The sequence below is a fragment of the Populus nigra genome, chromosome 1 (assembly GCF_951802175.1).
Source record: "Populus nigra chromosome 1, ddPopNigr1.1, whole genome shotgun sequence".
NCBI lineage: Eukaryota > Viridiplantae > Streptophyta > Magnoliopsida > Malpighiales > Salicaceae > Populus > Populus nigra.
In genome coordinates this window covers 7,229,321-7,300,069 of record NC_084852.1, presented here as the reverse complement: position 1 = coordinate 7,300,069, position 70,749 = coordinate 7,229,321, and the positions used below count along the sequence as shown (strand labels likewise).

The following is a 70,749-nucleotide window of genomic DNA, read 5'->3' as shown; positions in this document are numbered from 1 at the left end:
AAAACCTTGAATAAAAAACCCTAAGTGTGAAGGTTCAAAAGCTTAACACAAGAATTTCTTCAACTTCAAGAGAAAGTAGCAAGGTTGGAAAATAAAGAACATAAAGGTAACAACCGTTATTTGAGCTTGGAAGGTATAAAACCTTTATTTAGTCTTGTATATGATGTCCACGAGGAACATTTCTAGCTTGTTCATGCATGTTTGATGATGTTTCTAAGCAATTTTTGTGTTGTATTGATTTTGGTTTTGGTTTCAATTAATATATAAAAATATTGTTTTATTGTTTAAATCTTGCTTTGAGTTGGTTGTTAATGTTTCTGAATACTCAAATGATGTTTGTTAGATTGATTTTGATGAAATAAAATGGTTTTGAAATAAGCCAAATATAAATGTAAGATTTGTAAGGCTTTTATGTGTTGGCTAATGCATGTTCTTGCATTCTGGTTTTGGTTGAGAACTATTGAATGTTAAAATATCAGTTTTGAGCTCTAAATTCTCAAGTTTGTTTGCTATTTTAGTTTGTCAGTTTTTGAGATTAAAACTCAATGCATGATTTTTAGAATGTGATGTTTTTTTTTACCTATTTTGATTTAAGTATGTGTAACTATGGTAGTGTGATGTGTGTGAACCACGAAAGCATGGTTTTAGGGCTTGAAATGTGTTTTCTGGGTATGGTCAGTACGTGGGTTTTTTAGAAAATTGTTGGGCAATATTCTTCGCAAGAACATTGCCTTAACTACATCTTTTAGATCAATTTTGATTTTAATTTTTGCATTAGCATCTCGATATGACATGATTAATCAATAATCAAGGATTTAATTTTAGGTGTTTGTTTTTTCAAATTGAACTCATTTTGATTAAATTATGTTGATTCATGGATAATCGATATGAATGAAGCTAGATTATTGGTTAGTGATTAATTTCCAACATGTCTGTCCTTGGATTGTTAGTAACTGGTTTGGATTTTGATTCATGTTGCTAGTATGTTCTTGATGTTCTTCGTCTTCTTATTTTTTTCTCGGTTTTGATAAAAAAAATTAGGTTTCTGTGTTTTTGGCAAGCTTGATTCATTTTAACTTTTGATTTGTTTTTCGGGTTAAACTAGTGGTTTTTGATTTGGTTTATGATTGAACCAAAGATTTCGAGTCAAATGGGTAAGGCCTTGTTTGACTCTTAATCTTTTTGATACAACAATTTTTGGTTTAAGGGTGTGTTTGATAAATATGCTCTTAGATCTATTTTGGTAGTTTTATCCAAAAGAAAATGGTTTTTTTTTTCTTCCAAATAAAGCCTTAAAGAAATATTTTAAAAATATAAAATATATTTTTTTTAAAATAATTAATAAATTTTACAATCAATTTGTAAAATTCCAAAGAATTTCGATCTATGTTTCAGAAAATATAAAAAATTAATTTTTGTAAAATCTAGTACTCGTTTTTAATATAAGGATTAAAACCTGTATGAGGTTAATATCTAACATATTATTAGGAGTAATATGACTCATTCACTTTTGATATAAAGATAAAAACACATGCAAGTGGTTTTTTTATCTGAAATGTTATTAAAGATGATGTAAAAGTACCTAAAATTAAAATTTGTTTGAAATAAGCTTCAACTATAATTGGGGATATTTCAATTTATGTCCCATGGTATAAGAGTTATGGATGTTTGAAATACCAAAGGGAAAATAAAATTTCAATAATTATAAAATCTCTTTGGATTTCTAACTTTAGCTTTTTCATGACATATAAGTTGCGAATGAGTTTGCTTTCTTCTGATGTCTTTTTAAGTCGGGATCTTTTAGACCAAGTTCTTGATCTAAAAAACTAGAATTTTTTCATTGTAATAAATCCGCCATAATAGACTGATAGAACTTAGAAACGAGGTTACCTCAGGTAAGGCATATTAGGGGTGTTAATACATTTATTTTACGTAACCAGTCCCTTATCTAGAATTTTTAAAAACTAGTTCGGATTCCTAGTAACCATAATACTAGGTGGTGACTCCTTATCCAACCAAATACCTCTCAACCCGCCTGAAAAGGATCGTCATGATATTGCACTCTCGCGAAAGGTACGGCAACTTATTAATGGCATCTCATTGCCATCTCTTCAATCTTCCTTTCTTTAGTAATTTTGTCTACTTAAACATGGCTCATCAAAGCCTTTTTTCTTGTCAAGTGGTTGCTGCCACATTCTTTATTATAGTTCTTTGGTCATTTTACATCTTTTCTTTAGGTTCATTTCTCTTTTCTCTTTTCTTAAATGATCTCCTTTGTACCACACCTTCTCTTGTGCAAGGAGTTGCTAGATTAGACTAAGCCTCTCTTGGATTTTTTCCCTCTCTCTTGATACAAAGCCTTAATTTTTTTGTTGAACTCTATCATTTTGCACCTCCATTTTTTTTTCTTGGATGTCACTTGTCCACCACTCTTTCTTTCATCTACACACATGCTTTAATTTCTCAAAAGCCCCACTAGATCCTAAATAAGTAGGGGAGAAGGTAGAAATAAGAAGTTTATATGGACTTGGACTTGAATACAATACTTGAACATTTATATTTATACTAGTGTAGGGGATAAATCAAGAGACCTGAAATGATTAATATTCTTTAATATTTATACATGCACCTAAAAAAACTAAAAAACATTTTGAATTCAAAATTAATTCCATCAATTCAATAGAAACTAAAAAAATCAGAGTTTTGAAGCAAATAGGTTAATGCTCCCCAAAGACCATAAAAAACCACCAACCAGACACTCATGTCCTAAAGAATTAGCCATGATGGTTTGCCAAGCATTTCAAGAAACATGAACACTGACAGAGAAACTCATTGCCTTATAGATGCTGCAAGTATAATTTCTTCCAAGTAAAAGACTTCACAAGTAGATAGAATCCCTCAAACCAAAAAATAATGCTATATCCCTTGTTCATCAAAATTGATCCTATTTGATTGAGAGAGCGAAGAACGATTCCAAGAGCACATAATGTTTCCAAGGAACCCATTCAATTAAATTATCTTTCTCGGATTTTCCTTACTAAATTAACTAAATTAAACAACTTGACTTGTTATCAAGAGCGTCTAATTACATTTTGTAGAAATAAATTGCATTGTGGGCAACAATAAAATGAAGCGAAAATTGGTAACATGCATCCAACAAAATTTATGGTGGTACTATAACAAGGTTTAAAAACTTGTGTAAAGTGTGGTTGAAATCCTCAATAATACTAAGGTTATTGATTCTCATTATATATAATGTATATACAGTTGGAAAGATCCTATATAATAAGAAACAAGGAAATAATCGGATTCCTTATCAGCCCCTTTCAAGCTGATCATGGTAGAAGGAACCACGTGAAGCTTATTACGAAAAAGTATGAACTGAGGCTTGGTGACTCATTTGGTGAAAAAATCAGCAAGTTGAAGATGAGATGAAACAAATACGACTTTTAAGGAACCATTGACAATGAGTTCATGAACAAAATGATAGACAATTGCAATATGCTTAAATCGAGGCTGAGTGACAAGATTGGCTACCATAAATATAACACTTTTGTTGTCGCATAGTATCTTCGAAGGGGAAGATAATTGTAGATGTAGATCACGAAGTAGCTGAACAATCCAAGCAACTTCAACATTAGCAACGGCTAAGGGTCGATACTTAGCTTCGACACTGGAGCGAGGAACAGTGGATTGTTTCTTGGAGCACCAAAAGACAAGATTAGGGCCTAAAAATATAAGATAGTCGGTGGTAGATCGACATGTATCAGGATAGCCAGCCTAATCAGTATCAGAATAAGCAAGCAACTCACGAGAAGGGGTGTGGTGGTGTTGAAGGCCATGATGGACTGTGCCTTTAATATAACGCAATATACATTTGAGTACTTGAAAATGATCTCCAGTCGGAGCATGCATTTATTAGCAAATGGAATTGACACTAAACGAGAGATTAGGATGAGTAATGGTCAATTATTGCAGGGCTTCGGCAAGAGACCGAAATAGGATGGGATTCGAAAATAGCTTCCCTTCAGTAGAGAGATGTTCACCAACTATAAAAAAAAATGGCAATGGGTTTGCCCTTAACTATGTCAGCACGTTGAAAAAGATCAAGAGCATACTTGGTTTGGCTAAGAAATAAGTCGTGAGAGTCATGTTGGACTTTAACACTAAGAAAACAGTATAGAGAACCCAAATCTTTCATAACAAATTCTTTGGACAGCTGTGTGATAAGAGTCTTGATCAAATTAGGATTGTTTCCAGTAAGCACCATATCATCTACATATTACAAGAGATATACTGTGTCTGTCGTGGTATGATGGACCAATAGAAAGGAATCAGCCTGATTGAGAAGAAAACCAAGGTTCAATAAAAATAAACTAAAACGTTGGAACCAAGCACGAGGGGCTTGTTTGAGTCCATAAAGAGCACACTTCAATCGACATATAATGGTGAGGAAATTGCGAATCAATGTTGCCAAATGGTTGATCCATATATACTTATTTAGAAATATGACCATGAAGAAATGACATTCTTAAAATCTAAATGATGTAAGAGCCATCTAGATGTGACTTCAATAGATAGGATAATCCGAACAATAGCAGGATGCACCACAGGACTGAACGTGTCTTCAAAATCAAGGCCATGAATATGAGAGAAGCCCTTGGCCACTAGACGAGCCTTGTGACGCTTAATGGATCCATCAACATAGAGCTTGGTCTTAAAGATCCAACGACAACCAACTACATTATAATTTACAGGATGCGGTACAAGATCCCAAGTATTGTTCTTCTTCAAAGCTTGTATTTTATTATCCATAGCCGAGAGCCATTTAAGGTGTTTGACAATAGACTTGAAACCCTGAAGCTCTTGTAGAGCAAGAAGGACCTGAAAAAACTGAGAAGAGGGTGAAATTGTTAACGCATGATAGGCCTTAGGTTTAATTATACCAGATTTCCTTCTAGTAACCATTAGGTGAAGGTTGGTAGAAGTCGTTAGTAGAGGAATAAATAGGGAGGGCAGACTAGAAGACGGGATGATAGACATAGTAGGAGACGTTTGGGGAAATGACTCACTAAGATCTTCATTGTATGGCAAACAAATAGGATTCGAAATAGGATAAGATAGCAACGAATTCATAGAGGCAGGAGACATTATTATTAGATTCCAAGAAATCAGAAAAAGTAATATAAGGTGTTGAATTATGAAGTTGTTGGATATCATCACTCGCATAAGGAAATATAGTTTCATAATATGTCAAGAGATATAAAGACGTTGTGTCTTGCGATCAAAACAACAAACACCTTTGTGAAGGGGGTATAACCTAAAAGGACATAAGGAGAAGATTTGAGAGATAATTTGTTAGGAACATAATCTCATAAATAAAGAAAGCATAAACATCCAAAAGTGTGGAGCATAGTGTAGTTGGGGTATTTACCAAACAAGAGCTCGTAAGGAGTTTTTCCATCAAGAGTTTGCGAGGGGAACTAGTTGATGAGATAAATAACTGTCGAGAAGGCCTTAACCCAAAGAGGCAACATAACACATGCATGAAACATAATAGCGAGTCTTGTTTCAATGACATGTCGGTGTTTATGTTTAGCAATCCCATTTTGACTCGATGTATAAGAGCAAGCAATGCACAACACAATACCACAAGATGTGAGGTGAGAGCAAAATTTATTATTTGTATGTTCAGTTCCACCATCACATTGAAATGACTTAATTTTGGAAGAAAATTGAGTTTTAATATAATGTTGAAAGTTGATAAAGGTATCAAAAAAATTAGATTTGTGTTTTAATGGAAAAAAACCAACTGAATCTAGTACAATCATTGATTAACACTGCATAATATCAAAAACCAGTAGTGGAACAGACAGGTGAAGGATCCTATAAATCATAGTTTAAACGATCAAAAGGCAAATCACAAAGAGTTTTATTAAATGAAAAGGGTAAATGATGGCTTTCACCAAGGTTACATCCAACAAATAAACCAAAATCCAAACCCATCAATTTATCACTACAGGAAATAAAACCTGATTTGGAGAGAGAGTCAACAGTATGAAAACTAGGATGACCTAGGTGAGCATGTCACAAATAAGCAAAGGCACACAGTTTATTGGAAAAAAACTATGGAAACAAGGGCATAATGATGTTGCTCGAGCACGTATAAGCCATTGTCACATCTGCCGACCCCTAACATTACTCCTGTGACTCAGTCCTGTATGGTAAAACCAGAATAAAAAAAGATGACACAACAATCATTATCCTTTGTAAGTTGACTGATGGAAATAAGCTTTTTTGTAATACTAGGAACAACTAAAACATTAGATAAAAGTAGTGAGCTGTTGGGAACAAGAGTGGAAATGGAGCTAGTGTGAGAAATAGAAAGAGACTGACCATTACCAACCATCATCCTTTCATTACTAGAGTAGACAACAGGAACATCTACACCCTCGAGATCATTTGTCATGTGAGAGGTGGCACCAGAGTCCGGATACCAGGCAGAGTCGTTGGAATCCGGGGTTGAACAAGCAGTGAAAGCCTCAGCAAGGTTGACAGACTGCTTTTTCTTGAGATTAAGAAATTTCTAGCAATGTTTAGCCATATGTCCCTCATTGTCGCAGAGTTGACAATAAACTGGAGAAAAATTAGACAATTTTGAGGCAGAGGCAGAGGAAGGTTTTGACTTTCCTGGTGCTTTTCGGTCTCGTGAAAGAATGTCGCTGAGCATAGAACGCAGAGTTGGTATATTGTTGATACACCGATCTTTCAAAAATTTCATGGCTCAAAGCTTTCGGTATGATATATGCAAAAGAAGGTAACGAAAACTAGGAAAGCATTGTAGTTGAGAAGATCTTATAATTAGGACCTAAGGCTCTTAAGAAGCAGTGGACTTTATCTAGGTCATTAATGGGCCGATCAATTACTGCCAGTTGATCATAGAGGCCTTTAAAGAGTCGAGAAAATTCAGCCACGGATTTGGAGCCTCGCTGCATCAGTTGAAGCTCGTCCTTAAGTTAAAGCTCTCGAGTCTTAGATCTGTGAGAGAAAGAGGCTTTAAGAGTAGTCCAGGCCTCATGTGCATGTTTAGACCAAGTACCTCACTCATAGATTCCTCCGTAAGAGAAGAATAGAGGAGACTTAAGAGAGTCTAATTTGTATTCAGCCAGGAAGTATAGGTTGGATTCACCTGGGTTGTGCCGTCAAAATCAGTAATCTGAGGAGAAAGGGTTGAGACACTACCATCCAGAAATCCAAGAAGATTATGGCTTGTTAACACCAGGATAAATTGATTTCTCTATAACAAATAATTTGAGGAGGTCAGTTTGATGATAAGCATATATATTATCGTGTTCAACGGAAATGAAGTTGATGAGGACGATACAACCATGAAAGGAATTGGGTAAAAAGAGAAAAAATCTAAATATGCTCTGATACCATAACAAGGTTTAAAAACGTGTGTAAAGTGTGCTGAAATTCTTAATAATATTGAGATTATTGATTCTCATTGTAAATAAGGTATATATAATTGGAAGATCCTATATAATAGAAAACAAATAGACATAACAAATATTTAACCTATAAACTAGGAAGATAAAAACAAATCATCTCTAAATCAAGGAAAGAATCGGATTCCTTATCATACTGTTTTACTCGTTAACGAGGAATCTGACTGCTGCCCCTTCCTCTCCTTTTGCAAGCACTCCATTGGCACTATCACTGAATTGTTGGAACTAAATTAAACGTTGAAGGCAAAACCTACACTAATGGTAGGACAGGTTTCGAAGACAGTGATGTTGATAAAAATTACTATAGTACTTTAGTTTAATTTTATACAATCAAGATATTTTATATAAAAGTAAATTAAATAATTAACGAGCAGAATAATAAAGCTGCAAAATTATCATGAGCATAAAATAATAATTGCATACAATTATTTGCGGAAATATTGTAGATGATTTTTGAATGAATAAAAGAAAGTAAAAACCATTGTTATCAAGAATTATATAATTTGTTCTTAAAGCTAAATCACTCATCACTCAATGCAAATAATTTCTATGCATGCAACTATAATCTCAAAATTCGAACACATCATCTTAAAATATCACATTACAAATCATCCTAATAATGTAGGAAGTTTTGAAGGATATGAACAATCAAATAAGAATTTATTATAATTTGATCATATAGAATGTTTAATAAATATGTTTATGAACTATATAGACAAGTTCAAGTCTAAGAAGAGGTTGAAATGTGCCAAACAATTTTTCTAATAAAAACATACATAATTTTTAATCTAGAAAATTCTTAAAATTTTCTAGGAAGTTTTGCAAGCCTTGTTTTGTAATGGGTTAACTTGATATATTCATCTAAAATTAGAGAAGACCTCAAATTAGAAAAGATGTTTCTGAATTTTAATATTTTTTTAATTAATTTTAGATTTTTGCCTTTATTTTTTCTATCTAAATAGAGTTTTCTTTTCTTTTTTGGATTAGGTCCTATTTAAACTATTTTAAGCCCTTTTTTTCTAGAATAGAGATGCCTAAAATATTTTTATTAAGAATAAATAGTAGGTTTAGGGTTCTTTAAGCCCTTTTTGTAAATTTCATCTTCTTATTTTCCTTTGATTCCTTGTCAGTCAGCATCAAAGCCTAAAGTTTTTAATGACCTTTTCTATTGTGATATTGAGTAATCATGAGTGGAGGTCACAGATTCAGACGTGATCATGGTAAACGGGAACAATTTTTTTTATTTTTTTAAAGATTAGAGCATAGTAATTAATTAAGAAAAAGTTTCAACCAGTGTAATTTAAAATTAATTAGTTAATCGTTAAAGCTATAATGATTATTTAATTCGTTTAATAAATAGAAGAAATATTTTTTTTTAATAAATTACTCAGGAAAGAAATAGACACCTATCTTTCCTAGATAGATCAACGAAGTTTCTCTACCAGCCATGAAATAAGCCAATAGCCGCCTGTTGGAACCAAAGAAAAACACGTGAAGTGTTCATCATTCCGTGAACGAGTAAAATTCATCGATATCAGTAATTAATGCTCATTCTTTTTTTCCTCTTGTCCTTTCAAGAAATCAATGCTTAATCTTACCAAAATTATTTCACTTCATTAATGTCAGATTCAGCTACAAATTGCAAAAACAAGGAATAAAACAGCAAACAGAGACTAATCTATAGAATATCTCTGCCCTGAAAACCATGCTACCTAACAAGAAAATCTTGCAAAACTGCTTCTCTTGTTAATTTGTGCTCTGAATTTCAGCTCGACAGCTTCTTTCATCGACTTCTTTGGATTTGGTGATCTACCATCAGTGAAGAAAAGAATCTGAATAAGGAAGATAAGTAGAGAGACTATATGAAGGCCTTCCTCTGAGTATCCGGTGCAACGCATAACCCATCACTTCCATCATCTCTCCTGCGTACCTTATTATCAATGGCCGCAAAAACACAGCCCATAGACCCACCACTGCCACTGCAATTTCAACTCCTAAGCTCATGTTCCTTCTTCTTGCATTTCCTTTATGATGACTTGGTCTCTTGTTCTTTCCCTCTCAGATCTCTTCCTAGCTAGCACTCTTTTATCTTCTTGGATTATCTTTTCATCATCAGCCAGGTGCTTATAAACTTACGAGGAAGATCATGTAATTCTATGAAGTTTACTGGTCGATTACATGACCATTCAAACGTGTGCGCAACTTTCACCTACCAAACCACCATTCTCAACTGATGGTCTCATGGTCTTCAGCTGGAATTACAGATGCAACTTTTTTTCCTTTTATCATTTTGTGGCTCTCTTCATTTATTCATTTATTCTTGTAAACTAGCGAGACCACACAAGTACTCTCATCTCATATGAATATGCAAGGATCTTCTTCTTTTTTTTTTTCTTGGAGAAGCCCTTCGAGTCATGAGACCGAAATGACCCTATAAAAAGTAAATTAAAACAAATTATAAAGTTAAATTCTCAATCAATACAATGTTGAAAGATAAGATTGAAAAAAAAATTAATTTTAAAAAAGACATAAAAAACAACGACCCAGGTCAATCAGGGTTAACCTGTCAAACTTATTACCTGAGTCATGAGACATGGATAAACTCATAGAAAAAAAAATCAAAACTACTCACGAAGCTTAATTCATATTCAACTTTGTTATAACCCATTTTTGGGTTCCCACACAAAAGAAGAAGAAGAATATATATAGTCGGAAGAAATCCAAAAATAAATAATAATAATAATAGCAATGAGAAATATAAAGATTGAGGATGCCGGAGCGCCTAGAAAATGGTCAGAAATTGATTGAGGAGGTTAAAAAAATATAAAGATTAAAATTGACAGTATATATTTGACTGATGAGAGCATTGTTGAAAAAAAAATTCAATTTTGAGGACAAAAGTTCAAAATCAAATGTTTATAGACTCAATTGGATTTTATCGAAGGGTTAATTGAATTTATAAAAGGTTTGATTGCAAGTAAAATTGATTTTTAAGTCAATTTAGACTTTAATTGGAAGGAATTAAAGTTCAAGGGTTAAATTATAATTTTTAAGAGTTGATTTTGTCAAATCAGGAGCTTAAATACATGAATAATGAAGTTTGGTGGCCAATTGGAGACTTCATTAAATAAACCTAAAATTAAAGATCAAACTGGAAAAGACATGTAAATAGAGGGATTGAAATTGACCGAATCAGGGATCAAATTGAAAAAATTTGAAGTTTATTGATCAATTGAGAGTCAAAATGCACAAATTCAAAACCAAACACTAAAGTGAAAAAGACGGCCAACTTTAGGGTCGACGATTGAAGTTGGCATGGATGCAATTGAATTGATTATTAAATCAAAATTGCATTTTGACGACATAAATGAACAAAGGATGAATTGATGACTGATTTGGAAGTTGATGCATTTTGTCCAAAACGACGTCGTTTCATGTTAAAAAAGAAGAAGAAAAGAGACAAAAGAGAGAGAGCAAGGAAAGAAGACGGGGAAGTTTGAAACAGGGGGGATTTGAGAGGAAAAGAAACAAGAAATGATGGGAGAAAGAAAACTGGGGAAGTAATGAGAGTTAAACAGAGAGAATCGGGGTAGAAAGAAATGAAAAAGGCAGAAAAAAAAGAGAGAAAAAGAGAGAAAGAAACAGGGCAAAACAGAGAGTACAAAAGGGGGAAGCCGATTGGCAACGAAAGAAAAGAAAGCAAAATGAAACACCGGAAAGAGGGGAGTGGACGGTTGCGTCTTGTCGCTGCTTGGAGCATTTGTCTGTGAGCCACGACACTGCCACCCATATTCTTCTCGGCCACCACCACAACCCATCGCCAGTTCCGCTACTAGAGCCCCTTTGTTCCAGGTAGCACTCTCCTTCTCCTTGTCGATTTCTTGTTGTTTATTTGCATGTAGAAACGTGCACTGTTCATGTTTTTACAACAAGAAATATAATTAGCCGGTTAATGTGCATGAGCACAATAACCAGCTAATTTTAATTAACTGGTTACTGTACTCATACACAGTAACCAGTTCATAGTTACTCCGGGTTGGACAATCAGCCCAGTCCACACGCCTGGGCTGAGTCCAGCCTTATAAAAATAAGTTTTTTTTTTGGTCGATCTCGTCCTAGTTTTTTCAATGGGCTTGCTGTGGCCCGGTGCCTTTTCTTTCCTTTTGGGCCAGTCATGACCCATACCTTGTTGGGCTAAGACTCAGCCCATATATCTTGGGTCGGCCCAATCCCACCATAAATACATTAATATTATATCATATAATATTATATATTATACACGGTATATATAGAGGAAAAAAAACAACTCAAAAATTTTCAAAAATCTTTCTAAAAAATTTGTGATTTTCTCGTGTATTTTTTTTTTATCTAATTTGCGTAATAATAATTTGTATTTTTATACTATAAAGATACAAATTCGGTATTAAAATACTCAATTTTCGTCAAAACATTGCAAAAAAAATTCTAAAACAAAACCAAAAAATATATTTTATTTTCATGATACGACCAAGTCTATTAAAGATAAGAAAAATCATCATATCGTATTTTCATACAACAAAAAAATAATAAAAATATATGTTTTAGCATGCATTTTGAATTTACTAACTAGTTTATTAAAATCATGAGAACCAGGCCAATATTTTAAAAAATACCCAAAAAAATATTTTGTTTTTTCTTTTAGTATCTGGATTATAAATTTATACGTAAAATATATTCCTGATATTAAAAAAGAAGTTCCTTTTATTGATGTTAGAACGGTTAGTTTTTTTACCCGATAAGATAAGAACCTCCTTATTGAGGAAGACTTTTTCTTAACCATAGATGGACCAACAATTAGAAAACACGACAAGACCTTAGTTTTTTTTATCAAATAATTGAACAATGTAGCTTACCTTAGGTAGAATATATTTGGGGTGCTAATACCTTCCATTGACGCAACCAGTCCCCATACCTGATCTCTGAGACCAGTTAGAGTTTTTAGTGACCAAAATAATAGGTAGCGACTCCCTTTCCCGCTTTCCACTGATAAAAGACAAGGAATCCTTGTCACCCTATATGTCTCGATTTTCAGAAACTTACATGAGAGTGAAATATTCGTCGTGACGCCGCATAGGTGCAACAAACTTAATATTGAATGATGAAATTGAAAAAAAAATTGATTAGTAAAAGGGGAAAAAACTCAAGCCAATCGAGTTAATTTGTCAAACTCATGACTTAGGTTTTGAGATTGAGATAACCTAATAAAAAATAAATTAAATAAATTATAAAACTTAATCATTAACATATATATAGTATTAAATGATGAAATTAAAATTTATTTTTTAATAAATAGTATTTTGTGATTAGGGGTATCGTAAAAATCTCTTCTCTTCTAATTTTTTTTTTAATTTTTAATTGTTAATGTGTGTATGTATTTATACTTAATTGGAATTTTGAGTTTAATTCTAGTTGTAGTTATTGAATTTGAATGGAGTAAAGAGCTGTGAAGAGAACTGGATCTACCAGATTAGGCCCGTCGGCATATGAGACACTTGGGACATCTTCTTATCAGTAATTTCCTTTTACCCCGAAAAAACAATAAAAATACAAAGGCCTAGACCAGAGAGTTGATAAAAGGCCTAAAATAACTGGGCTTTAAGTAAATCCAGCCCAACTTCTAGAAGCGGCCAGAAGCCTCTACCGATTTATGCTGGTCCATAGGCCTAAGCATTATGTAAAGTTGGACACTATTTGCTGCAAGATTCAGCTTGAAAATTGACTCGGTTTATGCTCCCAAATCAGTATGGCTCAGGAAAGCAGGCCTAATCCAGGCCCACGTTCTTCGGGCCAATGGCCTACACTTGCCTGCCCTTTCCTCTTTTGAGGCTAGCTTATGGGATTAGACCTTTGTTTAGGTTTGCAATCACTTTCTTAACAATTTAATAGGAGCATAGTATGTTATAAATTATAAAAAAATTCATATTAATATTAAATAAGAATTAAATAGTCTTTTCATTGTAAATTTTTATATGGTTTTCATGAATTAGTTATTATTTAATTTTTTTCTTATAGCCACATAAAAATAATGAAGACATTATTTACTTTTTTGTTTGAAACTTGCTTTTTACATTATGACAAGTTTTTGCTTAAAAAAATGCCACTGTTAAAAACAATATGTTTTCATAAAAAACAATTAATAAGAAAAAGAGTTTTTTTAACTAGAAATAAAAATTTCTCCTTTATTTTAACTATCTTGATTAAAAAACAATATGTTTTCATAATAAAAACAATTGATAAGAAAATGGAGTAAATTTACTAGTTTGATTCCATGTGCTATGTTGTGGAATGAAGTATCTTTTTCATTAATTCAAAAAATTTGCGGGCATTGTAAACATTTTTTTATTATTAAATTTTTTGGTCAACTATAAAATAAAAATTTTATAGATGTATTTAATAAAATAAATAAAAAATTATATGTGCTAATAAATGATAATAAGTTTATTGATTCCAACAAAAAATTGAATTGGAAGCTAAGATATAAATGTTATTCCTTATAAAAAAAAATAGGATGAATAGTTGTTTCAGTTTGGATTCTAAACTTTTTAATTGGTTTGAAAAAATAAAATTATTTTATTTTTTCAAATATATACTATGTTGCATTTTGCCAACCCATAATAGATTGTCTTTCTTCTATGTTGTATTTTCATTGTTTTTTTAATATTTTTTTCATCTTATATGGCCTCACATTTTAATAATCTCAAACATTGTTTCATGATTTATTAAGAGTTAATGTTATAAAACCAAACTACAATTATTAAATAAGAAGCAAAATGATCTAATAAAATATTCTAATGAAAAAAAAATTGAGGGTGTAAAAATAGTTTGACGGATCCAATAAAAAAATGTTAAAAATTAAATGAAATGATTTATTTTTCATATAAATGTTTCCACCCCATGTTTTTTAATATAATATAATATAATAATAAAAAATAAAAATGGCATGATATCCTTACTAAATGTTTCTGTTAATTATTCCTATGTTGAATTATGAAATCAATCTCTAAATTTTCAGCAATCTCATTTTCAATAAATATAAATAGTTGACTTTTTTGAACGATGTCAACTATTAGCATAATCATCAACAAATTTACAAATATCAATAACATTTCTTCTGGTAGCCACTCGTAGACAAATATAATAATACATTTTTAGGCTTTTTTCTTGGTCCCTCTTCACCCCTATCCATGCCATTATACTGCTGCTTTTGAAGCTTCTGGTCCTCATATTATGGCATTTGTATTTCTGAAAGATCTTATGGTCAAATCTTCTTCATTGTTGTGATTAGAAGAGCCATTTGCAAGGAAATTTTTATACCACTTTGCCGAAAGCTTTGGAACTCGTTCAAGAGTCTGGCGATCAACATAATAAAGTCCATATCGCTGGGAGTAGCCATCTATCCACTCGAAGTTATCTACCAAGCTCCACACGAAATATCCACGAACATCTGCTCCATTCCTATGTCAATGTGTCAGGAAAAACATTTTACTTCACACAACTTGTCATTCAATTTATACATGTAATCAAGATGCTCAAGACAAGAAGGAAAACTGTCTGAAAAAAGATAAAAAAAGTGACCCTTTCACCTTATTGCTCTAGCCAAAGCAGCAAGATAGGATTTATGGAAGTTTACTCTGTGGGTGTCTTGCAATAACGCCTGAACTTGATCATTTTCTTGCGGGGGAGAAAACCCTATAGTGCCAAAATACATTTTGAGTTATATTTTCGTTCACATAATAAAACCAAAACAAATATGAAAATTAGCAACGAACCCATGACAGGAGCAAGATTAAAAGCATTTCACTAACAGAAGAGAGTGTTTTTGTACAAAGAAAAATATATAACTGTGATACTTCACCATTTTCAGTCACAAACATAGGCATGTTATTGTATCTCTCTTTCATGTAGCTGACAATCTTCTCCATTCCCTCAGGGACCACAAAGAACCTTGGATTCCCACACTGCAATGATCACAAAAATTAAAATAGAAGCGGAAAGGGACTTGCTAGGAAGATAAATGTTATGAGTAATACTATCATACTCGTCCTCCGATCGGCTCACCATCCCGTTCTCCAGTTGTGTAAACAAAGCCTCGAATAGGGCGATCCCCGCCTGAGATGCAAGCAGAATGGATGCAATCTTTGGCATATAATGATGTGTAAAAGTTCATACCAATGAAATCTAAGCTTCCTTTTACGTAGCTAGTTTCTTCTGGTGAGAATGTTGGCAGTGCACTACCAAGATAAAGGCGCATTTCAGCAGGGTAATCCCCAAATACTACAGCATCGAACAGCCTGCATAAGCAAGAAAAAATCAGCTTCTTACGATCCATCTTAATTAGAGTAATGCTATACTGTTGGTTTAGGTTCCGGAACGATCACCATTAGTCAAACCAATGGGACTCGCAGAGGTCCCTTGCGGGGATCAATCTGAAGCCCGCTAATCTGACTAATTGGATTGATTTCAGAACTTTCTAAAACGATATAAAAATTCTCTACAAACTATTATGGATCAATTCGTAACTCAAACAACATTGCAAACTTGATACAAAAAACAAGAAAAAGGAGAAACCATGAAGATACAAAGGTATCATTGGGAATATTAAATTTATGAAATCCAGTCCAGCTCAAGACCCGATCACACAGGTTGGATAAATTTCAAAGCAAGTTATTAAACGGTGTGTTTCAAGTTTCTTTTTAATAAAAAAAAAGTTCAAACAAAGTTGTTTAGCCGAGTCTAGATTTGACCAAATCAACTTCTATCCAATTTCTTTAGCTGATATTCAGGTTTAATATCACTACTAATATCTCATATCTCACTGGTGGTTATAAATCATCATGCAAAATAAAAGACATCAATCTTGTGCACATTACAATGAAGTGATGAGCTCTCGCTTTTCATCCACTGGATGGAAATTATATAGGGATTCGCGTGCTAAAAATAAGGTGTTGTTCACAGAAATCCCTAAAATGTCTAGGTTGATGGAAAAAAGAAATAATCACTGTGCTGTCAATGGTGTATTCTTTTGTAATTTCAGAGTTATAAAAATCAAATACACACCATATGTATATCAGTGTTTTATCATATATCATAGATAAAAGATGGTTTTGGACCACCACGCATGTGCTTGTCTACATCATTTGCCGTTATGATTGTCAGTTGTGTGGTTTGAAGACAATTGATCATATATGATATAGTGACAAAGCGTAGGCCACGTCTTAAACCTTGCTACCAGTTAGAATAGGAAGAAGGACAGAACATAAAGTTTGACACCCACCCACGTTTTCTGAACATGTCATAGAATTTAATACTTTTCTGCATCTACTTCTCACTTAATTAGTAATCAAGAACACTTACCAGGCATTAGTGAAGGCCAGGGCCCTACTCACAGCTTGCCGATCTAATTCATTGTCTCTTAACGGTTCAAAATATTCTGTAAATCCAACAATCCCTATAGAACCACCTTGTTTCAGCTGCAACAAGAGAAATAATTTTACTAAAAAAATCAAAGCAATGCAGCAGTGCATATTATCCTACAACAGTCATTCTATCACCTGAAAATGTTCACGGTATAGCTTTACTGCCTTGGCATGTCCCAATATCATGTTATGCATAGCAATGGGAGGCTCTATATCAGAATTTCCAGCAGAACAGTTGCCGAAAGGGGGTGAACAGTGAGCTGGAGGGTACCATCCCCTTATATAAGACATGTCCACGAGTAGGTTTGGCTCATTCATGGTTATCCAATTTTTTATTCTATCCCCAAAGCTCTTGAAACAAATTTCAGCAAAATATACAAAGTCTTCCCTACAAGAATATCCAAATTTAGGTATTACAATAACTTAATTGCTTAATGTCCAAATGAACTTGATATAGCATATGTATAACACAAGAACTGTCTCATCCTCAGTATCCAAAATGCATGTATTCAAAAACAGTCCTCAAAATGAAAAAAAAAAATAAAAAAAATAAGGAAAGTAAGAATTTCAAGGACCAAATCAGAATTTTGATAATAATGGAAAAAAATGAGGAAACCCACCAAAAAGAAGCAAAAGAATACAACAACAAAATTAACAGAACCACTAGCTAAAGCTCAAAATTTTTCACAATGTGAGCATTAATTACTGCATTAGAGGACTGAGCCATCCTCCGTATCTATCCACGAGCTCTTGTGGGATGTCGTGATGGTGTATCGTCACAAATGGTTCCATTCCTGCATTTTATTATAAAAAATTGCAACTACTTAGTATCAATTTTCTTTAAATATCCAAAAATCTAAACAATAAAAGAACAAAATTACCCCTCTCCAATAGATTGTCTATAAGTTTGTTATAGAACATGATTCCTCTTGGATTAACTTGACCAAACTTTCCTCCTATTACAGCCCCATAAACATCACTAATCATCATATATTTCCAAATTAAAATGAAATCATACTCGAATTCATTGAAATATGATTGCAGATACACATACTTGGCAGAATTCTAGTCCATGATATAGAGAACCTATATGCATTAGTTCCAAGTGAACACATTAACTCAATATCTTCCTGTCCACAAAATTAGAAAAAAAAAGTATCCACTTTGAGATTCAAGATGTTTGATTTGAAAAACAGGCAAGGCAAACGAAAGTCAAACTAATACCAAGAAACGATAATAATGGTTGTCTGCTATATCTCCATTGTAATTGTTCTTTATGTTTCCTGCAAATTTTTGATAACCAAATTGACATAGTTAACAACCCAATTTGTGTCCTTATATACAAACTGGCATATGTTGAATTACAGTTTTAATATTTGATTACCTGGGATATGACTAAAAACATCCCAGTTGTTGAGACCCTTACCATCATCAATATAAGCTCCTTCAACCTGTAACATAAAATGAAATTGAAAGTTGAAGCTTTTAAGGTGATTTTGCAGAGAAATATCAGTGAACGCTTACCTGATATGAAGAAGTGCTTGTTCCGAAGAAGAACCCATCCGGGAAATGAGATCTTTTAACATCTTGTCCATCATCATTTAAACTTTGAGCAATAGATGGATTTTTTAGAAGGAGAAGAAAGGACAGGAACAGAAACATAGTGTTTCGGTTTTTGAAAGCACTATAGATAAAACGAGTCCTGATAAATACCTCGTCTTCCGAGTTTTTTTTTAAGTAGGAAAATATTTTTTTAAAAAAGAAATAGGGTGCATAAAAATTATTTGAAAAAATAATATATTTTAAAGACTTAAAAGTCTATTTGTTTTTGTATTTTAAAAGAATTTTTTTAAAAATTTCAAAATTTTTAATTTTTTCTTTCTTCACTTTAATTTTTTTTCAAATCGTTTTGATATGTTAATGTCAAAAATAAATTTTTAAAAAATAAAAAATATATTATTTCAATATATTTTCAAGCAAAAACACACTTTAAAAATCAATAATTATCATAATATCAAACAGAATCTTAGTTGGATAACGAACCTAAATATTTGTTATTTTACCATAATTATAAAATTTGAACTGATTAAAAAAAATGACCGGGACTCAATCGACCCGAAACCTAGTTAGTCCGAGTTAAAGGAAAAATGAGACAAGCAGTTAACCCAGTCAAAACTCATCATTGCAAACCAATCCAATTCCATTCAATCACCTTGTTATCTTTCCTTCATTCCTCGTCAATCCATAATTTCCTTTCTCTTTAACCACCTTCTTAATACATTTTTATATTATCTATCTCTTTGGTTTATGGTTGAAAGAGCAAAAAAGGAAGATGAAAGATTGAAAACAAAGAAAAAAATGATGATGATGATGAGAGATTGGAATAATAACAAGAAAGGAAAGCTTTTGAGCATAATAATAATTATGACCATGAAATTGCTTCTTTTTTGGGTGAAGGTTGCAGTGTTCAGTTTAGGAGTGGTGATTGTAGAAAAGGAAGTGGTGCCTAGGGATTTTAGTTTGTCTAGGGGGTTTATATATATATATATATATATATATATATATATATATATATATATAGAAAATTATGGGCCTAGGAAATTATGGGCTTTAAAAGAGGAGGGGTTTTAGTTTGTTTGAGAACGATTTAGAAAATTATAGGCTTTGATGTTTTTTTTTTAAAAAAATTAGGTCGATCCAGGTTGACTGTCTCAACTCATAATGCGGTTCTTGTCCCGAGTCAAGTTTTTATAATTATACATTTTACTAGATAATGGTGACTTGAATATTAATGTTACCTAATTGACACTATATTTGCTTTATGGAATTTTAGTTGTTTATTAAGGATTGAACAAAACTATGGCAAAACATGTATTTATTAGTTTTTATTTAGTGAGAAAATTTTATAGTGTTTAGGGAGTAACTAGTGAAATCCTATTAGTTATTCAATAGAATCTATTTTATATCATATTTAGAATCCTATGTATTGAATTCAATTAAGAGGTTTTAATGAAATTTCATGTTTAAGATCCTCTTTTAAGTGTTAAGAATTGAATTCTAAATGGAATTCAATCTCTAAAAATACTATAAAAGTAAATAAAAGGTCAACCCCTTTGATTTACAATTCCAAAGAGAAGAAATTTAATATTAAAACTAACTTTTTTGTAAAGACTTTTGAAGAAAATAAAATAAATATAGAAAATAAAATAAATTGAATTTTATTCATTCCAAGCATGTGAATTCAACTTATTTATCTATTGAATTCAAACCAAACACTATAATTAAATTCAATTACAGTAAATAATTGGTTCCAAACAACCTGTTAAAGAAAAAGACAAACACAAAAAAAAAAGAAAAAAAATATAAAATTCATGCCCCATAAAAAAATGATAAGAATATCTTCACCTATAATTTATTTCTTCTAGTTGTATCTCTCTATTTCCTTAAAGTAAACTTAGGAAGTAACTAATAAGATTTTATTACTTTCCAAGCATAAAACATTACTCCATTTACTGTGGAATTGAGCTAAAACAAATAAATTAAAGTTAATTATATTTATTTATTTATTAAATCTTAAATTAAAAGTATCTTTTAAATATAAATAAATATTATTTTTATCACAAATTAAAATTGGGACTAATATTTAAAAATCTTCTTATCCAAATCTATGTTTGCTCAAAAAAAAAAAAAGTGAAAGAGATTAATGTCCATTAGTTCTCAAAGTGGACAAATCATAACCATGCAATGAATCTTAGATTAATTTATTTTTTAAATTCAAGTTTTAAAATATTTTTTAAATTTAAATAAATATTATATTTATTGCAACTTAAAATTGAGAGCAATATTTATTTATTTTTAAAATATTATCTTTATCCTTTCATGAGATCCTAATGACTCTCGAAGTCCATTTCAAACCCAAATACCAATATATATATATCATTTGCACACACATAAAAAAAATTAATTTGCGTGCGAATGGAGGATTTTTACGTGAGATGTGTTCTACATGTGTTTGATTTTCATGCTTGATGTGTTTTACATATGCATCATGAATATATTTTAAAAAATATTTTAACCTCTAAGCATTTTAGTCGAGCCTCTTACACTTCAAATAGTTTTTCATCTCGTTAGTGTTTATGTATCTTTTTAAGTTCTGTTAGTTATTTTTCATCTCATTAGTGTTTATGTATCTTTTTAAATTCTGTTAGTTATCTTTGTTATTATAGTATATTTATAAATATAATCATTTAAGGTTTGCTTTTCTCTATTTCTCAAAACAAAATAAAAAAAGAGACTGGTTGCATTGCATGCATGTGCATCTTATAGTGTATGTTGTAACTTCGGTTATAGGGTACACCATAAGTGAGGTTTTGCCTAGAATAAAATACATTACTTAGAAAAGGCAAATATTCTAAATCTTTTAAAAGAATATTTTGATTTTAAAAAATGAAAGTCTTTAGAAAAAAGAAATGCATAATTTTTTGGTCAGATATATCCATCAACAAGGCCTAAAAGTAAATGAATCATCATAGGTCATTGCTTATAACTATTAATTAGGGGTAATAAGGTTGTCTATTCATATATGATGAAAGTTTCCTTTTTTTCAAATAATTATAATTATAATAACAAATGTTTTAGATTGTCCACCAATAATGTATGTGCATATATGAGTCTTCATAGGTCATTATGTATAAGGATTTATTGGGGTAAACTATTCTAAGAATATGAAACAATAAATGTGATTATCAATAAAACAATACATTTTAGGATATACAAACCTTTAGAGGTCATTTGTTTTTAAAAGTGTAGGCAAATTGGTCAAATAAGTGACATTCCTTTTAGGTACCTTGGGACCATACCGCCAAGTAGATAAATTGTTAGTGGTCACTATTTGGACAATTGGGACTAAGGTACATAAAATTATTTAGCAAAATATTATTTTAGAATCCTTAGTTGTATAAACAAGTGTTTAACATCATCCCTTTTAAGTGTAGGGCTAGGTCAACTTGACCCCATATAGGATTCTTTTGTTATTCGTTAACGTTACTTGAAAGATTATCACTTATCATAAGCCTCAATCAAGAATAAATGATATCTTTGTTGATAGCATAATGGTCACATTGATTCGCTGATTGTTTCTACTATAAATAAATCTTCATGAGTCGTTATTATAGTAACAATCAGGAATGGCCCAACTAGACACTTTTAGCCTTTTGGGTCTAATCCCATACATTAGAATCATCTTTAACCATAGATATTTGTACATTAGTTTAGATAAACCTTTATCATATAAGTGCTTAAGCATATTAGGAATATAAGATAAGTAGAAATGTAGTTTACCTCAAGTAAGATGTTTTTGGGTGATAATATATTTTATTTAGCATAACTAATCTCATACCAAGAACTTGGAAAGACTAGTTAATAATCATAATATTAGGTGATGACTCCTTTATATCTCACAAATGTCTCAGGCCTTTCTCTCTCAATAAACACTTGGAAAAAAAAAGGTCATCACTGCGATATCAGGTGTGATAGAATAACAACTAGTTGTTAGGGCTAGGCTTTTCTTATTTGTCTTGTATTACTAACCTATATTTTTATGCTTGTTTGTTAATTTATATCTTACTTTGATTTGCATGCTTATTTTATGTTCAACATATCATTCATATTTGATTTGACATTTTATATTGAATATAAATGTATGCTCTCACATAATACAACATTATCTATAAGAACACACATTTGCTTTAGTCTAGGTAGGGAAATATCGGTGCTTCTATGGCTTTCAACCTAAGCAAGACTCGTGAAAAAAAATGATTTATTGAAACAAAATGACAAAAGCAATCAAAACTCATTCATTTCTTCTATGAAAGCATAACTGGTGTTGCCTTGGCCTAATATATAAGCTTGGGTGAGAGAGATTTGGATAATGCATTCATGCGTTATATAAGTTCAACATGAAAATGTCTCTCAGTATGACTGACTTTTAAAGTAGAAAGAAAAAAAAACAATGAGTTAATCAAGTAATATGCCTAGATGTGGCATAGAATGATGACATAAATGCACCATCATTTTTTGGACAAAAAGCTTATCTATATTGAATACTTAATTGGTAATTCTGCAAACTATTTTATGAATGTGGTGACCATAACAAAAAGGATTGAACAAAGCCTAAAATCATGAAAGATCATAAATTCAACAATAAAGTTTGACACCATGCTAAATGACATACTAGAAGATGGCTAGTAAACTAGGAATCTTGATCATCATCACTCTAATTTGTCCCCTCAATATCATATTCATTCGTCTTAAGTATTGACAGGTTTTAGGGAATCTCTAATTTCTCAAGTGTTATTATCCAAGATTGACATATCTTTATCGCTCAACATTGTTTACCAACACCTCTTGAGTTTTAAACACATTACTCTTACCTTATCAAATCGCATACAACCACCATACTTAAGATGATACAATCCCAATATATATCAAGTGTGAGCATCTTATGAGATGATGGTTCATTCCATTAAAGACTACAAGAATTTGGTAAGTATTGACAGGTTTTAGGGAATCTCTAGTTTCTCAAGTGTTATTATCCAAGATTGACATATCTTTATCGCTCAACATTGTTTACTAACACCTCCTGAGTTTCAAACACATTACTCTTACCTTATCAAATTGCATACAACCACTATACTCAAGATGATACAATCCCAATATCAAGTGTGAGCATCTTATAAGATGATGGTTCATTCCATTAAAGACTACAAGAATTTGGTAAGCCGAGGTGATGTTGCATTTGTGAATAATAATGATGTATACCATAACATCAGTACTGGCCCGTTATTAGCATAACAACTTATTGGCAAAAAAGATGGAATAAGCACCTGATGAATGTTCTCAAGCCATAAATATTGTTGAGGGGGAGCTAACATGAAAAAAGAATTAATGTTGCATTGTCAACTCTTGTTATTTTAAACTTTGTAAATAAAGTCATTTTATATTTTCATTGAAAAATATCAGAACCTTATATTTCTTAAATATATATTTCATATGTTTTGGGACAACATCATATATTTTAATGAAGCACGTATCTTTTTATGTCTTATAGTTGTTTTGAAATCAATAGATATTTATGTGAAAGTAATATTTGACATTTTATTTCCATACCGAAGGGGGGGGGGAATCCTCTATTTTTAATGTAAAAATATCTTCTCCATCGTTAATAAATCTTAAAAGGATGAAATCTTGCTTCAAACCCTCTTTAGACCTAGAAATACCCATCCCCCATTGACATGAAGAATGACTTATTTAATCAATGGAATTTAGCAATCATCATCTTTCTTTTTTTTTCATTGTTTTTCAGTAACACTTCCTCTTCTCTTTCAAACCATGGACTATAAAAGAAGTTTTGGGCCAAAATAAAAATTTTAAAAACTAAAGTGACCAAAATGGGAAATGAAACAATTTTGAAGGAAAAAAAAATAAAAAAGATATCTTAACAATGCTTGAAAAAAAAACCTATGGTTTTAGATATAATATCAAATTGAGTCCCTATATTCTCTGTTGTTACTCAATTTTGGACCCCACGTGCTGGAGATGGTGTATACCCGTTTTGAACCAAGTGTAGGAGTCTAGCTCATGTTTGCTAGAAAATTAACGAAAGCGGAGGAGAAAGAAATATTTTTTTTGAACCCTGTTTGAGCTGTTTTCTGCTCTCTTTATTCTTCCCCTTTATTGCCACAATCATCAGGTTATCTTAGATTAATCAGGAGTCTTCATAATGCTAAATTCATTTCTTCTTTATCTGGTCTTTAAGGTTGGATAAATCCCTAAGAATTTGCACTAAAAAAAAAATGGTTTTGCTGCTTTTGCAATTTTTTGTTCCAAATTAGGCTCTGATTTTGACTTGGTTTCGTATGATATCTGACCATCCTAGCTATGTTCTGTCACTCATGACATGTTGAAAAATTGACTTACACCTTTATTGGGTCCTAGGGATCACTGATCTTAGGGCAGACTCTCAGTCAGATTTGTATGCTCGGCATTGTTAGATCAAGAACATTTTTGACCAACTAGATTACTGCTAGATTTTGTTCTTTAAAACGATTTTATCTCAATTCAAATATTTCATCAAAGTTGTAGTCCTGGACACGTAGATAAATTTGGGCTTTTGAATCGCTTGATTTCAATATCAGAAGCTCAAGATATTCCCGTTTGAATATCTAGTGTGAAAGCAGAGATTTCTGCTGCGAGAAGGATCTTGACCCGAGTTTTGCACTAAAAAAACTCTATTTCCATCACAAATTTTGATGATTTGTTCTTAGGTCATACTCTCAGTCATATCAGGATTCTCGGCATTGTCAGTTTCTAAATTAGATCAGAAGATCCTTTTTGATCAACCAGATTACTGTCAGATTCTGTTCTTTAAAACGATTTTATCTCAATTTGAATCCTTCATCAAAGTTGTAGTCTGGGACATTTAGATGAATTTGGGCTTTTGAATTGCTTGATTTTGATATCAGAAGCTCAAGATATTCCCGTTTGAATATCTAATGTGAAAATAGGGATTCCTGCCGCGAGAAGGATTTTTGCCCAAGTTCGCGGGCCTGATTCGAAGGATTTTTTTTGGACTAAGGACTGAATCGAAAAGTGCTAAAATGAGTGATTGAATTGAAGAAGGATATTGAAAGCTGGAGAGGGGGGTTGGATCATCATAAATGACAGGATTTTTTACCACACCGAATAAAAAAAATAAGACTTTGCAGCATGCACCCTTACCCATCTGATTTCTTTCCTTTTTTTCTCTGCAAATTTCTTGCTGGTTTCCATGTTTGTCTTGCTGATTGGAGAGCTGCAGACCACATTTTTATTGATTCATTTCAAAAGAAACAGCTGGTGCCTCATGGTCCCAGCTATGGAAGGAAAGAAAAGAGTTGTACCACCCTTTGATCAATGGAAATTAAGTGCTGAAAATCAGAATAGGAATAAGAATATTTCAGTTTCCTTTTTGTGTTTTTTTTACTACACATCAGCAGGGATTTGCATCATAGAATTAATGCATTGAATCTTTCCTAAATAGAGATATGTTAAACTATATATAAACCCCTCTAATGACCTAGCAAGGGGCAGAAAAAAAGAGCATAAAAATAATAGAAAAACCGGGGAGAAAGGAGCAGGAAAAAAACAGCAAAATAAAGAGAAGGAAAATGCAAGAGAGGCAGGGACTAAAAAAAACATAGGTAATAAAGGAACAAATGGGTTTCTTTCTTTGATCCATAAAGCCTTCGGTTCCCATACATCATTTTGTCACTGTGAAAGAAAACAAAGGAGAGGAGAAAGGAGAGGCAAGCGATGGGTAAACCAGTAAAAGCAAGAGAAGAAGAACATTCAATTCACCAGCACATCAACTTCAGTATCTTTGTTTCTGCCGTCATCTACCAATAGCTAAGGAGGCACACGTGAGTTGTCTTTTGGTCTCTGGTCATTATTTGCTGCAAAAGGATCTGCAGGTATAGGCCCCAATCTCTCCTCCTTTGTTATTTTTTATAGGCATTCGTTGGTCATTCAATTGTGAAACTTTTTCTTCCCTCTGAATAACTGGTTTCTATTTAGACAAAGCCATCACTTGTCCATTTCTTCCATGATGTTTGAGTTCAGCTGTTGTCCATGTAAAAGGGTTTGTCTTTCATGTTTAGGAACTTTTACATTTAGGGACTTTCCTTTTGTTTTCCTTACACCCGCTGGAGAAGAAATCAGCCAGCCATTGTTTTGATTGCTCCCAGTTTTATTTTTGTTCTTGTTGTCTGCGCGGGATGAGTTGGCTTTGATTTTTTTTTTAAATTCCTTTAAGCTTATTATAAATCTTAGAATATATATGATGGCTGGTTAGCTTTTATTGCGATTTATTTTTGCATTTATTAATTGTGATGCTTGTGTTTCGATAAAAAAAATTAAATTAAAATTTTTCTTGTATGTTGCATACGACCAATACCTTAACATGTTTTGAATGTTTTTTTTATATATAAAAAAATATTGGAAGTTTTGAAAATGTGTTTTCGCATGGATTTTTTAAACACAACAAAAATTATTTTCTTACATTTCTGGTTTTACAACATGTTTGTAAAACTTCAAAGGGTATTGACCAATATTCCAAAAAAATATAAAAATCTTATTTTATGGGGAATTCATCTATTATTCACTGCTAATGTTTGGATAAAGAAATCCTTAAAGGACGAATATCAAAATATTATTGGGAATAATTTGTTATTATTCACTGTTAATATTTGGATAAAGAAACCCCGAATGGTAAATATCCAAAATAATTTTCTAGAAATAATAAATCCGCACACATCCTTGAAAGAAGCCTTGATTATAATCGAGGACATTTTATTTTTTTACTCCACGTTTTACGAGCCGTGAGAGTAAAACACTAAGTCAAAAATAGGCTTTTAAAGTGCCCTAGATTTCTAAATTTTTGTCCATCCTCCTTGCGATTTACGAGTCGCAAACTCTTGAAATACTAAGGGAAAAATGAGCTTTTGAAGCACATGGAATCTCCTTGGATTTCTATCTTAATCAATTTAGTTTGAATCAAACCTAGGAAAACTGATGAGATTAGAAAACACTAACACCATAGCAGCTTACCTTAGGTAGAACATACTAGGGGTGTTAATACCTTCTCTTTATGCAACCAGTCCCTTGCCTTAGAATCTCTAAAAGACTAGTTAGGGTTCCTAGTGACCAAAATACTAGGTGGTGACTCCTTTACACAAAACAAATAACCTGAAATCAGTCGAGGGTCGTCGCGATGCCGCGCTCCGTCGCGAGGGTGCGACATTCTCAATGCTTTTAAATAATAAAATCAAATTTTATTTTGCAAAATAGAGCATTAATCAAATGTCAGGAAACTTTTAACACCTCGAGCACCTTGCAGCAAGCTAACCAAAATAACTTCTCAAGACTAAATTTGAAATAACACATTGTGAAAGGATAAAATTAAAAAAACATCTTGTTAACTAAAATAAAAAAAAAATATGCTAGAAGGACCAGAAAAACACATCATTGTTGGGGTGAACAATGCACTGCGAGGGAGTCCAGAGTAATTTTTCTAGGGCTTTTTTTTTTTGTAACTAGCCAGCTTACCCACACGCTGCTGTGGAGATTTATTTTTTATAATTAAAATAAATATTAATAGGAAAGAAAAAAAATATAAATTTTAGAGAAAAAATATTTTCCTGTCATAAATTTTTTTTATTTCTTATTCATGCATATTTTGTTTTCTTTTGACAAAATATGTTTTTTTTATCCGCAACTTAGTTTTTTTAAATACAAACTTAATGCAATAAAAATAAATATTTGAAAGAATTTATATTATTTAAATTAAGGAGAAAAAAGTATTCATTTAATCGAAACATCAATCCTTATTCATGTATTTCTTTTTTGTTTTGCCAAAAGCATGTATTTTTTTTTATCATATGGTTTTTTAAATAAAAAATATCATGAAATAAAAAGAAAATTTCAATAAAAAAATATGCTTTTACAATTTTAATGTGAATATAATAATAAAAAAGAATAATTAATATGAGAATGATAATAAAAAATAACAAAATAGATACTTTATAAAGTGACCCAAATGGGAAATATAATGAAACAATTCTATAGGAAATTTTGTTTTGTTTTTAAAATGTAATCTCAACCATGCTGGAAAATAACCCTTGGTTTTAGACATTCTCTAAATTTTCAATGCTTTTAGGCAATAAAATCAATTTTTATTTTGTAAAATTAAACATTAATTAAATTAAATGTAAGGAAATTTCTTAACACCTTGATATTCTCGTAGCAAGCTAGCCGAAATAACATCTTAAGCTTGAATATGAAATATAATACATTGTAAAAGGATAAAATTAAAAAATATTTTGATGACTAGAAAAAAAAAAACAGCATTGTTAGGGTGATCAATGTCACATGAGAGTTACCTAGTCATCTTACCCGTGCGTTGTGCGCTATTGTGGGGATTTTTTTAATTAAAATAAATATTCATTGGAAAGAAAAATATTTAAAGTTTGGAGAAAAAATATATTCCTATCATAAAAAAAAAACTCTTATTTCTTATTCATGCATTTCGTTTGAAAAAAAAATGTAATTTGTTTTTACTCGTAACTTAGTTTTTTTTAATAAAAACTTAAGGCTATTAAAATAAATATTTGAAAGAATTTAAATGATTTAAATTAAGGAGAAAATAGTATTCATTTAATCAAAATGTCAATCCTTATTCATGTATCTTTTTTTTTTGTGCCAAAAACATGTTTTTTTTTTATTAGAATCACAATTTTTAAAAATAAAAAGAAAATCATGAACTAAAAAAATCTCAATAAAAAAAACATGCTTTTACAATTTTAACGTGAATATATGAAAAAAATAATAGAATAACTAATATAAGAAAACTATATTAAAAAATTTATAATAGAAAATAACAAAATAAATACTTTATTTTTGTGATTATTGATTATTCATGAGCAATTTTTTAAATAAACATTATGCATATAAAGTTCTTATATAATTATTTTTAAAATAATTATTAATATTATCATAAAAAGCATCCAATCTTATTTGAATATTATGACGTAACTTGATATTTTTTAAATATCATTTTAATAATTTTATTGAGAAAGAATTTCATTATAAATTATTAAATAAAAAAATAAAAAAAGGTACAAAGCCAAAAGAATGAGGCAATTTAGATGCCTAGCCTTTTAAAATAAAACTCAACATGTTTGACCTATCAGAAAAAATAAAGTATGCATGTTTTTTTTTTAAAAAAAAAAACTTATGTGGATAACATATTATCAACTTTAGTCTTTTTTTCAATGAATGAATGACATGTCGTTCTATTAATAGATAATATATCATGCACTACAATACATTTTGAGAGAATAAAGGTTCGGGTATTTTAGGCTAAAAATACCCAAAAACACATTATATGAACCTCAATAATTATGTTTTCAACTTTAAAATCATCCTTCAATCAATTCAAAAACTAAAAATTAATATTGAATGAAAACAAACTTGAAAGATTCTGATATATTTTTTCTGACATAATTAAAGGTTCGTATTACCTCCATTAAACTATTTTTTTAAACGAACTCATTGATAACAAAATCAACTTCTTTTATAGTTAGAATATGATTTACCAAAACTTGTCTCTATTGTCTTCCTTTTAAGCTAATTTCTCTCCCAAAGTCTTAAGACTTAAATGTCAACACCAAAAACTATAGGGATCAAAAGTTAAAAATAAAAAAAGTACATTGACCAAAGTTTACTTTTCCATGCCTTAAGAACAATAAAATTTGCACTGCGGTTGAAGAATAATGCTTTTTACATTGATAGTAAGATAAGCTAAAACAATATAAGTATTTTTTATATAATTAACAAAAAAACACTAAAAGAGAAAGAGTTTTAATTATACCTCTATTCACAAAGCACTATTTATTGGAATAGTGCTTTGTTTTTTTTTTCCCTCTTTGACTGTTTTTTAATCAATGTTTTTAAAAAAAGAAAATTGAATCATTTAATATTAGATTTATTTTTTTTATTAGGTTATCTCACTCTTATAATATAGATATCGGGTTTAGCGAGTTAACACGGTTGACTCAAGTTTTTTTTTAATTAAATATTTTTTAATTTTATCCTTTAATATTGAGTTAATTAGAAATTAGGATTCATGATTTGTTTATTTACTTTCTATTAGGTTATTCTGGCCTCATGACATGATAATAGTGCTTAACGGATTAATCCGAGTTTACTCGGGTTGTTTTTTTTATTCTTTTTCTAATTGATTTTTTTTTCATTTTCATCATTCAACGTTGGTTCAGTTAAAAATTGAGTTTCATAATATATTTTGATTTATTTTTTATGGGTATATCTTGGTCTCATGATCAGGTACTCGATTTTTGGCATTTTAACCCCGGTTAAATTTGATTGTGTTTTCAATTTTCTTTTTAAGAGATTATTTTAATCTCATGACCCGAGTCATAAATATTTCAATATTGAATTTGATTTTTATTCAGTTTTTCTTGTCTCATGGCTCAAGTCTCGGGTTTCAGGGGTTAATCTAATTGACTCAATTGTTTTTTTTTTTAATTGACTCCCTCCCTAATTTTATCTATTAATATCGTATTTGATTGAGAATTAAGTTTAATGATTTGACAATTAATAATATCAAGAAACACTACTATTAATGATTTGAATAAACTACCTAATTTTGTTTGGTTTTCTTATCTGATCATGATCACAAACCCTACCAATAAGATCAAAATTGACAAATTTCAATGTAATAGGCAAAATCACATAAATAAATAAATAGAATATAAAGAGATAAAAAAAAAAATTAGATATACAAAAGAAGCACCATATGACAGAATTCTTTTCCCATAACTTCCCAACTTACTAGATTGGGACTTGAAAAAAAAAGTCTAGCTAGGTAGCTGAGACAAATACTATAGATAGCAATGGTATCGTGATATAATATAACAGAAAAGGAGATTGAAATGCTCTAAATACGGGTATAATTAAACTTGTCAAACTTTTGGTAAAGCAAACCCAGTAAAAGCCAAATTAAGTAAGCAGTTCAACAAGTTAATATTCCTCATCTTGAAAAGCCAAGCATCTCTCCCTTTGTTTCAGTTAACCCTACTCTTCTTCTTCACTTCTCTCGCATGAACCCTATTCTAGCCTCCTCTTCTCTCTTCTCCTTTTTTGTTCCCTACTTTTGTGTCACATACAATACGTGCTTCTACTTGACATATAAGAATAACAACAGTTGACTGAAACAAAGGAGCTGGACGTTAATCTCTGTCATTTGTTTTTAGATTGAAAGAGAAATCATAGATTGAGGTACCAACATGGAAGAAGAGATGGCTGACATAGAGGCACAAAATGAGAAACAACCAGAAGTTGCAGCCATTTTCAAGAAAGCCAATAGTGCTATTGCTTTGAAGGTAGGACTGATATATAAGAATTTGAACTTTTTTTTTTCTTTCCATTAGTTTAGTGCCATTTTTATTTTGATATAAATGGCTTGATTACATGATGGTTTCATTGCATGTTTTCTGGTTCATTTTTTTTATCTGTTTCTTGCATTTTTAAGGTAATCTTGGTTTTGATTAAATGTATACAGTTTGAGGATGTAGTGTACAAGATCAAATTCACGAAATCAGGTTTTTGTGGAAAGATTACCAAAACAGAAGAAAAAATTATCTTGAAGGGAGTCACAGGCATGGTTCTACCTGGTGAAATGTTAGCCATGTTAGGTCCATCAGGCAGTTCCAAAACAACTCTATTAACTGCATTAGGAGGCAAACTTGGAGGACTACTTGATGGGAACATAAGCTATAATGGAAAGAGCTTCTCCAACTCAATGAAAAGGAACATGGGATTTGTTACTCAAGATGATGTTCTTTACCCTCATTTAACAGTGGCAGAAACATTGGTTTTCACTGCCCTTCTTAGGTTAGAAAATATATTTACTAAAGAAGAGAAGATCATGCATGCAGAATCTGCAATCACTCAACTAGGTTTGACCAAGTGCAAGAATAGCATCATTGGGGGACCATTTTTGAGAGGGCTTTCTGGGGGTGAAAGAAAGAGGGTTAGCATAGGCCAAGAAATGCTCATAAACCCTAGCCTTCTTTTGTTGGATGAGCCAACATCAGGTCTTGATTCGACAACAGCTCAGAGAATTGTGTCAACGTTGTGGGAACTTGCAAAAGGAGGAAGAACAATTGTAATGACCATCCATCAACCTTCAAGTAGGTTGTTTTACATGTTTGACAAGGTTTTGTTGTTATCAGAAGGCAACCCATTGTACTTTGGGGAGAGATCACAAGTCATGGATTACTTTTCCAGCATTGGATATGCTCCAGCAGTTCCCATGAATCCTGCCGATTTCCTTTTGGATCTTGCAAATGGTATGTTTAATCATACTAATCTTTACTTAAAGAAACTACTTGAGGGTATACTATATTCAGGAATTTTACATATTTACTTTGCTAGTGGTGATACTTTGCTTCTACACTTCCTGAAAAAGTTTTGCATGCATGCGTTGTTAGTGGTTGTTAATTTTAATACTTTACGTGTCTGTGATTTTAAAGTGTGTTTTTCGAGAGGTAGAGTTTCCTCGAATTCAAAAAAAAAAAAAAGTGTCTGCGATTCGAGTTGGTAAGAGGCTTACTAAAATAGTTAATTAGCTGATTGTGTATAGCATTGAGCTTTACCTGATTTAATTTCTTGCACGTATTTCAGTTTCCAGATAGACAATTACTCAGTACTTGTTTTAGCTGATACTGTTTTCTAACTAGCAATGTGATTAGCTGATTTCGTGCACGTATTTCAGTTTCCTCAAGATGATTAATTTTAGTATTCCACAAATAGATATAGCACCCACTTTCTTTCTTTTCAAAAGCAAAGTGTGGATATCCTCAAAGAAAGAAAGAAAGAAAGAAAGACGGGAACAATTAATGACTGAAATGCTAATTGAATGAACTGAATCCTCTCTTGTTTTCTTTCTTTTTATTAGCAATGAGGTAATTTTTAATTACACTCGGCGGCAAGTTTGATAAGAAAATGTTCCCGTGCAGTGTGTAGAGATTTGTGGAAAAATTACTGGTAGAATCGAAGTCATGTCCAGACTCGTTAAGTATGTGCGAAATTGTCGAACAAACCAAGGAAATGTTTCCAAACTCATGCAATTCAATTCGGGTGGAATTAATGCTTTTAATCTTATAAATTAAATGCAATTAAAAGGTTTTAATAAAATCTCATATCTGTAACTGTTTTTTAAGTATTAAAAATTAAATTCTAAATAAAATTTAATGTTTAAAAATACTACAAGATACCCATTTAGCTTTTTTAAAAAAAGAATTAAAGATTTTTGAAAAAATAAAATGAAAGTAATAAGCATAATATAGAAAATAAATAAAAAATTAAATTTTATCTTCTCTAAATATATCAATTCAATTTATCTATCATATCGATAATTCAAATCAAACAATTTATTTACAAACAAAATGTATGTTTCTACTTTGTTAATCGGTCTCTATGGCATTAAGTAACTGTCGATGCAATATATACTTGTAATTAATTCACTTTCTACAAGTTTCCTTTGCGGTTCCAAGGTTTCTATATTGCAGTATATTATTTGAATGTTGTAACGCGATCCAAATTATATTTTTAAAAATTTTAAATATTTTTTGTTAAATTTTATATATATATATATATATTTCTCTAGGGACTTCCATGGAGTTAATTCCAATCGCTGAAAACATTATTAATTCTCCGGACTGACCCTAATTCGTCGGTCCTCTTAGATTAATCCCTTTTCCAATTAAATTAAAAGTGATTGTTTTATATTAAATTAAAATTGAATTTTAAATAAGAGCTTTGGGACGGCTAAAAAAAAAGACGAATTGAGAAATTGAGACAGAAAGAGTAGACTTTAAACAGTAGAAATTGAATAGTTGATCATCATACGAATTACAAGCACAAGCATTCAACTTCAATGGACCTTCTCTGTTAGACTAGAAGAATGCTTAAATATTCTATTTTGGCATTGCTCTTAGACTGACCTGAGTAGCTAATTATTACAAATCAGTAAAACGATCAATGAGGACCTTGTGTTCTTGTGCTGCATATGTTGTAGGTGTATCATCAAATAGTGAGGTTCCTGGCACTGTTAAGCAGAATCTAGTTTCAGCCTACAAGAGCAATCTTGCGAACAAATTGAAGTCAGAGGTTCATGAAATTGATGACCCGTCTCAAGATGGATTAAATGACAAGCAAGTCTCACGGTGGGCCACAACCTGGTGGCAAGAGTTTTCTGTATTGTTGATAAGAGGAGTGAAAGAAAGGAAGCATGACTCCTTCTCTGGCCTCAAGATTGGCCAGGTCCTGGTAGTAGCCTTCCTCTCAGGGCTCCTGTGGTGGCAATCTGATGTATCCCATATACAAGATCAGGTAACATTTCGCAACAATTCATCATTTTCTGAAAGCAAGTTCGTCAACTGAAAAGTTAGTTTTTAAACTGTATCTATAATCTTAACTTTGAATACAATGCAGATGGGGCTCCTCTTCTTTTACTCAGGATTTTGGGGCATCTTCCCTTTATTCCAAGCTATTTTCACTTTCCCCCAAGAACGCCGAATGCTCGAAAAGGAGCGATCTTCCGGCATGTATCGACTCTCATCATACTTCATGTCAAGGATTGTCAGTGACCTCCCGATGGAGCTAGTCCTTCCTACTATATTTTTAACTATAACCTACTGGATGGCAGGGCTGAAAGGCAGTCCTGGAAACTTCTTTCTCACATTGTCTGTTCTCTTGTATTCTGTGTTAGTAGCAGGAGGTCTAGGACTGGCTATTGGTGCTCTGGTGTTGAACCAAAGATCTGCTACCATAACGGGATCAGTAATCATGCTATCGTTCCTGCTCGCTGCTGGATACTATGTTACACATGTCCCTGCCTTCATTAGCTGGGTGAAGTACATCTCCATTAGTCAATACACATACAAGTTGTTGCTGGGGTCCCAATACAAGCCTGGGGACACCTATACATGTGATGGTGCCGGAGGAGTTTGTTTAGTCGGAGATTATCCTGCAATAAAAAAAGTGGGGCTTGATGACCAAGTTCTTGGTGCCGTAGCATTGGGGATTATGCTTGTGGGTTATCGCCTAATCGCTTATCTAGCTCTCATGAGGATTGGAGTGGCTAAAAGGTAGAGCGAATGTTTTCCATTTGTTTAGTTTTATGTCAGAACATTGTTGTAAGGTTGGCCATAAAATCGAAAAACCAAAGAGGATGTTTCATATGAGTTAAGAAACATTTCCTCTTCACTTCAATGCATAATATCCATGTGTTTTTGCCCTTTTTCTATTTTTTTTCATTTGAGTTAAAGAATTTTCGCTAATTTAGATGCTAATTGCTTGCACACATGAAAATGGATCAAAGTTGTTTTGCTGTTTTGATTCTGAAATAGTTAGCTGTTGAACAGAATTCAAGTACTATGGCAAGCTTTTAAGGAGGTATTTAGTAATGTTGTTGTAGTTTTTTAAAGTATTTTTTGTTTGTAAATATATTAAAATAATATGTTTTTATTTTTAAAAGAATTATTTTAACATCAATATATCAAAATATTTAAAAACATAAAAAAATATTAATTTAAAATAAAAATAAAAAACTTTAAATTTTTTCAAAAACTCTTTTAAAATATAAAAATAAATATACTATAAATACATTAAAAAAAAAAAAAAACTATATAACAAACACTTGCCCACTTCATTCTAGCCTCGGAATGAATTATTAAAATCACTTGACATAATATGACCAAAAAAGATAAGCTGTCTGCCCGTCAGCATGGAATCAATGTCTTCTGACAACCTGCAAGAGATAATGACCTCCTACTTTGGTGGCTTGTCTAGTCATAGGCTCTTGGTCCATTTACCAAAATGGGCTTCTTAAAAAAGGTCATGGAGCACAACTCAAGCACGTGATGGCATTTAGAACGAGGTTGAAATTTGAAAAACATTTAAAACATATTATATAATTTGATCCTGACTGTTCCGAGTCAAATTGAAGCTCGGAGCTTTCAATTCAAGAACAAAGAAGTGTGTAGTCTCATTATACTTGCCACATAAATATTTGTTGATGGATGTGCTTGCGTCAAAACGAATAAAATCCTGTTTTAATTGTGCCGTGATGCTATCTATCATATAGTGTTTTCAGTCGCGTTTAGATACGCTTTAAAACTTTATTTTTTTAATGTTTTTTTTATTAATTTTAATGTATTAATATCAAAAATTAAAAAAAATATAATATATTTTTATGAATTTCCAAATAAAAATAATTTTAAAAAATATCTCACACTACATAAACATGCAATAAATAGCATGGAATTACCGAGGAATGTCAACGAATGAAATTAAGTTTGAAATCAAATTTACGATAATGGATTGATCTCTCTCTTGATCCTATATTTGTATAACAGCTTTTACAGCCCATTAAACGCAAGGTAAAGGAGAATATATTAGGTATTTATAACACTCGATTGGTTGTCTCTTATATATCCCAATAATCACGTAATCTCTGTATTCCATGATTTTGGCCTGTGGGCTGCTACGAACGCACGAGTCGCATACTTTGAATAAATTAAGGCCTTTTGATTGTATGCTCATCGTGTCTAATATTGAAGTCCTTTAAATCTTTTAATTCGACACTTGACCTAAAAGGCTGAATTTTTTTTTCTCAGCATCAAAAGAGTGAAAATTTTGCAAAGTACTATGGGCTTATCTATAGAGAATATAATATTGAACGAAAGGATGTTTTCTTTTTTTAGATTTACATGGATATTTAGACTAGTTTATATGTACCTCGATTAATTCTATGAACTTATTTAATAATCACCTATGCTTTTTTTTGTTTTTTTTTTGTTTTTATGTTAGAGAGAGAAGAGAGAAACCTACTAGGAAATACAATTAGGAGAGGAAAAGTTATTGGCTATACAACTTTTTGATGAAAAAGCTATAAACCTATATATTTTACTTGATTTTGTTGTTTTTTTATATTTTATTTTTTAATTTCATTTTTTAAATTATATTTTTTTAGAATTTTTTAAATTTAATCATTTAATATTTATTGAAATGGTCTTTATATATATTTTTTTATTATATAATTAAAATAAAAAAAACTTTATTAAAACTTGTCAAATCTATTAAGGAAAATTTCATATAATTTATTTAAAACTTGGTATAAATAAGAAATTGAGTTAATTTTTTTAAAAATTTGACTTAGACTGAATTTTATAACAATATCAAAAAAAAAAAAAACAAAAACTCTCCTCTTAAATATCTTTTTATATTCAAAATATTTTCGCTTCGATCGGGCTGCCAATCGTCTAGTTGATACTTAATATGGATGGAATGAGACATCGGAACGAATAATACAAACTCCTTTAGAATTGTGGAAACTTTTGCTGTTATCCTTTAATTTTTGACCATCCAAGCACGAAGGCTGCTGCACAAGCCAAACCTTTTTATTATATTTCTTTACAGTCTGTAGTCAAATTACCACTTCTATTAAAGCAACATGTTTTAAACCAATTACCACTTGCCAATAATTAAGAAGCTACTCTCGTTAACATTATTATACTATAAAATTTGAATTTTTTTTTTTAAATATCATAGTTTGAATTCAATCTTATCTAACAGTGTTATGATTCTCTCATACTCTTCTGATCATATCATCATCATCCTCCTCCCAACAAAAATTTTCCTTTCATGTCAATTTTATAAAATAACTAATTTATTAAAATTAAAAAACTAACCAAATTAAATATTAAAAGAATAATTATTTATATATATACTGACATCAAACTTTTCGAACCAAGCATCAATTATAGACTTCAATTCATGACCTTTAGGAATTTAACTCCATTGAAACAAAAACACTTCAATTGAAGATTTCATCGGTGATGTTATCATGCGACCATCCTCAACATTTATAAATCTAAATTTCAATTTATTCATTAAAATTAATTATTCTAGCCTTTTCTATTATTATTTATTTTTTTATCGTGCAGGAAAAGAAAACAAGCTTACATATTGTGATTGGGCTTCCACCGATTAATATACTTTCTAGAGTAAACATCATGCTCATAAGGGACACTCACTTTGTGAGTCTCACTCACTCGATGAGCTTGCATTGAGAGAGGATGCTTGAAATGCCTCATTATGGTCGGCTCCCGACAACATTGCTCATGCTCATCATGAGTGTTGTTAGAAGAACAAATAGAGTTCTTATATGTACTAACATTCTCTTCCTTATCTAAATAAATTTGATAATAATAATAATAACATTATCACTATATGCTATTTTAAAAAAAAACATTCAGCAACGTCTCTCTTATACGAGAGCCTATCTAAAATTTTAAAATCTGCAAATTCATATTAATAACTTGTCCCACGAACCAATTGATTTTATTTATGACTAATATTTAATTTATGTATATATTTAGAAGAATAAATCCCACTTAAAACTAGAAAGAAACCTTAGAAAGAAACCTTATTCCCATTTGTCAATATAGGAACTTAACCATTCTATTATGAATTATTTATTTAAAAGAAGCTCGAATTGAATGTCATATGGTTATGTTGAATCCAATATACATGTGCGATCTCATTCTATGCTTGGTCAATAAAAAAAGACATTCAAGATCTAAACACAATATAGTAGAATTCAAACTTCGAATAAAAATTAAATTTTATCAACTAATTACTAGTATTACTTTTTATTTGATAAACCTCGTACAAGATTACAATTATCAACATTTAAAAAAAAAGTTTAATAAACTAATAAAACTTTTTCTATCAACCTCGCACTATTAGTAATTGTTGAAATATTTCATCTAGTTTATATATACTTGTTAAGTTTTTTTATTTAATGTGCCATAATAAGTCCCAAGCTCTCTTAAATGACAGTAATTTTAATATAAAATCTAGTAATTTTTTTCCTCCGCTTCTCTAACTTTTATAAAAGGAGATTCAATAGTATGATTTCGTAGTTTGATTATCTTTTGGGATGTAATTCAAATCTTTATCTTGAAGTCTTCAGAGTCAAGTACTCCAAGAGGCGAATTTAGGTTAGCATTTAGAAACTGAAATGTGGTGTTTATCCGATTGTAGATCGAGCCTTCTCCTACCACAACAAAACAACAAATTAAATCCATTAATTTCTACCCTTTGCAGTTGAACAATGAGCAAAGCAACTCAATCTATTTCTTCGTCGGCACTTAATTGAAACGTTCTCTCTATCTAGCCACGAAGTCAAATGTCGTGGTATTGAAAATCTTGAATTCACCGCTAATACTTTGAATTATTGCTTTAATTTAATTTCATATTCATAAAAATTGTTTTTTTTGGGATAAAATTCAATATTGTTGAAGCTAATATGAGAAAAAGCTCAAATTGTTGAAGCTAAATGCCATCCCCTATATATATGTGAAGTCACCCTAGCTAGCTAGTCCTCATTAATTTCAAAAAACATGAGTCGCCGAATAATAATTTGTGGCATTAAAAAGAAGTGAAAGTTCGAGGAAGCATCAGTCATGCATGACTTTACTTTGCATCATCAGACTAGCAAGATTTCAAAACCCACGTGTGGAACCTCAAGAACTGTCTGGAAACTTACATGCCGCCGGCACAAAGATTTGGTCCCTCCGAATCTCCGATTTCCGTGATAGCTGCAAGTCTCTCGTCAAAGTTGGAACCATCCACCTCCACTCAGTGCCCAAACGACCGCCTTCAAACACTATTCATCTTCACGTGTTGTATAAAAAAAATATCCCCAAGTCTCAGCCTTCACAGCACACACAAGCCACTTTATCTTTATATGTGATTTTTTTTCTTTTTATTTGTTTGACAAGAAAACTCTAAAAGGTGGATTGAATTTTATAATATATATATATATATATATATATATATATATATATATATATATATATATATATATATATATATATATATATATATATAAGCATCAAATTGTCAACAAAGAGATAAAATACAAACGTGTCACTAAATGTACATGACCATTGCTCCTTGACCCACCAAACCTCTTGACATCCTTCTCTCTCTCTACACCTAAGTATTCGGCGTCCCCATAATTCTGAAATAATATATATATATATTTGAAAAAAATTAACTTTTTATATCAATATATTAAAACAAATTAAAATATAAAAAATTATTTATTTAAAAGATATTTTTTCTCCGCGAAAACAAACCGCTATATATGATTAATCATGAGAACACGCCAGATCCTTTTATTTTTATTCTTTTGCTCAAACTTTGACCCACCCGTCATCAATCATGGCCAGCATATTCTCTCTTTTTGTTAAAATGACACATAAATGGTGTCACAAAATAAGATTAAAAAAATGCCATACCTGTAAGCCAGTTCCTGAAAGGTTTTGAGTGAAAGAAACCCTAATCGTCCACATACTCTCCAAAAAAAAAAACCCCAGGTTACGTGTCTGAATATAAAAGCCTCAGTTTGTATGTTGTAACGCCACGTTTTTTTTCCTCTGCTTTCCCTCTCCCACCTTCCTCTCTTCTAAGAAAAAAAAAACTCCATCCCATGCCTAACTTCACTCAACAAAACACCCACGTGTCGTCACGTGATAAATGATTGAACACACCATGTTAAGAATTTTTTGTTGGGACATGCAAGATTGGCACTGCCGTTAAGGTTTCTAGAGTGTGATGTTTGTGTTGACACGTGTACATTCTATAGATGACTCACCACTGTCCTTTAGAGACGGTTCATGCACCAAAGAGACTACATGTATCTCTCTCTCTCTCCATAACGTAGTAGTTCCACTTGGATAAGGTCGGCCATTTCATGGAGCACGTGTCGTGCTCTTAACGGTGACAAGCATAAAGTGGACCCCGTTAACCCAAACATTAAGACAAGGACGACCGTACTTATCTCTCTCCCGCTCTTCATCCTCCCCTGTATAAATAAGTCCCATTTCATCTTGTCAGAGAAAAAAGAAAGAAAAGAAAAAAAAAAAAAGGAATAGAGAATTCTAGCTCTAGTTCTTCTCTCTAGTCAAAGAAGCAATTGTGTGCTAAGCTGCAGTCTGAAAATGGGAGTGCAAGAAACAGACCCTCTTGCCCAACTGAGCTTGCCACCGGGTTTTCGGTTTCACCCGACTGATGAAGAGCTATTAGTGCAATATTTGTGCAGGAAAGTTGCTGGACACCATTTCTCGATGCAAATCATTGGTGAAATTGATTTATACAAGTTTGATCCATGGCTCTTACCAAGTAATTAATAATCTTGCTCTCTAATAATGTTCTCTTACTTAAAAGAATCAATTATTAGTTATAGCAATAATAAATTTCTTGGGTTAATATTCTTCTTAATTTGTTGTTGTTACCAGGCAAGGCGATATTTGGTGAAAAAGAGTGGTACTTCTTTAGTCCTAGAGACCGTAAGTACCCAAATGGATCCCGACCCAATAGGGTTGCCGGGTCTGGGTATTGGAAGGCCACCGGTACTGATAAAATTATCACATCAGATGGACGTAAAGTAGGTATCAAGAAAGCTCTCGTCTTTTACATTGGCAAGGCCCCAAAAGGAACCAAAACTAATTGGATCATGCATGAATACCGCCTTATTGAATCCTCTCGCAAACATGGAAGCACGAAGGTACCAACGAAATAAATTCCATCTGCAGATTAATTTTAATTTGTTTTGATACAAGCCTCAATATTAATTAATGATTTTTGTTAATTTTCTTTGTTGTTACAGCTGGACGAATGGGTATTGTGTCGGATTTATAAGAAGAAATCAATTGCTGCACAGAAATCCATGTCAGGTGTTTCAAGCAAGGAACCTAGTACTAATAGTCCATCTTCATCATTCTCTTCTCATTTCGATGACGATGTCTTTGACCCGTTGCCCGAGATTGATGACCGCTTCCTTGACTTGCCTCGAACCAACTCACTCAAACCAAGGCAACATGAAGAGAAAATCAACTTGGCCACTCTGGGCTCAGGGAGTTTTGATTGGGCGACTCTTGCTGGGCTCAACTCGGTGCCTCAACTCGTTCAAACACAGCCTGGTGTGAATTACTCGAACAGTAATGTTCATGATGTGTACGTTCCTTCAATGTCCCAACTATGCCACCACATGGATTCATCCGCAGAGAGGATGGAAAACTTGGTTGAAGAGGAGGTTCAAAGTGGAGTTAGAACTCGGCTGGATAGTGTTGGTAACCCAGTGTTTTTCCAACAAAACTCGAGCGTGAGGCCACAGAGCTTCTCTAACTCATTTGACCCGTATGGGTTAAGGCACTCGATCCAACCGGGTAGTGGGTTCGGGTTTAATCAGTAAGAAAATGTTAGGGAAGAATTAGGAGTACATTTCTGTAAAGAAAAGTACAAAGGGATGCATTTATGTAAATATTTGGATTCTTTGGGGGCTAACTTTTGAGTTTAGATTCCAAAAGAGAGAAGAAGCTAGGGAGCTGCTTTGTTCAAAAGGCAAGGGAAAATTGCCTTCCCTTCTGGGTTGCTAGAGGATTAGATGCCATGTACACGAAAAAACTTGCTAGTATTTTGCAGCACAATTTTCTTTGAACAATGAATTACAAACATTGCTATACTTGGAAAGTAAATATTAATTGGTATGGAAATTAAATTACAGGTCTCTGGATTTTTAAGTTTTATTTTTTAATTGTGGTTGTTTGAACTAGCTTATTATATATTTTGAATTATTTTTTAAAATTTTAAAGTTAATAATGAAGTTAATATTTTATGACTTTAAAATATATAATATTTGATTTGATAATCTCTAATTAAACTACAACCTAGGTTTTTTATATTTTTTATTAACGCGAATGTTCAATCTAATTTATTTATATCTTAATTAATTTTATAAATTTTAAAAATACGTATGTCTAATAAAATTTATAAACCTCAAACCGTTCACATGATGATGTGTTGTTTGTGTGGCTGCATGAAACAGCTAGCATGGTGGGGGATGCAAGTGCTGACACTGAATTTAGGATGTTGCGGCACTGGCCGTCCATGTGAGCAATGTCAGGGAATGATAGTACTGGTTTTTTCCTTTTTCTTTTTCTTTTTCTCATTGGGAAAGAAGCACTGTCTAGCATCGAGAGCAAGCCATTAATGTCCAAATTGATGTGTTTGACGTCGAAAATTATTGTTTTATATCATCAGTTAATTGATTGAATGATAATTATTTTACCTTTGTATGTATTTTAAATCGAAGAATTATGCAGGTAACTATTTTATATTAAAGAAGGGAAGCATGTTTAATTGCAGCCATTTTTTTCCAGTTTCCTAAAACCTTACTTTTAATTTTTATCTAAATTTCTCTCTTTTTTCTTCTATTAAAGAGTATTTTAATATGAATAAAATCTTTATAAGAATCCAGATAAATATTTATCTTTTTAAAAAATAAAAATTTAAATTTCAAATTAAATTATCTATTAATCAATAGGATAAGTCAGTCATTTTCAGTATATATACATAGACACACACTAATCAACATAATAGTATAATTATTGTTTTGCCATTTCAAAAAAAATCAATGAACTAAATATTGGGATTGGGGGGTAATATAATATTTTTTGCATAGTTCATTAATTATTATTAGATTGATTTGGAATAATTTGGTTTTTTTTATTGTATTTTAAAGGCAAAGAGAAATGACTAACTTACCATTAAAAAAAAACTTTTCAAGTTGATGTCCTGAGGTTATTTTGTATTTTTAGCATGATTTTTTTTTGTTATTACTAAGTTCACTTAAGGGAAATTTTTTGTCTTTTATATATATATATATATATATATATATATATATATATATATATATATATATATATATATATAGATATAGAGAGAGAGAGAGAGAGTTATTTTAAAAATTAAAGTGATTTGCATGTGCAACTCATGCGCTAGCGAGTAAGGGGCATCTACACCCTTCTAGCGGAGCGAAAGGTGTCATTGCCAACTCATGTATTTTTTTAATTGTTTTTTTAAAAAATATATTTTTCAATTTCTTCATTCAACATAAAAGTGTTTGATAATTAAACTTTGTATTTCATTTAATTTGCTTTTGACAGAGTTACTATGGTATCAAAATCAGGTTGTAGATTTTGACATGATAACTCATGTGGGCTTAGGTTGGGTTTTATTTACCTTTTTCATATTGTTAATTTTTTGTATTGTTGTTGTATTTTTTTGGCCACGGCAGAAGCTTGACTTGTTAAGCCTAACAATTTATTTATTAATTGTTTTATTTTTGAATATATATATATATATATATATATATATTATTTTTGAAATTTTTATGAATATTTACATTATCTCAGGTCTTGTAATTTTAACACAGTTTAATAATTTTTATTTTAAAATAACACATATTATAAAAGTATGTGAAAATAGCACAGTTTGAAGTAATAACTATTATAAATAACAGTTGTTTTAAAAGTTATTTTTCAATAAATTAATTAATAATTTTTTTATAATAAAATTAATTAATAACTACAAAATTCAATCCAAGTTTGTATGAAGATATAATTGCTAAAAAAGTAAAATTTAAGATTTAATAATTAAAAAAAATGGATCATCAGATACACATAAGATCTTTGTTTTTAACATACTTAATACCATTAAAAAAAATTGACAAACTTAAAAAACCACCTAATATAATTATAATTTAGTAGTGATTTTATTCGGATTAATTTAGAGGTAATTACTGCCTGGAATTTTCAAATTAGTAGATTCAATATGTGAACGTGCTTGATCGGGCCCTTGCCAGGAATCATAATTGTGACTATTACGGTGACGTTTGCCTTGCAGTCCCATCATCATATATTCCATGACTAGGTGTAACTTCCCTCTTGAAGTCTGATGGGAAAAAAAGAGAAAGACAAAAGTAAATGGGGAATTTGTTGAGCAGAATTGAAACATAATTTCTCAGGATGAGAATGATAGAATGCTTTTATTATTTTTATTATTATTATTATTATTATTACTATTACTGGGATTGATTATTACTTAGATGACTTCATCAAATACTATGCATCTCATGCCCCATGCAACTACGGATCTCTTCAAGTATATATTTCAGTCATGTTGAAATTTGAAACATAAATCAATAACACAAACAATAACTCAATCCATTAGTGAGTTTTGTAAGATTAGAAGTCTTTTTTTCATAGATTTGGAGGTATTAATTAGACATAAAGCTCCCTTTTCAAGATTAGATCAAGCTAAAACTACCTGTCAACAAGTTGACTCAGCATACTATACTACCATTACAACGTTAATCGCGGCCAAAGACATGTATCCTAGCCAGGACAAAGAAAGATAGTGTCTTAGCTTTTTTGAAACCAGGATAATTAGTTGTGGAAATTACTTGATCTGTATAGCTGAATATAGATTTTGACTCCATTTTCTTTGACAACACAAATTAATAAAAGAAAAACATATACTAGAAGACCGATTTGAAGGCTGCCGCCGCCGCCGCCGCGGCCCGTCGATCTGTCATTAATTGCTTTCTTTCTAGCTTACAATCGATTTTGCGTTTATAGTGATGATGCCATAGATACATCGTGCTGACAAATTAGGCAAGTTGATGCGTGTAAAAATTAGAGGAGCCGATTTACATCTTATCCTCTTTGGAGTGTGGAAAGGGTAATTGGTGAGGAAAAACAAAATAATACGAAGTTGATGTATAAAAATTGGCAAGGGTTTCCGATTCTTGGTCAAATCAATGGCCTAAAAGCAGACCAGGTACGTTTAAAAGTCAGACAGGCAAACCGTGAAGAAATATGCGATTATCCAAGCAAAACTACACCATGGTACTAGGTTTTTAGTTGCAAACAGAAAGCATATATATGGGATCATTCTTCAAGATTCTCCAAGCAATTCCCAATAATCTGTCCAGTCTCTTAACAAGATAGATATGCATTGACCGTTGATTTGTCCTCCCTTTTATTTTGATTTGAAATTCTCTACTTGCACGTGTAGGCAACCTCCTCATGGTATCTTCGTCGAAATCGACATATGCTTCCAAATATTTAACGATCCAGGAATTGCTATAGGATATATATATAAATTCTATAAAATTGATACTCATAAAAATTGGTATATGGGATATATATTTTTATTTAACTATATGGAAATTAAAATTGATACTCATAAAAAAAAAAGATGTCTATTTAAATTCTATAAAAAAAAATATATTCTTTTAGTCTAAATTCGTTTTTTTACTCGTGTATTTTATCTCAAAAACATTTACTTTTTTAATAATATAGTTTATTAAATAAAAACTGAAGAAAATTAAAATAAATATTTCGTAATTTTTTTAATAATTTGAAAAAAAAAGAAAAAAAATGTATTTTGCTAACCAAAACTTTCTTTCTTATTCATGTGTTTCTTTTATTAGAAATTTTTTACATGCATTTAAAAAATAAAAAGATGGATGCACATGTAATATTTGACTTAGTGATGTGGGTAACTTTTCAATTTTTTTATTTAATTTTGTGGCAATAAAAATAAATATTCATAGTAAAGATAATGATTTAAATAATGTATTTTTTTTAGTTATGATTCTCTTTTTTTTATTGAAGTTTCTTTTGTTAAAAAAAAACGTATCTTTTTTTATTAGGATGATGGTTAATTGAATAAAAATGAAGTCATTTAAAGTAAAATATAGAACAAAATAATATTGTTATGAAATAAAGAGCAAAAAATGTATTTCTCTAATCAAAACTTCCTTCTGTTTTTTTTTTATTTGAGTGTTTTTTTCTTTTTCTTTCAAAAACCATGTCTATGTTATTTTATAAGAATTATTGCTTTTAAATTAAAACTTATCATAATTCTAAAAATAAACTTTGAATAAAAAAAATTGTAAATCAATAATTTCTACGTGAAATATAAAATCTAAAAAAATGTTTCAAAAAATTAAAATAAAAAATAATTAGATAGATATTTTTTCTTCATTAAATGTTCATAAGGGGGTTTGAAAAAAACATTAAGCATATTAGATTCATACATGATTATTAAAAAATAATCATTAATATATATTATCATAAAAGCTATAATATTTTATGAAAATTATAACATAATCAGATAATTATTTAAATAAATTTATTTAAAGTCAATCCTATTATAAAATGTCAAGAAAATTAGGTCCATTTATAAAAATGGTTAGGAGTGTGCCTAGGTTAGAGAGATAGCCCGTGTGCTTTGGCATAAAAGGTCCGACCCATGTTTATGCATAAAAAAATTATTTTTTATAAAATTAATTTCTAATTCAATATTATAAAATTTAATGAAAAACCAAACATACATGAACATGCAAATCAAAACAGATAACAATATACAACTAATCCATTTCAATGTTTTAGACTATAAAGAAATTAACCCTCTGAAATATTTAAATCTGAACTATTCACATAAACAGATAATTAAGTTCGAGCCAGTGATTTATGAATGAGAGAATGAGTCGTCGTACTATTAAATCTCATTGGTGAAAGATCCAAAACTACTAATTAGTATCACTTTTCTTCATCAAGTTAACATACCACCACATAAACAAAATCCAAGATCTAGATCGATCTATATATATACACAATATAAAAAAATATTAATCTAAAAAAAATGAATAAGAAAAAGAAGAGAGGATCGATCGAGAGGCTGCTGCTATTAAGAACAACTGCCGCAGGGACTTTAAAATTTACTGTCGGAATCTTTCTTGAAAGAGGACTTGGCAGAATGAGAGGTTTTGTTTGGGTTGAAAAACTCATCAATCAACAGAAAATAAAAAAAAAAGATAGGATTTTAATAATAAAAAATTTGAAAGCCATCTTGAACATATAGTTGTTTTGTTTTGCACGTAAGTATTTTACTGGTTGAGATTAACAAATAACGAATAAAGGTATGTTTTGATGATGAGTTGTAAAGGGTGCTGGAATCTTTTGCAAATTTGGAAAGTGGTATATTTGGATCTTTTATGAAAGAAATATTTGAAGTGTTTGATTGATAAAGTGTTCAATGAATTTAGACCAAAAAGAAGAAGAAGAAGAAGAAGAAAAGCACAAGGAAACCTTTTATATCAAAGCGAGAAATGATTAAGGAGTTTATAAGAATATAATAACAGTTATTTTTTAAAGTATTTTTTTATTTAGAAATATATTAAAATAAATTTTTTATTTTATAAAAGTGTTTTTTGACATTAGCATATCAAAACGATTCAAAAATATAAAATATTAATTTTAAATAAAAAAAGTTAAATTTCATGAAATTCCGTTTAGAGCAGAATTCCATTCCAAACAGCACCTAAGATTCTTACCCTAGTACTACTGGATTCACATAAGCTTCAATGAAAAACGATACAATTTAATTTAATTGGGAAGGAAATCGTAAGTCTATTTTTATGAAGAATAATCAGGCGCCTCAATTTATAGCAATTGCACTTGTTTATATATATATATATATATATATATATATATATATATATATATATATATATATATATTGCTAGCACTTGGAGACCATGTTGATTGCAAACTTCCCTAAAATATATTCTCTATATGTATGCAAGTTATAAAATAATGCTCTAAATAATCAGTGATAATGATGGCCATAAAGGGAAAGCATGCTAACGATAAGGTGGATGGTGCAGTGAGCTTTTTATAAAGTGTTTATTTCTGAGATTGAGAGTTCGATATCTCATTTACTATATAGTTTATTATAATAGATAGTACATATACATTCTCAATTGTAATCGTAATTATATTTAGAAAAATTTATTAGTTGTGATTGCTTTTTAAAATGCTTTTCACTTAAAAATATATTAAAATAATTTTTTTTTATTTTTTTAAAAATATTTTTAATATTCAAAATAATTTAAGAATATCAAAAAATTTTAATTTAAAAAAAATTTATTTTTTTTAAAAATATTTTTAAAACATTAAAAAATAAAAAAGTCTCCAAGTTCCTGATGTGGTGGGATCTTTCCAGAAAAAAGGATAAAGTGATTTAGGCATAATAATGTAATCTGTAAAAAATTGTAAGATAGGTACTTTCTATTTTTCTATTTTCAATATATATATATATATATAAAGAATCCAAATTTGAGACCACTACGAGTTTGTTTGGTATTGCGATAACTATTGTGGTTATAATTTAAAAAAAAAATATTTTATAAAAAGTACTTTTTGTTGAGATTGGTTTAGAAAAATATATGTTTGGTTAAAACTGTGATTCAAATTGAGGTTGAATAAAAAATAGTTTAATGTATTTGATTAAAAAAATGCTTTTTAAATTGAGGTTATATATATATATATATATATATATATATATATATATATATATATATATATATATATATAACTAATACTATTACATCATGAAATAAATAATATTGATATCAAATATTTTTTTATTATTCCATTAAACTATGTGCAATTTCATCACGTACGAAATCTATCCAACTAGAACTACATTTTCCATGGTTTCTTAAGCGCGCAACAACATCAAGTAAATTATCATCAAGAATAAAATTAAGATTGCGATCAAATTCTGCAAATGCTACATTATCAAACGATCTTCTTCTAATTTTTTGAATAAAACACAATTAAAAATAGAAATAAAAATTGAATTTTTTTAACTGGATCGGACTTGGCAAGAACAAAATTAGAATTGCGATCAAATTCTGCAAATGTTACATCATCAAGCGATCTCCTTCTAATTTTTCAAATAAAACACAATTAAAAAAAATAAAAATTATTTTTTTACTGGGTAGGACCCGGTTCAATGCATTACTTTGGACCGGACCTGGTCCGACCGGAAACACTCCAATGTTAACATAAGTGAACAGTGGAGAGCCAACCCCACTATTCACGTGAACAGTGGAGGTGCACTCTCCACTGTTCACTTATGTGAACAGTGAAGAATGCAGCTCTTCACTTTAAAAAAACACAGAAGAAACATGAAACTATTGCTTGTGCAAAACCATAGGTGAAACATCAAATTTTCATGGGTCCCATGACCAAAACACAGCTGCTTAAGATAACCAAACGTTATGTTATTGAGTTTGACAAAAAACACAAAAGCTAATGTATAGCCAAACACTCTCTACGTCATTTCCAATTAAATTATATTATTATAACATATAGTATTTTTTCTTCTCCCATACGAGAAGACTTCCACTTAGTAAGCTTATCATGATTAGGCAGATGTCATTATTTTTGGTTTGATTTAATTTTTATTTATAAAAATAATCAAATTAATTTTTTTAAAAAAACTGAAATCGGTTCAAACCTACCGATTTTGGTTCGGTTCGGTTATTTTATATTAAAAACCAAAAACTATATTTTTTTGTGTTTTTTTTTGTAATTTCTAATGAGTTTAGTTTGGCTCGGTTTTTTTCCGGTTTGGCTCGGTTTTTTTATTTTTGGTTTCAGGCTTATGAAACCAAAACCAAACCAATCCAAAAACAAACCAAACCGGTTGATTTTTTAAATATTCTAATCATTTTAATTGATTTTTTTATTTTTTTTAATTTTCTCAATTTAATCAATTTTTAAGTTTTTTTTTATCTCTAGTTTAGGATTGTAATTAAGTGGGTGTTGATCACGAAACTGATTCCACACATGCAGTATATAGTAAGCCAGCTCTTGCTAGCACTATATATTATACACTTACAGAGGTGAGTTTGGATAGCGTGTCTATATTTCGAGCTTCGGAGATCTAGTTCAATTATTGGATTTATTTATTTTTAAACAAATTTAATGATTCAAGAGATCAGTAAGGAACACCACATCCTTAGTATTTCAGATATTTTGGAATGATAAGAGAAGAAAAATGTGCCATTCTCTTGAAGTAGTTTGGAAAATAATCTTGGAACCTTTTTAGAAAGAAGATCATTGACCATCCTTTCCATTATTCTTCAAAAGAGTGCAGGCATATTCTTCTTGACAGGTTCATTCTCTTTTTTTACTCACAATTCTTGCGAACCCAAGACTTTTTTTGTCTGCCGCTTTGGACCTGAAACTTGTACAGGTCTATATTATTTTGTGCTTAATTTTTATCAAATAAATAAAAATGATGAGATTCGAACTCGAGACCACTTAGTTATTAAGACTCTGATGCTATGTTAAAGAATCATCTCAACCTAATAGCTTAAACTATTAGGTGAGATCTCATGATATGATTTATATTATTCTATAATATATCTAACTTATATGTTACATATGTTTTTATATTACATGTGGTCTGGGATTGATTATACCTGCCGCATCTTTTTAATTATTTTCTGCAGCACTCGAATGATATAGTATGGGGCATGGACATATAAATATAACTCTAATGGACACATTTCAAGTCCAACATATACTGAGAGAAAAAAAATCTGATCTATTTTTGTACTCTTTTTACCATTCCCATAGCAACATATTTGCAAGATAATTGTTACTTTATCTTTGTGCCCAAAGCTGAAGCCTTTAATTATGAAGTGAAAATTGAGTGACTTTCTTTGATCACGAAGAAGATTCCCTGTTAAATGACTTTGTTCCTTTGAGACCTTACACATGAACACTGGAAAAAATTCAATGCTAATGGTTCTGGCGGTTCAAGGTCATATTTCCCACCACTCAACCATGGTTTAAGGCTAAGCACTGGTACCAACAAAAACAAACATTGAAAAAAAAAATATTTGCATTATCACGAAAAAAAAAACATAAGAACACTCAAAAAGATGGTTTATATATATATATATATATATATATATATATATATATAAGTTTCTTTCAACAAAAACTAATGGGAGAAATAACAAATGTTCATGGATTCCACCATTTCAAACAATACTATCCAAGATTTTTTTAAAATATAATTGCGTTGATACATTGTTTTCAACAATATAACCTAAAAATTATTAAAAAAATTATAAAAATTGTGTTTTTGAGTACCGCATAACCTTTATAGGACAAATAAATATCTAAATTCTAGAAATTCATCTTGTAAAGATGGCTGGAAACAACATAATTTTTTAAATTATTTATATTTTAAAAATTAAATATTATTGAAAATAAACTTGGTGACTCGAGATCTCTAATCTGGATTGGATTTGAAATTAAGAAAACCAAAGAGTTAACCAGGTTATTCTTGATTAAAGCTTGGTTAACCTAGATGAACTCCTTCAAAAACCCGAGAAGTCATACATGTATTTGTAACAATTAAGTTATTTCTAATAAAATTATATTATCATAACAAGTAGTTTCTTATTTTTCCCCTGCGACAAGACTAGGGTAGTAATTATAACTGGGTGTTGATCATGAGGCAAGAAACTTATTTAACACGTGCAGAATATAGTGAGTCAGCTATTGCTAGCACTATACACACATACAGAGGTGAGTGATTCAAGTGAGCAAGCATTGCAGTAACTCCATATCCTTAGTAGTAGTGATATTTTGGAATGATAAAAACATGCAAGGGAAGAAGAACGTGCCATTATTCTCTTAAAGTAGTTTTCGCAACATTTTTGGAGCCTTTTTAGAACAAGTCATGACCATCGTTTTCATTGTTCGTCTTCCCAAGAGTGAAAGCATCTTCTTGATCATAATTGTTGCAAACCCAGGACCATTCTGAGCTGAAATGTCTATCGCTCGCTTATCGATCAAGTACGTACAAGACCTGTCGAACACATGTTGCATATGCTTCTATATTGCATGTGGTCTTGGATTGAATATACCTACCGCATCTTTTTAATTGTTTACATGCAATATATTATGATTTTCTCCCTCTGATATATATCGATAAGGTGTTTTATTCTCTGTATTTTTCAGTACTGATCAAATTGTTTGTGTTTGTTATAATTAATATATATAATTTCTTCTCATCCATGTTATCTTTAGATTGCCAAATCAACTAAATCATGTAAAAATAATTTCCATACAATTTAATTTTAAATATAAACTAGACAATGAGTCAAGTCAATAGGTTTTTTTTGTCATGTTTATTATTTTTTCTCAATTTCTTTTTCATATATTTTTTTACTAGTTGGTCGAGTTGTCTTTGAACTAATCAAGTTGATCGAGTCATGAAAAGATAATTCTCACATGATTTAATTTAAACCCAAGCTATGCAGGAAGTTAGGTTGAAAGATTTTTTACTAGTTGGTCGGGTTGTTTTTGGATTAATCAAGTTGATCGAGTCATGAAAAGGCAATTCTCATATAATTTAATTTAAACCCAAGCTATGCAAGAAGTTGGGTTGAAATTTTTTTTTCTTGCCAATTTCATAATTGTTTTTATAATTTTTTTTAAATATTTTTTACTGATCAATCAAGTTTTTTTTATACTGCTCAAGTTGAATGAGTCAAGTCGGACTAACTCTCATACAATTTAATTTTACACTTGAATTAGATAATGAGTCGGATTAATAAATTTTAAAATTCACCATTAAACCAAATTTCATGATAATGTTAAATAATTATTTATATTCTGAATATTTTTTTTGTCATGATTGAAAAAAAAAATTGAGGAGTCCTGTAAACTAGTAATTTTCTACAATTAGTATATCCTGGCCCAATAACAATTGTCCATCGGTCTGTTTGTGAGTGGAATCAATGTTTATTAATTTCACAACGAGAAGCTCACTTGATTGTAATCCAGGCCTATGAGCTGTATTGGACTTCAAATGAGGAAAAAGGACTGGTATTTATACTGGAAGTCTTGCCCATATAGCTCGAACAAGGTTAATTTCTATAGCCCATTGCGCTAGAGGCCGTACTATGTTGGTCACCCAACCCAAGTATTACTAGGTAGTGTTGCAGCGTAATGCCGCGGATACGTATATTAGATTTATTAATGATTATTTATAAAGTAATTTTTAATATTATTATCAAGAATTATAATTTATACATAATTGGATAATATATTAAATATTATATTAATAATTTTATTTAAAATTAATTTTATCATAAAAAACTGAAGTACCGTTTAAAAAAGATAAATGATGAATGAGACTGAAAGAACAAGCTCATGTTTTAAAGAAAAAAATCCGAGTACATTCTTTGTTTTTTTAAAAATATAGGGGAAGAAACATTAACCATTCAAGAGTTTTTTTTAAAAAAAACATAAAATAAATAATGTGTTATCCCCTTCAACAAATTTTAGTCATAGATAGTGATAAAAAAAATCAAGATTCAATTTTTTTATATATATCTAGAGCCTACTTTTAAACATGTTTTGACTAAAAAAAATTAAAAAATCATTTTAGAAACCTCAATAATTATATTTTCAATTAAAAAAAAACAACCTCTAATTAATTTAAAAATTCAAAATTAAACTAAATAAAAAAAAAACCCTTGGATTTTAATCTATGTTTTGTTTTTGCTTGATTAATGGTAAAAACCATCTGCATCTAACTCCTCCCTCTATGAGGAACCCATTGATATCAAGTTTGGATTTTTTTATAATCGAAATGTGATGATCAAAACCATCTGCATCTAACTCCTCTCTGTATATTTTTTTAACTTACAATGAAGCATAAAAAATAAAAATTTAGGAATGAAATGTATATACTTAAGAAGAGAACAAAACAAATTTTAATAGAAACTATAAGGAGCAACAATGAAAAATATATATCTTACAAAATTTTTTGAGAAGTTATTAAGGGATTTACTTGTATTTTGATTATGTCAAATCATGTAGTAGTTTAATCAAAATAATATTTTTTTATTTATTATTATAGTTATTAAATCTGGCTCGGGGTTAATCTTACTAGGTTAATATCTCATATAAAATGTTTTTGGAACAATATATGTAAATACAGACTATATAAAAAATATATAAGACATGAAGTGTAGTATATTTATTTCACATCAAAAAATTAAAAAATAATCTATATAAATGTAAACTAAAAAAAAATGTGAAATGTAATGTCCTCATTCCATATAAAAAATTTAATAAATTATTCTACATGGAAAAATTAAGAAATATATATATATATATATATATATATATATATATATATATATATATATATAAAGATTGCTGTATTAAGCGAGCTACCCCCGTCCAAAACACTATAGTCCACAAAAGAAAAACATCAAATCAACAAGCAATCTAAGAAGAAAGTTTACATGGACGGGTCAAACTCGATGAATACATGCATTGTTCCAAATGCTTTAAGTAATGGAATTTTTTTTTTAAAAAAAAAAAGTTAAAGCGTAAACAAAACGTTGTTGTTTTAGCCCATTGTTCCATAGTTGATTTTCTAAATCCCAAGGAAGAATATTGTAAAATATTAAAGTCTATACCACGATACTTGTACATATACAAAATAAAAAAATACTTAAATAAATTGATTTGTTTTTCAGCTGAGTCCATACTTTAATGTTCGAATTTCTTACATCTTTAGGCAGTTTAGATCCTCATAAAACAATTAGTTACTTAATCCTATTTGTCTTTCAATATGTCGTTGAACATATAGAATATTTTAGTTTTTATATGTATATGATAACTACCGCATCTCGATGAACGTTACAGCGGGAGCAAAAAACATATATAGTGGATAATTAGAAATCGCCATCTAGTAATTAAAAAAACTAAAATTCCTAAAATACTCTCTATTTTTGTAGGTTGGTGAATACCTCATATGTTCTTTGTTGTGTATTTCCTTTATAAAAAGAAAAGATTGGAATTTAAATGATTCATAGAGATTTGATTGAAGACTTGTTGGGATTCTATGATCAACTAGTTGATTCTAGACATTAAGATACAATCCCATTGTTAACACCGTAAATTGGTTGATCTCAATTTCAGAGCTGGAATTGAAATATTGAAATTTGGTTTTAATTATTGGGATCATGACTGAAAGATATGAAATAGATTCCTTGATTTGAATAGATTATAGACTAAATTGAATTAATTTGGCAAAATCAGTGGATTAAATTGGACTGAATTGAATTAATTGGAAACAATTGGACTAAATTGGTATTTAATTGGATTGAAATGATTGTAAAAAAAACAACTAGGATAGAAATGAAATTACATCAATAGTTAAATGGTACTTGGAATATTTCCCTCTTTTCATTATAGTTTTTGACTTTTGAATTTTTCCAATTTAATTCAGTTAGGGCTTTAAATCTTGAATTTTCTCAATTTGATCCCTAAATCAAGTCTTTCCAATTTAGTCTCTTTAATTTTGACCTTGTTTCTCAATTTCTTACGATTTCAACCGAATTTGTTCTAAATTCCCATTTTCTTTTCAATTACATCCTTAATTGGATAAATTTAGACATTTAGATTTAATTACTTATTGCAAATCCACCCCTGGTTCTTAAAATTATGTAATTTTGACCATTCAAACTCTTGATTTTGACTTCTTCAATTAGGTCTTTAATTGATTTCTGACTTGGCTATTTGTTTCAAAATCATTTTTGAACTTCAAATTTTTTTAAATCTTAGCCAAATTAAATTAGATTAAACTTTTTTTTTCTTAATTTACTTTTCAATTCAAACCTTAATTAAGCAAAAAAAATCTTAAACTTAATTTGTTTGCATATGATGCTCAATTATTGGTCCAATTTCAAACCCTGGCTATTTTTGTATTTCTTTAATTTTTCTATGATTTTCAAGATTTCTTTTACATAAAAATGAAATAAAAAACGAAGAAAATAACGAAATTAACTAGAACTAATGAAAAGACATTATTTTGTATTTTTCTAGTTTTCAATATATAAAAAAGTAGAAGTAAAAAATTAGGTTATAACAATAACAAAAAAAAAAAAAACTATTTTTCCATGAGAATAAAATTCAGTTTTCCATAATTATTTAAAATAATTAAATATAATTTTTAGATTTCAATTACTATTGCTGATTGTATTGTTATGTTTGGTAACATTAATACGCGATACTATGGAATTTTAATTATAGTTAAAGAAAACACAAAGTAATGTGCTTGTTTAAGATCTAAATAATATTACAAAGTGGAATTCTATTCGACTCTAAAAAGAAAGAAGAAAAAAAGATGCATGTAGATTAGTTCAAGATTTAATTATTGAAAAATAATATAAATCATATCTTGAGATCTCACTTAATAATTTAAGTTTTTGGATCGAATTGTTTATTTAAAATAGTATTAAAGCCTTAATGACTAAACGATCATGAGTTCGAATCTCACCTTCCCCAATTATTTGATAAAAATTAAGCATAAAATAATATGGATTTATGCAAATTTCAAGTGCAAAGAACTTTTAGTTGAGGGGATGTATTATAAAATAATATAAATTATATTTTGAAACATTACCTAATAACTTAAATTTAAATTTTTAGAATGAATTGATTTTTAACATTAATATATGCAAGCAATCTGACTCATCAAGATATTCTCAAAGATAAAGTACTTATTTTATTCATCATAAGAAAAGGCTACCACACATTCATAAATGGGGGAAAAAGGAAAGAGCTTATGTACTGAAATTGTCCTTCGGTATATAGACCAACGTTCTTGATTGAACCACCAATTCATAGCCGAATTCAGACGGAGAATAAAAGAATTGCAAGCTGTTGATTTTCCACTTTACCCTTTACAAGTTTGTGATACATATTAACCAATCGAAATAAAATGTAAAATATGAAAAAATTTAATTTCCAACAACCAATAAAAAAAATTAAAACCCACAAATACAAATGGTTTTGTTTGGTTTACATGTGATGAGAACTTTCAAGAAAATATTTTCATCATTTATTTTTTTTCTTAAAAAAAACTAATAAATGTCATTAATTAAGATATATTCGAATTATAAAAGAGTTTTTCATATCATGATGTCAATACAATGTTGTTCATCTTGTCTTAAGGGAGACAATCCATTCAAAATTCTTTAGGACTCCACGTAAGGAAAAACATCAAATCAACCAGCAACCTGAAACCTATGAATAAAGTTTGCATGGATGGGTAATTAGATATTAAACTAAATGAATGTATGCGTTGTTATTCCATCTGCTTTGAGTAGTGCAGTTTTTTTTTTTTTTAAAAAAGAAAGTTAAGGTATATGTCAAGAATTTATTTAACATGCATGTGCACGTGCACCCATATCTAAAGCTGCTTTTGTTTCAAAAGTAAACAATGGTTGGTATGCATTGTTCATCCTGATTAGCATGAACAGTTCAGCTTGGCTACACTGCTAACGTGAACAGTGTAGCCAGTTATACTGTTCCTGTTGGACCGGTTCTGGCCAGACTGGTTCCGGTTCAAAGTTTAAAATGCATTGAACCAGGTCTGACCCAATAAAATAAAAATTATTTTTTTTATTTTTTAATTGTGTTTTATTCAAAAAACTAGTGTTTAACATTATTCAATGACACTATATAAATTAGACAAAGATTGCTTGATGATGTAGCATTTGCAAAATTTAATCGCAATCCCAATTTTGTTCCTAATTATATTTTACCTTATGTTATTGCGCGCTTAAGAAACCAAAAAAAATTGTAGTTCTTGTCGGATGTATTTCATACATGATGAAATTGTAGATATTTTAATGGAACAATAAAAAATATTTTATATAAAGTATTATTTATTTTATGATGTAATAGTAATAATTAAATCTACAATATTTAAATTTCAAACCATTAATATTAATATATATTTTTTTAAAATTATTTTATAACCTCAATTTCAAAAGCATTCTTAACCAAGCATATTAAACTACTTTTTGTTCAATCTCAATTTCAATTTCAATCACAGTTTTAATCAAACATCTATTTTTTCAAACCAACCTCAACTAAAAATATTTTTTATAAAATAATTTTTTTAAAACCACAACCATAACAGCTACTACAATATCAAACACATTCTAAACCTGTTAATTACCCTACAATGAGAAAGGGACGAACTAGACTATAATTGGATAATGGCCTTTGAAATTTATCTCAAATCACCATGAAACCTTAAAATCACATCCATGGTGGCTTGACCTTTGGAGATAAGTATTGGTCAAGCTGCAAGATAGCGCATTAAATGTGAAAACATTTCTGGTCGCTTCAAGGAGATTCAATGGACTTGAATTTTTATTTATCATGCGTCCTCTTTATCTTTTTACCTGCTTGGTGGATCAAAACAGTAGCCGTTTCTTGTCCTTACTTATGAAACGGCAAGTGATTGTGTTTGCAGCAGTATTAATTACAAAATTTATCGGCTTGGAGAAAAAGGTAGTATTTGTGAAAGTAACCCTAGCTAGCTCTATAATGCGGATCGATCATATCACGCATCCTATATTAAGGAAAAGAAAACTTTTTCCACTAACACTTGTTTGTTTGGCTTTGTTAAGCTCTACTCATTTGAGTCATCAATCACCATAATTTGCTTTGTGAATGTGTACCTTTCCAATGTGAAAGGTAAATATATTTTCATGACTATTAAAAAGATCGATGTTAACATGACAGTGAGGGCTTTCTTTTCTACCTTTTACTCTAGATGCTAAAGGCTTAACACAATCATTAATTGTGTGGAAAGAATTCAGAGTGGATAATCTAGACTAACATTGGGCATATGGAGTTATCTTTAATGGCACCTAATTACTATGCTATGTGGTGCTAGAGCATATGTGATGTAGACGTCTTGATCACGCAATCGAGCAACTCACACGCTAAAAAATCAATTCTAGAAAAAGTAAATTAGGTTTGATAGAAATATAATACAATGAAAACTTGTCCCAAGATACCAATATTATTGGAATAAGAAACCCTCATTCAATAAATACCAATTCGCGAATGAGAAATATATTAAAGACGCTACAAGGTTAGTTATAACTTGTTAATTCAAATATGTTTTTATCCCAACAAAGAAAACATGTTTCAATATGCAAAACATAAGTTTATTTCATAAATTAATAGCTGCTGAAAATTTCAGCTTACAAAATTTTATATAATAGTTCAATTAGTAACCCTAATGAACTCAAAACTTGTGGGCTAATATTTACTCACTTACAATAAACTCAAAGTAAGTTAACTAAGTCCAAACATGAAGAAAATAATAAAAAAATAAATTTGACACATAAACTAAAGTTATTTCATCTAAGATAGATAATTTTCCTAGTTGTCATGAACGAAATTTTCATTCTAGAAACACTAGGATTTTTGTTGTCATCTTTACATATCTAAAATAAGTAAGGAAATTAATTGCTGAAGTTGTATCCCCTTTAGTTTCTTTATTTATCTAGAATAATTAATTGTAACTTTAAAGAATTCTCTCAAAATATAAAAATCCTTGTTGCCTTTCAAAACAATCTGTCATATCTTTATAGGAAAAAAGATCCTTGCAAAATAGAAACTTCACAAGTCAAAAGGAAGTAAAATTTTTTTTGTATAGCCTATTTTGACCTACATCGCAAGGTTTTTTTGAACTCTGATTGACCTAAAATAGTACTCCAACATAGAACAATTTTTTGAAAAACTCTGGGTAAATTTTTAGCTTAATCAAACTGTCGGATTGATAATTATAATTATTACTGTAAAATTGCACAGTAGACATAATTAGCTAGAATTCAAATTTTCTTATTCAACTCTTTTCTAGTATTGTATTAATATGTTTAGCAAAGAAATGTATGATTCTTGTAAAATAGAAAGTTTATAAGTCAAAAGAAAGTAAAAAAAATTCGTATAGCCTATTCTGACCTACATCGCAAGACTTTTCTGAACTCTGATTAACCTGAAATTGTACCCCAGCATAGAATAATATTCCGGGAAACTCTAGGTAAATTTCCAGTTCAATCAAACGGTCGGATTGATAATTATAATTATTACTGTAAAATTTCACAGTAGATATAATTACGTTAGAATTCAAATTTTCTTAGTCAACTCTTTTCTCGTATTGTATTAATATGTTTAGCAAAGAAATGTTTGGTGCTGAATTTTGGAATTAGTGCTATATATTTCATTTCTTTAGGACATGCTAACCGAACTAGGCTTTTTAATGATTTACTACAGCAGCTGGGAGTGGAAGGTATCCATAAACATAACCTATGATTGATATTGAGGCTCACACCTCGATCGATACAAGAAAATAAAGGAAAAGGGTATATTTCGTTTTCTTTTTTTTTGGTCCTCTTCTGATAAACTAGAAGCTAATCCATTTATCATCTCCTAATTTTCGTTTGAAAACAAAATAATGAGGTTAACTACTTGGGGATTTGTGATTAAATTAAAGGTTGTATCCAGCCTAATTATTATTTTCATATGCCCAAAAGATATATTATTGTGACAGTACTAAGGTAGATAGGGTATGCTAAAAGTTTTTGTTCTTCACCGGAACTCTAACCAGCAGCTAGCATTCACCAACTTCTTGAATAGCCATGTAAGGAAAATAACATTTAACATCAAACACCAAGCATGGATTTTGACATCATCTCAAATCTTGTTGCCTTGTTAATTAAGGCATCGCTTCTTAATTATTAGGCTAAAGTGGCTTGTGTTTTTATCCTGATAGATCCGTTGAATTTTATACATGTTATACAATCTAGATGTGAGACTTACGAAAGAAGAGTTCCAAATGCAAAAGAAATGCAGATTGACAAATGCGCATTCCCTTCATTTGTACTAGTTTTTTGTATTTATGGGTCAAAATACATGAATCTGTTTCTATTTTCAGTAAGTCTAATCCTTATAGGAGGATAACTAAACTTGTTCATTTACTTCCCATGTTTTGAGACACCAAATGGAGAAAACTTCCAAAGCTTGAGCCAACCGAAGAGAAAACTATTTTGACATTTGACAATCCTTACACATGCACAAGTTCTTTTCTTCCCTCTGATCAAATATATTCATGATCACAGACTTCTAAATTTGATTTCATAGTATTTCTGTTCTTCAAACGTTCCCGGCCCTTTCAAGATTACGCCACATATATGCATTCGGCTGGGAGCAGAATTTAACCTCTCCACTCCGTCTTTATCCATATAATACCTTTCTTTCATTGATAAAAAAAACACCAAAAATATAAAGACATTATAAGCTTGTATATGTAACTTGTTGGGAAAATTTTACATCAAATTAACACGTACGGTGTTTTTATTAGTAAGAACTTAAATTAAAAGGGCAAGTATACAAATAAACCACATCATAAGATTGTGATTCTAGATAAGCAAGATACATGTATAAGACCTGTTCTTATACACACTTGTATTCATGCATTATATCTGTAACATCTAGTCTAGATTAGCGTGTGAGAAACGTTTTGCGGTTTTGAGCCTCAAGAACAACGTGCAATAAAAGCCAGCTATACTTTTGGGTTTTTGGGTGTAAGCAGATAATCAAGAATAGGTTTCACGGAACACACTGGCTTTATTGACATCACTAGTATCTTTGTCCATTGATGCTTTTGTTGCAATAAAAAAGCAATGTATATCTACCTTGCATTGTGTAGTATACAATGAAAGACAAGCAATCAATAGTGACAAAGTCCCCACGTATAAAAACTTCCCACATGATCGCATGATGCCATATGAAAGCTAGCTAGCACTCAAGTTTTGGAGAAACGAATGGCATTGATTAAAGTGAAAGATTGTGAGTCTGATGTTTTGTACACAGGCTGCCTCTAGTTAAGTTTTTTTTTTTTTTGAAAGTCGTTTAAAGTCATAGATGTTAGGTCAGTAGAGAGTGATAAATTAAGACAAATGTAGATATATAGTTCAAGTCGCCTGTACATGTTTTTGTTATCGATGCCATCGTGGTAACGCAAGTTTTGATGGCCTCATTTGGTTTTGTGAAAATGACGTTTACATAGGAGGTAAAGGTTTTGATTACCACGTAGTGCATGAAACTTTAGTTTTGCAGAATTTGGTGCACTGTGCCGAGCTGAGTATCTGGACAACAAATGAGCTTGCTAACGAAAATTAGTGAGGTATCGATCACATGTTAATGGGTCATGCAATTGACTTGCTCGAATCAGTTAAAGGAGAGGAGGGAATTAGGCCTTTCTTATGGCGTAAATCATGGAGCTTTGCCTCAACCCTCAAGATTAAGCTTGTTTTGTATAAAGAAATATTCCCATGGAAAATATTGAAGCCACAAGGGTAAAAAGGAAAAAGGTTTATGCCAGAAACATTGAAGCAAATCTTAATCCACTCAGAGAAAAGTTATAATGCAAACCAAAAGATTGATGGTATGCTTGTGAGAAAAGTTTATTCAAATGTAAAGTAAAAGGGATGTTCTTATCATGAAAAGCAATTAAGATTGCATCACATCCACTGTGAGCATAACTATCAACTATAACAACTGGTGAAAATTCAAAAGCATGCTGACAGTATTTCCTTCAAAATACCAGGTTCGATGCAGTCACCGTTCATTTTGTCGTGAAATTAACACCCATTAAGAGCTTCATTTTGTTCAAGCTTTTCATGCCGAAGCATGCATGAAAACAGACTAATCATCAGTGGAGAAAGAAGATCACATCACAGGTTATGGAAACAAGCATCATAAATATGCACCTGCACACTTCTAACACTCATCCACGAAAGAAAAGGAGAAAAGAGGGAGTTAGGTTTACCATAGAAGAGAAAGAAATTGACCAATGCCATAATTTGGTAACATATCATCATAAGCCATTGATTTAATACTTACGCAACTCACATGGATTGTGACAAAAATAACCACTCGTGTTCCCAAGAGCTCCCATACCCATATAATGATCACATTTTCTCTCCACAGAGAAGAAAATTATTATTAGAAAATAATGACACTAGTTAGAAGTCGAGATATAGACATCCGACATGCCACAAACTTAAGTAATTATTGTCAATAAGAAAGATATTAGTTAATTCGTTGTTCTTTTCAATTTCTGATTTTTAAATCAATATTTTGATTTGTACATTTATATGCATAGGTCATATAAGAAACGAATGGATTGTGTGATATAATGGAATAATTAATAATTAATAATTAATATGTAAGAACTTTACATGATTTGATCTCAAAATTTAAATGTTGGTGATCAAGTTGGTCACACTAGTCACTATAAGCATGTTTTGTATTATAATAATGATTGTTTTTTAAAGTGATTTTTCCTTAAAAATACATTGAAATCATATGTTTTTTATTTTTTAAAATTTATGTTTGACATCATCATATCAAAACAATCTGAAAATACCGAAAAACATTAACTTAAAGCAAAAAAAAAATCTATTTTTTTAAAAAAGACTTTTGAAATGCAAAATATAAAGAAAAAATAGATGAATCTGTGCTAAACTATTCACTAGAAAGACATGTCAAAGCTCTTTTAACTATTAGGGTTAGAGATCTTATATAAGGCCTTTAAGCAAACTGGAAGAGAGTTTTTGTGGTAATGTTTAGGAGTGATAAGCTTCTTTTTCATTTTGAATTGATATGAAAATTGAAAGATACAACAAAAAAATGTTGGACCATTAAATTCTTGAAAACATATCTTTACAGCAACACACAATGGATTTTAGCAAAGAAAATCATTAAGTGACAAGTAATCACTATGATCTTTACATTTCGTTGAAGAAACAATACAAAGAAATAAAGAGAAATATATAAGTAAAAAAGAAGGAAGCTAGGGTTTCATTGATACTATATAAGGCAATCAAATAATAAAAAGGAATAATTTTAATCTAAATAAAAAGAGACTATATATATGCTAAACAAAGAAAATTGAAAAGAAAATGCAAAGAATATTTTATTCTTAATAAATAATAAAATAAAATAATCCTATATTTATTAATATCTCCCTTCTAACTTACAATGTAATAGCTACAAGCATCGAGAGTCTGTCAACTAGAAAACAAAAGCGGGAAATAAAATGTGGCTTGATAAAGAAATCTGTAATCTGCAAAGAAAAAGGAACAAAGGGCAAAATAATGGTGCAATACTTGAGATGATGACAAGTAAGATAACAATCGATCTCAATGTGCTTAGTTTATTCATGAAAAACCAATATAACAAAACAATCTCTTTAATAGTAGATTTCATAGCGCGATATTCTGTTTTGGTTGAAAATTGAGAAACAATAGGTTGTTTGTTACTTTTACATAAAATAAGAGAATCACCCAAAAAGATACAAAAACCAGTAACAAATTTGCGATATATGGGATCATTGTCATGATCAGCATTAGAGTATACACGTAACTCCAAGAAAGAGGTGGATGACAGTAAAAGACTCTAAAAGATTGTACCTTAAAGATATCACAAAATACAAAGAATAACTGCTCGATGAATAGTAGTAGGAGAAGCAACAAACCGACTAACAACATGAACAACATAGCCAATATCTGGACAAGTAATAGTGAAATATATGAAGCTTCCAATAATAGTATGATATAAAATAGGATCTGATAAAAGTAAAACATCAGAAGAAAAATACTTTGTGTTAACCTCAATAGGAGTATCTATAGTCTTATTATCAGTAAGTCTAGCCTGTTCAAGAATATTTGAAACATATTTCGACTAAAAAAGAAGATAACCTCTAGATGAGTAGACTACCTCAATATCCAAGAAATATCATATATAACCTAAATCCTTCATTTCGAGCTGTCTAGCTAACTCTATCTTCAAAACTAAAATATCATTAATATCATCACCAGTAATAATTATGTCATCAACATATAAAGACAGAATGATACGACCTATATTAGTGCATTTAACAAAAAGAGAAGTACCATTACTACTAGAAATACATAATAAAAAAGAGATTATAACATAAAATTTCTCAAACCAAACACGAGGTGCTTGTTTGGGACCATATAATGTTTTTTTTTAGCTTGTAACATACTCATAATCATGTGAAAACAAGGATGTGGTGCCATATAAACTTATTCTTGAAGATCTTCTTTCAAGAAGGAATTTTTAACATCAAGTTGAGAGGTATGCCACTGACGAACTGAAGCCACTACAATGAGAAAATATCTCCTAATAATCCATACCATGTTATTGAGAGTATCCTTTTGCAACCAACCTAGCTTTGTATCGCTTAATAGATCCATCAAAATTAGTCTTGATCTTATACACCTAACAACAACCAACAACACTCTTATTACGAGGTATATGAACTAAATCTCAAGTATTTATCTTATGTAAAGATGAAAGTTCCTCATCCATATCTTATTGCTAAAGAAGATTAAGAATTGTCTCTTTATAGGAAGATGGCTTAGAGAGACAATGAATAGATGCTAAATTATAAAAAATAGAAGTAAAAAAACAAGAACAACAATAGGCAAAATCTAGTAACTTTATGGACTTTATAAAGGTAGATTCACAATCTCAAATGAAGCTTAAGAGACCATAGAAGAAAAGAGAGCTTCAAGTGTACCAGAGAATAAAGTGTCAGTACCTTTAGAATGATTAATATGAATTGATCTATTAGAATGTAAAGGTAACATGAGAAGGGGATTTGAAGTATTAGAAACCTAAGATGATAAACTATTAGAATCCTCAAAAAAAGGATCTATACGAATAAGATTAGATATAGTCAAGCTATGAGTAGTGGATGGAATAGAAAAGAAAAGTATATGCTCGAGAAATACAGCATAACGAGGCAAATAAAGTTTCGGAGTTATTGGATCAAAACAACAATACTCCTTTTTACTTTTACCATAACCAAGAAAGACACAAATAGCAAATCAAGAGGACAACCTGTTGTATTCTACATGAGGAAAAAAAATAAAACAAGTACAACCAAAAACTCTAAAGAAAGAATAATCAGGGGCATACCCAAACAACTTTTTGAAAAGAGAAAAACTTGGAATATAAGAAGATAGAATTGGATTAATCAAACCTGTAGCAGTAAGAGCATGTTCACCCCAAAACACACTAGGAACAAAAGTAGACAACAACAATTTCAACAATTTGCCTATATTTTCTTTCAGCAATGTCATTTTGCTTAAGAGTATCTGTACATGAAGTTTGGTGAATAGTTTCATTTAGAGCAAACAACTCATAAAATTTATTAAAGGTGTGTATTCCCCACCCAAATCACACCCAAAACATTTTATAACAATAAAATATTGAGTTTTGATAAGAGCATACAAAGCTATATATATATATATATATATATATATATATATATATATATATATATCTCAAAGAATTCAGAATGATTTTTTATTAAATAAATCCAATAATAACGAGTATGATCATCAATAATAAAAACATAATATCAAGACCCTCCTTTTATGGCAATAGGAGAAAGTCCTTATACATCAGAATGAATCAAATCAAATGGAAAAGAAAAAATAAAAATACTTTGATTAAAAGGTAAAGCAGAAAATATTATCAGTTTACATCCACTACAATTAGAAATATCAAAAGTTTGCAAAATTTTTAAATCTCATGTGGATGCTAAAAATCTCAAACGAGAAGACGAAATATAACGTAGATGAGAATACCATAAATAAAAACTAGAAGAAAAAGGACTCAAACAAAAAGAAAACAAATCAAAACTACTAGCAGAACAACTGACACTTTTAACTCATTCAAAATATAAAGTCCCCTCTTCCTACGGCCTATCGCAATCAGTTTCTAAGATTGCAAATCACGCACAAAAAAGAAGAAGGAAAAGATGACTAAATAATTACCAGAATCACATAACTGACCAACAGAAGCAAGATTCAATATGAGTTTTAGAATAAAATAAACATTAAAGAGTGACAAGTGAAGTGTGACAACATAACCAATACTTGTTAAAGGCATAAGAGTGTCATCAGAAATCATTACAGGAATAGAAGACGAACAAGTCATAGAAGCAAAAGATGAAGAATCTGGAGACATGATGTGAAACACCAAAAAACAAGACCCATTCAGAATGTGACATACCTAAAGAACTATGAGGCAACTAACCTATGGAAAAAAATGAAGACGTAGCTTATGGGTGAAGAAGAGAAACTTTTGAAATTGCTCAATCAAAGTGCTACGGTAAGTGAAAGGACCTGATGAAACTATTATTGCAGTATTAGACTATGGTGGCTTGTAACCCTGAGGTAGTCTACTAGCATTAAATTGTGACTGGTTGTCAGGCTTCTAAGCTTGAGATTATTGCTGGCTTGATTTTATTATCTCAATTTAGGACACTAAGCCTTCTAATAAGCTTTCTGATTACAGAAACTGCATTCATCGAAGGCAACCCTTATAGAATGCTTATTATGATTATTAAAAAATGGCTTAAAAGGTACTACTAGCACAGAAGGATTAGAAGTAGAAATAAATATCCTTTTAGAATAAGATTGAAGACGTATTTCTTTAACCAATAACTATCTAACAATTGATTCAATAAAAGAAAGTGGAGAACGATGCAAAATTAAACCTCTAAGTCCTTCAAAATCACTATGAAATGCCACTAAAATTGTACTAAATATTGTTGCTCTCTATAAGCAATATAGGCACCACATGCCTCTAATTCTTCTGATTCTGTAAGAGTCAATTGATCCCAAAGATCTGTCATAACAAAGTAAAACTCCTGAATACTCATATTCTTCTACTGAAGAGCTCGTATGCCATTATCCAATTGACATTGCTTTGCAAAATTTGATTGAGTGAATAATCTTTTTAGATGATCTCAAACATTTTTTGTTGTCTCATACTTCGCCAACTATGTACTTATGGAATACTCAACAAAATTATTTATCCAAGTAATAATTTTTGCATTGTTTGCTTCTAAAACATCTATCAAAGTAACATAACTCTCATCAGTATTCCTAAGTTTCATAAAAGTTCTACTAACATATCCCCACATTCTTTTACCTTTAAGACAATCTCTCAACACGTAACTCTAATATGAATAATTCTTTTCATCCAACCTCATACTCACATACTGAAATGAATTATCTCTTTTAATAGCCATAATAAACAAACAAAGAAAACCAAAATGCAAAATAAAGGAAAATGATATACCAGATTGCAAAAACAAAGGACAACAAAATACTAGATCGCAGAAACTGAACGAATACCCTCTCGAAATTGTACGGTCACTCCAAAAACTGAATGCAAAAATTGGATCTATGAAAGCTGAGTTTGAGATTAAGTCTCATCCTATGAAACCTTGCTCTGACACCATGTTAAACAATCTAAATAAAAAAAGAGAAATACAGAAAAAAAAGGAAGAGAAAGTTAGGGTTTCATTAATACTGCATAATGCAATCTAATAATCAAAAGGAATAATTTTAACCTAAATATAAAAAGACTATATATAGGCTAAAACAAAGAAAACTGAAGGAAAATATAAAGACTATTCTACCCTTAACAAATAATAAAATAAAATAACCCTAAATTTTTTAATAAATAGACCAAAAATAACAATAAAATTGAGTTAATTCTCCTCTCCCTCTTTTTAATTCCTAAGGGATATCATTCTATATCTATGATAAAGTGAGGGATAGAAATTGAACTACTAAATATAATCTCGTAAATTGAAGTTTTTAGTTTAAGTTCGAGCACTAAAGTTTATCAATTAAAATTTAATTTTAGTTTATGATTAGTTACATTTTTCATTTGTCTTTTTAATAATTTTACTTTGCATACACTTTAAATCAATTTAATTAGATTTAAATTATCAATGATTTAATAATATCGATCTCAATTATCCTCTATAAAGGAGTTAAAAAAATAAATATTTTTTTTAATTATTTTTATTTCCTTTTCTTTTAGTTTAGGAATGTTAATTTTTTTTTCTATTCAATATTAATAGGAGTTTCTAGTTTTTTTTTCTATATTTATGGTTATAATAACGTTTTAGCAAGTGAGATTTAGATGAATAAAAAATATTTATTTTGTAAATCTTCTTTGTTATAGGTTTTCTTTGTCTTTAAGAATTTTGATTTTTAACAAACTCTATTATCATTTTCTTTTTCAGTTTTCTTAGTTGATATCAAAGCTAAGTTAGTTGGAATCAGAGATCAAAGAATCATGGTAGTTAAATGTTTTGTGTTGTTATTGGAAATCTTAGAGATGAGAAGCATGGTATGGGGCAACATACACAAAAGTGTTAGAGACCCACGATAAGACGATCTGCAAATAAAAAAAGCATTGGTTTTTTAAGATGGGAGATTCTACTCAATAAATGTTACGTTGAATATTTCCATGGTGTAACACGATTTTTAACTAAGAAGGTTGTGCCCTAACGAATAATTTAAACTCAAGAAAGAGTTTCTTCTAACCTAAAAAGACGGTTGTAAGAGCTTTTTAGAAAAA

General features: G+C 30.3%; 3 protein-coding genes across 6 annotated transcripts; 2 read left to right on the top strand and 1 right to left on the bottom strand.

Annotated features, from left to right (window-relative positions):
* Positions 1 to 14,552: 14,552 nt before the first annotated feature.
* LOC133689490 (beta-glucosidase 18-like) lies at positions 14,553 to 18,659 on the bottom strand. Of its 4 annotated transcripts, none has more exons than XM_062109347.1 (12): positions 18,488 to 18,657; positions 18,348 to 18,414; positions 18,188 to 18,246; positions 18,018 to 18,093; positions 17,845 to 17,919; positions 17,670 to 17,757; positions 17,099 to 17,351; positions 16,902 to 17,017; positions 15,586 to 15,838; positions 15,403 to 15,505; positions 15,131 to 15,236; positions 14,553 to 15,002 (listed from the first exon to the last, which is right to left on the bottom strand). In XM_062109347.1, exons 1-12 carry the CDS (start codon positions 18,623 to 18,625, stop codon positions 14,768 to 14,770), a joined length of 1,569 nt encoding a protein of 522 aa, XP_061965331.1. In that variant the 5' UTR covers positions 18,626 to 18,657; the 3' UTR covers positions 14,553 to 14,767. The 4 variants fall into 4 exon arrangements, 3 of the variants coding, with proteins under 3 accessions (XP_061965331.1, XP_061965336.1, XP_061965346.1); XR_009841308.1 differs by having other exon boundaries at positions 14,841 to 15,002; positions 15,420 to 15,505; positions 18,488 to 18,659; XM_062109352.1 differs by lacking the exon at positions 17,845 to 17,919.
* Positions 18,660 to 31,863: 13,204 nt separating this feature from the next.
* Positions 31,864 to 35,861, top strand: LOC133686168 (ABC transporter G family member 9-like). The gene is made up of 4 exons (XM_062106954.1): positions 31,864 to 31,959; positions 32,139 to 32,928; positions 34,659 to 34,972; positions 35,075 to 35,861. Exons 1-4 carry the CDS (start codon positions 31,864 to 31,866, stop codon positions 35,732 to 35,734), a joined length of 1,860 nt encoding a protein of 619 aa, XP_061962938.1. The 3' UTR covers positions 35,735 to 35,861.
* Positions 35,862 to 41,541: 5,680 nt separating this feature from the next.
* Positions 41,542 to 43,178, top strand: LOC133700984 (NAC domain-containing protein JA2L-like). Its single transcript, XM_062124734.1, has 3 exons — positions 41,542 to 41,836; positions 41,953 to 42,221; positions 42,324 to 43,178. The coding sequence occupies exons 1-3, from the start codon at positions 41,656 to 41,658 to the stop codon at positions 42,906 to 42,908; spliced, it is 1,035 nt and encodes a 344-aa protein (XP_061980718.1). The 5' UTR covers positions 41,542 to 41,655; the 3' UTR covers positions 42,909 to 43,178.
* The last annotated feature ends 27,571 nt before the right edge of the window (positions 43,179 to 70,749 follow it).

Excerpts from the sequence above, each read along its gene's own strand:
- LOC133689490 (XM_062109347.1), bottom strand. The coding sequence starts at position 18,625 with ATGTTTCTGTTCCTGTCCTTTCTTCTCCTTCTAAAAAATCCATCTATT. Across the intron at positions 15,506-15,585 it reads GTGAGCCGATCGGAGGACGA|TGTGGGAATCCAAGGTTCTT; the intron begins GTATGATAGTAT and ends TGATCATTGCAG. Across the intron at positions 15,003-15,130 it reads GCTTTGGCTAGAGCAATAAG|GAATGGAGCAGATGTTCGTG; the intron begins GTGAAAGGGTCA and ends ACATTGACATAG.
- LOC133686168 (XM_062106954.1), top strand. The coding sequence starts at position 31,864 with ATGGAAGAAGAGATGGCTGACATAGAGGCACAAAATGAGAAACAACCA. Across the intron at positions 31,960-32,138 it reads ATAGTGCTATTGCTTTGAAG|TTTGAGGATGTAGTGTACAA; the intron begins GTAGGACTGATA and ends AAATGTATACAG. Across the intron at positions 32,929-34,658 it reads CCTTTTGGATCTTGCAAATG|GTGTATCATCAAATAGTGAG; the intron begins GTATGTTTAATC and ends CATATGTTGTAG.
- LOC133700984 (XM_062124734.1), top strand. The coding sequence starts at position 41,656 with ATGGGAGTGCAAGAAACAGACCCTCTTGCCCAACTGAGCTTGCCACCG. Across the intron at positions 41,837-41,952 it reads TGATCCATGGCTCTTACCAA|GCAAGGCGATATTTGGTGAA; the intron begins GTAATTAATAAT and ends TGTTGTTACCAG. Across the intron at positions 42,222-42,323 it reads GCAAACATGGAAGCACGAAG|CTGGACGAATGGGTATTGTG; the intron begins GTACCAACGAAA and ends TTGTTGTTACAG.